Here is a 72,089-nt window from a genome sequence, read left to right as displayed (position 1 = left end):
AAGCCTAACGTAAGGCCAACTCCAGCAGCCCAGTCCAACTCGCTTCAGCCCTTCTCCTCTCCCAGCCAGTGCCTACGTGGCGCCTCCCCATTGGCTGGGAATGAATCAAAACCCTCATCTGCCACCAGCCACATTCAGCCCATGTTTTGTGGGTATTGGGCCTTGCAAAATTGCTATTTTGAGCTTTAAAGCTCATCTTTTTTTGGTATTTTTGAAAAAGAGCATATTGATCATACTCCAAAATAACTAGGTTAATATTTATAATAAGATTTGATTTTTCAAAATCATATTTTATTATTAATATTTCAGATTTATTTTGTAAACTCCAAATTGTTGTTTAATTTCTTTTTAGTCATTTTCTCCCTCTATAAATAGGGACTCTCATTTCACATTTTCTATGTAAGTTTTCCCAAGAAGCATGCGAGTGAGGACAAAGCACACTGGAAAGACTTGTTTTGGTTTATAGGGCTAGTCGTCATTCCACAAAGTAACCATAGTGACGTGGGACGTTACAACATACATTTGATTAGTGGTGAAAAATGCAAATTTGTTGATTTTAATAGTCAAAATAAATTAAGTTTTAATTAATATTTTCATTGAATTAATATAATTAAATTTATAAATGAAAATATTTAATTTTAATTTTGTTTCTTTATTTTGTAGGATTTAATTAGTATTTTTGACACTTGGAAACAAAGAAAAAAGAAATAAATAAAATTGAAAAAGAAAAGGAAATGTGGAATGTTTGAAGTAAAGAAGCCCACAATTAGGCCCAAATGCCCCAGGCCCGCCTGGTATCCTCTCACCCCAGTGTGCCACGTGGCGCTCCCCTGAAGCGCCAACTGCTGCGTCCCAACCAGCAGCTGCCTTGACCCGTGAAGACCCAGCCTGGTACTCCCCTCAGCTTCCTCCAACGACCCAAACGTAGCTTCTCCCAGCAGGCCCATCTGGCGACCCAAGGCCCAACTCACCTCCTTCAGCATCCAGCAGCCTCACTATAACAAGCCCAGTAGCCCAGCAACTCCCAGCCTCACTCCAGCGCCCAGACCACGCACGCCCTTGCCTCCTCCAGCTCATTTCCCTTCAGCTAGCTCCTCCAAGCCCAACGTAAGGCCAACGCCAGCAGCCCAGTCCAACTCGCCTCAGCCCTTCTCCTCTCCTAGCCAGTGCCTACGGGGCGCCTCCCCATTGGCTGGGAATGGGTCAAAACCCTCATCTGCCACCAGCCACATTCAGCCCATGTTTTGTGGGTATTGGGCCTTGCAAAATTGCTATTTTGAGCTTTAAAGCTCATCTTTCTTTGGTATTTTTGAAAAAGAGTATATTGACCATACACCAAAATAACTAGGTTAATATTTATAATAAGATTTGATTTTTCAAAATCATATTTTATTATTAATATTTCAGATTTATTTTGTAAACCCCAAATTGTTGTTTAATTTCTTTTTAGTCATTTTCTCCCTTTATAAATAGGGACTATCATTTCACATTTTCTATGTAATTTTTAGGTAGCAAAACTCTACCAAATTTTAGTCTCATTTCTCATATTTTCTCTCTAGAATTTCATGAGAATGTCTAGCATAATAGGCTAACCTTCTTAGGAAGGTTAGGATGATCCTATATGCACTATGACTTTGTTTGGTATTTTTGATTCACCATGTGCTTAAAGTTTATAGATTTGAGTGATTTATTTTCTTTCATCTCTATTCCTTCATCCTTTTATCTATATTTATGTTTACTAATAGTATATAGATTTTGTCAAGCACTTTCTATGTATTATCAAATTAGTGCAAATAATATAGATAATATCTTTATCATTTTCTCCATCTCATTCATATATATTTACTTTTGCTAAAATTTATATAGAATTAGTCATGCTCTTTCTATGTATTTTATAAATAGTAAAAATAATATTTGTGTTAAGTTTTATGTCAAATCTTTTATTGCATTATTGCCAATGGTATAATGTCATTTTTAGATTTCTCATAAGATATATCTCATCTTTCCATGGTAAAGAATAGTAATCACTTGAATACATTTTTGTGAAACATATTTGTGCTTCAATGTTAAATCTTCCAAATGAATAGTTAGGATGTGTGAACTACCCATATGTGTAATTTTTATGAATCAAAGATCCAAATAAATAAGTATGCATATTGGTAACTTTTGACCCTTCCTACTTGTTACCTATTGTTACATCACACTTTAGTTTATCTTTATTTCTAATCTTTAAATCTCAAAAACAACAAAAATATCACTTGTTCTATTTTCCTTATATTATTTATCTCTAAACTTTATTTATTGATTAACTTTATTTCTTTGTCTCCTTGTGGAATCGACAGCCCAATCTATACTACAACTACCTCTAAGTGGAAGTCACGTTTGGGTGTTAAACAATATTTTAAAGTGTTAAGTCCTTCCAAATCCACCTACAATATTAGCAATATTATGTAAAGATATTAACTAGACAATAAACAAAAATTAAATTCTAAATTCATATCTCATTAAACTAATAAACTAAGAAAATACAAACTTTGAAAATAAAAAATATGTCAAAATAACAAATTTAACATATACATTTCTACAATAAGATTTTAATTTGCACAATATACAATTTAAAATATTTTTAAAATTAAAATAATAAATTATAACCCTAATTTTCGGCCAAAATTAAAAAATATATATAAATGGTTTAAATAACTCTAAATTAATCTACAATATTTTAGTTATCACTACTACCATTACCCAATATATTTAACTTTATAATATACAAAAAAATAACACAAATTAAATATAACAAAAATTAATTTTCGGCCAAATAATTAAAAAAATTCAAACCTTACTCAAGTAGCTCCAAATCAATGTCGCAATCTCCTTTAGTCTTCTATGAAGATCACCCACTCTATTTTCAACATAAAACATCCATAAAAGAACACACATTTCTCAAATTTTAAAAAACTAGAAATTAGGGCAAAATACTTCAAACTACTTACCAATACCAAGCACCCAAAATTTCTCTTGATGTTAGATGAAAACGGTGATGAAAAATAGCTAAAAATCTTCAATTACCACCCAAAAAAATGGAGAAATTGTGGCTGGTTAGGTGCTGGCCGAATGGGGAAGAGGAAGAGAGAATAAAGGGAAAAGAGGGAAAAAAAAGAAGAAAAGAAAGCGAGGGAAAGAAAAGGGGGTCATAATGTTTTTGATGGGTCTTTCTCAGCGAGCTCGTGGGGACTGCTGAGATCGAGTACGATAGGCCCAATTTCTGAGCCAAAAATAAATTTTTTTCATATATAAAAAAAATTATACCTATCACGACGGATATACACGGGCTCGCCGAGATTGGTATGATGGTTTATTCCAATTTTTTTTGTAGTGTATATATCTATATATTTTTAAGTATATTTTTATCTTTTCATAAATATCACTTTCAAAGTTATTTTAAAATATATATTAACATACACCATTTATTAAGTATATGTAACAATCATATATTTTCTCTCTCTCTCTCTCTCTCTCTCTCTTTTTTTTACTTTCTTAGAATTTTGTTAAACCGCATAACTACATTTTGCTATCAATAATTATATACTATATGAAGGAAAAAAAAAAGGAATTTACTCATTTGTTACCATATGTTTTGCAAAGTATCATTTTGATACCCTCTGTTTTCAATAATGCTCTTATGGTACTTTGTATTTTAAAATTATACATATTTGATACCCTATACTGAGATTTAATAGATAAAATTTTGTCAATATGATCAAACTGTCATCAGTTATATATCATTAAGTAATTAAATTTAAATTTGGAACTTACATAATCGACAGCAGTTTGATTAAATTGGTAAAATTTAATTATTTAAATTTGAGTTTAGGGTACCAAATATGTACGATTTTAAAATACAGGGTACCATATGAGCATTATTGAAAACAAAGGGTACCAAAATAATACTTTGCAAAAACACAGGGTACCAAATGGTTACCTACCCAAAAAAAAAAGTTATAAGATACACAATTTGAATAGAGAAACCGAATTACAAGTAATACCAAATTGTAATAAAATAATTATTTAATATATAAAACAAGCAAAAAGTAATATTTGTATCGAGTATTGGGTAATTCTCAAGGGGATTATCAATGTACCTATGATGTTTTTTGTTCGTGGATAGTTGTTTTATATATTTATTGAAAAAAATTCGATGGTTACTATCTATGGATGAGTATTTACAATTATGATGATGTGGCAACATAGTGACTTAGTATAGCAAGTCACCAACATGTAAATATTTTTTTTATACATTAATTAATTTCAAATTTAGTTTCTTTTGTCATAATTAATATTGTTTCCAACCAATGACAGACACTAGTTATATTTAGAAATTAACATGTATTTGAAAAATAAAAAGTTTACAATATGATATTTTCATAATAAACACACATTTTTCATCAGGTAACAATTCCAAAAATTTGAAAAAATTAAAATTTATTTTTAGAAATATTAATTAACAACTATAAATATAGATTATTAATTTTAATATTAAAGTAACCATTCATGAGTAGTAACCATTAAGAGTGCACTCATATATATATATAATTTTATATATTGTAGTTATAGCAGGCATCCATTAAATTTCATAAAATTCTAAATAATTTATGTTGCTAAAAATAGAGTTCAAAATATATATATATATATTTATACATACAACAAAATATTTGAATTCTACTATAAATTATTCAAAAATAAATAGAATAATTACTATAATTATAAAGTACATAATGATATATATATATATATGGAAGACTTCTCAATGGTTACTACCCATAAATGAGTACTAACAATTATGATAATGTGGCAACATAATGACTTGGTATAGTAAGTCACCAACAGGTAAATATTTTTTTAACATTAATTTCGAATTTAGTTATTATTATTTTTTTGCCATAATTAATGTTGTTTCCAACCAATGAGAGACACTAACTATATTTTAGAAATTGACATGCATTTGAAAAATGAAAAGTTTACAATATTATATTTTTATAATAAATACATGTTTTTCATCAGTTAATCCTTCTAAAAATTTGAAAAAATCAAATTTTATATTTAGAAATATTAATTAACAACTATAAATATGGAACATTGATTTTAATCCAATGGTTAATACTAAAGTAACCATCCATGGGTAGTAACTATTAAAAGTGCATCCATATATATATATATAAAATTAAATTATAATTATCTAAGTAATAAAAAGAGATGCCAGTAATAATCATTATTAGGAAATCACTAAAGAATTACCTTATACTATAGCCTGTAAAATATATAGCTAACCACACACTTTTTTTTTTTTAATTCCAACTAAAAAAGTAATTCAACAAATAAACTTATTGGGTTTCTCAGGTGGAGACGGTAAAAACGTCTGCACCGGTGGAGACCTTTTTTTTGCACCATTTGATCAAATGAAGGGCTGTGATCTTTCCAAATATTTTGTCTATTTCTCTCAGAACTATTCTCTCTCTCTCTTTCCCTCACAAGTCCGAACCCATTCACACATTCAGAACTATTCTCTCTCTCTCTCTCTCTCTCTCTCTCTCTCTCTCTCTTTCGAACCAGAGTTCTCTGTTTCTTCTCTTTCCTCCATCTCAATTTCTCTTCTCTACTAGGCTTCTCTCCATCAGCCATCTCAGTGTCTTTTCTCTACCAGGCGTCTCTCCATCGTCGTCTCTCTCCATCTTCGTCTCTCTCTTCGTCTCTAGTTGTTCCGAAGCTCTCATCGACACATGGGTAAGTTAAAATATGTTATCATTTTCTTGCCTTTAATTTATCTTTCACCAGTCTCTGAACCTGCCATATGTTGAATATATATGGGTATTAATGAGAAAGATAAGATCATGTATATACAAAGTTTAGAGCTGCACTTGGAGCACTTTAGAGGTGTGCTATTCGTCTGGGATTAAAATACATGCATATACAAACCATATGATGATGATATATATAGATATATATATATATATATCTTTTGTACATAAATAAACTCATGCCCCTTTCATGATTAAAAAAATGACTAGGACAGTTTCTTCTTTCCAAAATGGTGTGAGTTGGCTTACGCTAGCTATATATAACTTCACTAATTCATGGCCTAGATCAATAAGCATGTCATCTGTCATAGGAGTTATATTTTAGATCATTATTATCATCACCAATATTATCTTAACCACTCTTCTTTCCCCACCTGATTATGATGTATATAGTTAGCTCTCTTTGAAATGCAGGGGCTAAATTTTTGGTGAGTTTTTTCTTTTCAGTGTTTCTCGTCGTCGCCGCTGCCCCTTTGAAGAATGATGCAGCTCATACTCTCATAACGTAACCCATATTCTTCTTCTTATTCTTCTTCTCATCCTCAGTTTGTTTCTCTGTACTCTGCAATTTGTATTATTTTTCATTGATTCTCTCCAAGCTTTGATATCTTCTTACCCACCTTTAGAATTTTTAGACAGTTATTTCGTTAGACTTTTTATTTTGTCAAAAATTTTGTCACAGATACTTAAGGTGGGTTATGAAGATTTTGGCTTAAATTATTGTTAGCTCTCTTTGCGATAATTATTGTCAAAAACTTGTTGCGATAATTTTGCTATGCAAGTGCACACAGTCGCAAACTCGTAATAAAATGGTAAAACCAAGTATCGTCCTCAAGGACTGAGTTATTAATTACCAGTCAATTAATTTCTTGTTCTATTTGATGAATTAAAATTCTTGATTTTTGTAAAATACAGCAAAAGAACCAATAAAGTGCAGAAATAATAATCGACAATTAAATAGAATAATAACTAATAGTAAGACTTTTAATTTAATCACTGAGAAACAATTAGGATATTCAATCTCATCAACTATCCTTCCTATTATTCCCTAATGCAAAGTATGAATTCTTCTTATTTTTTACCTAATTCAATTAACAAGTTGAAACAGCAGCCTATAATCATACTATGAATTATAAACTCAACCTAGGTGAAAATTTCCTATATTTCTATGGTAAATTGAACCACAAAGGTAGCATTAAATTCCACAACTTAATAACAGTTACACAATTAATTCAGATACTTTCGTTCTAAATTAGAATTATGTCCAATATAAACCAAGCATAATTAAATCTCACTTCTCAGATTTTGACTTAAAAACATATGAATGTGACTAAAGATGGCCAATCAATAATCACTCTACAAGAACAGATTATATGGAATTGAAGAAGATTGAAGAAGAGGAAATTAAAATTGCATTAGGCCATAACAGAAATTCAAGAGATTCAATTGAACATCCTTATTAACAAATATATTAGTGTCATACTCAACTGGGGCAGGTGGTGTTGGTGGTGGTTGAGTGCGTGATGAGGATGCTTTCTTGGAGGAGGTGCCTCTAAGGGGATTTCGCTTAGGACCCATAATATCTTTCAAAAAGAACCAACTAAACCCCCAAATATGCTCTCAAGAACTTGAGTATAATTTCCTTTTTGGTGTCACTCCCCCCCAAACTTACTAATTACCACAATCAACAACCCCAAACACTAATTCCCACAATCAATAGCCTCAAACAGTAATTCCCACAATCAATAGTTGGCGAAACCCTTAATCTTCTCACAAGAACAACAAAGAACAATCCACAACACCACAATGCAATCTAATCTCCAATCAAAAGCATTAGACTAGAGAAGATACACTTACTTGAATGGCACAAAAATCCTTCTTGTGGTCTCCTTGACTGATGGAAGTCTCAAAAAAATTAGAGAGAAAAAGATGATTGGAGTGTGATGTATATTGTGAGAGTGAATGAATGAGACAATGGCTGATTTAGGGCTTTTTATCCCAATTTTCGGACTAGGGCCACGGCATTACCTTGACTATGCCGTGGCCCGCATAGAATCGCCAGGATGTAATGTCGCGGCTCTCTCATCCATATGCCGCGGCCCGCCTCAATATTCTGGGAAAACTTGGGTTTAATGTCGCGGCCCTCCTCATCTATGCCGCCAAATTAGTGAGCCTCTGGAACCCCCAATGCCGCGGCATCATAAGGCTATGCCGCGGCCCTTAAGGAATTTTTATTTTTTTGATTATTTTAAAGTTTTTTTTTTCATTTTTCACGTTTTTCACGATTCTAAAAGTCCAAAAATAAACCAAATATCCATTGTTTACAAATACAAAAGTAAAATAAATAACAAGTAAAAATATAGGGTGCCTCCTACAAGCGCTGTCGTTAACGTCATTTAGCCGGACGCTGAACCCCTCTTCAGAGAGGCTTCAGAAGAAGGATAGACTTCGCTTGATCAAAACTACCACCCAAGTAGGGCTTCAATCTCTGACCATTGACTTTAAAGGAATCACCTGAATTGCCCCGAACTTCTACAGAACCATAAGGAAAAACTTGAACTACAGTGAATGGCCCTGACCATCTTGACTTCAGTTTGCCAGGAAACAGCCGCAGTCTTGAATTGAAAAGAAGTACCTGCTGCCCTGGTTGGAACTCTTTTCTGATTAAGTTCTTGTCATGCCAAGCCTTTGTTCATTCTTTATAAATCTTGGCATTCTCATAAGCCTCATTTCTGAACTCGTCAAGTTCATTCAGTTGCAACAGTCTTCTTTCACTAGCGGCACTCCAATCATAATTTAACTTTTTCATAGCCCAAAATGCCCTATGCTCCAATTCGACTGGTAGATGACACGCTTTACCAAACACCAACCTATAAGGAGACATGCCTATTGGTGTTTTGAATGCAGTTCTGTATGCCCAAATCGCATCATCTAACTTTTTCGACCAATTTTTCCTCGAACTGTCAACGGTCTTCTCAAGGATGCTCTTGATTTCTCTGTTCGAAACTTCAGCTTGCCCATTTGATTGAGGATGATAAGGCAAAGCTTTTCGGTGATAAACTCCATAACGAGCCAGCAGTGCATCCAATTGCTTATTCACAAAGTGTTTCCCTTCATCGCTAATCAGAGCTCGGGGAGTGCCAAATCTAGTAAAAATATGTTCATGCAGAAAATTAAGCACAGTTTTACCATCATTGGCTCTAGTTGCTGCAGCCTCCACCCATTTGGATACATAATCCACTGCCAATAGAATGTATTCATTGTTGTAAGATGGTGGAAAAGGCCCCATGAAATCGATGCCCCATACGTCAAACAGTTCCACCTCAAGAATCCCTTGTAGAGGCATTTCGTTTCTCCTCGAGATATTGCCAGTTCTCTGACATCTATCACAAGCCTTGACAAACTCATTGGCATCCTTGAATAATGAAGGCCAATAGAAACCGCTTTGTAATACCTTAGCCGCCGTTCTTGATGCTCCAAAATGCCCTCCGTATTGTTGAGTATGACAGTGATTAAGAATGGACTGCATCTCTTCTTCAGGAACGCACCTTCTGATAATCTGATCAACACAGTGCCTATAGAGAATAGGTTCCTCCCAATAGTAGTGTTGCACCTCATAAAAGAATTTCTTTAATTGCTGCTTTGACATTTCAGAAGGCACAATTTTTGCAACCAAAAAGTTCACTATGTCTGCAAACCACGGGACAGCTAAAGTCTCACTTACCCCAAACAACTGCTCATCAGGAAAATGATCATTGATTTGCACTGCTTTCTTATTTTCAGTCTCCTCCACCTCAAGTCTAGAGAGATGATCAGCTACCACATTCTCGCTGCCCTTCTTGTCACGAATCTCCATGTCAAATTCTTGAAGCAACAGAATCCATCTAATCAGGCGGGGCTTGGCATCTTTCTTTGACATCAAGTATTTAATGGCAGAGTGATCAGTGTAGACAATCACCTTGTTACCAATCAAATATGGTCTGAATTTATCGCAAGCAAACACAATAGCTAGCAACTCTTTTTCTGTAGTGGCATAATTCAGCTTAGCATCATTTAGAGTCCGACTAGCATAGTAAATAGACCTGAATACCTTGTCAATCCGCTGTCCCAGAACTGCCCCCACTGCGTAATCACTGGCATCACACATCAACTCAAAAGGCAATTCCCATCTCGGAGCTATCACAATTGGAGCAGAAATAAGCTTTTCTTTCAAGAAATTGAACGCCCTCAAACATTCGTCATTAAAATCAAAGACAACTCCATTCATAAGCAGATTCGAGAGAGGCTTAGACACCTTTGAGAAATCTTTGATGAATCTTCGATAGAACCTAGCGTGACCAAGAAAACTTCTAACTCCTTTGACTGAAACTGGTGGAGGCAGCCTTTCAATGGTAGAAATTTTCGCTCTATCTACCTCAATTCCCTCACTTGAAATTTTATGGCCAAGAACAATCCCCTCTTTCACCATAAAATGGCATTTCTCCCAATTCAACACCAGATTAGCCATCTCACAACGACGCAACACGTTCTTCAAATTACCCAAACAGAGGTCGAATGATGAGCCAAAAACAGAGAAATCATCCATGAAAATCTCAATACACCTGTCTACCATGTCTGAAAATATGGCCATCATGCACCTTTGAAATGTTGCAGGGGCATTGCACAGTCCAAATGGCATTCTCCTGAAAGCAAATGTGCCATAAGGACATGTAAAGGTTGTTTTCTCTTGATCCTCTGGTGCAATAGCGATCTGATGATACCCAGAATACCCATCCAAGAAACAGTAGTAGATGTGGCCTGCCAATCTGTCAAGCATCTGATCAAGGAAAGGCAAAGGGAAATGATCCTTCCTTGTTGCCTTATTGAGCTTGCGGTAGTCTATACAAATCCGCCACCCCGTTACAGTTCTTGTTGGAATGAGTGCATTGTTCTCATTTTTCACTACAGTCATTCCACCCTTCTTAGGTACCACTTGCATGGGGCTCACCCATGCACTATCAGAAATTGGGTAGATCACCCCAACATCCAACCATTTAAGAATTTGCTCAAGTACTACATCCTTCATGGCTGGATTGAGTCTTCTCTGGGCCTCTATGGATGGCTTGCTATTCTCCTCCAATAAGATTTTATGCATCACTGTCGCTGGGCTTATTCCTCTAATATCTGCCAAGGTCCACCCAATGGCCAATTTATGCTCCCTTAGAACCCTCAACAGTTTCTCCAATTCTACCTTTGACAGGTCAGCTGACACAATGACCGGTAAAGTTTTATTCTCTCCCAAATAAGCATATTGCAAGTGATCTGGGAGGACCTTTAATTCCAACGGTGGTGGCTGCTGAATGGAGGTTAGCGGTTTATCAATCGCATCCGCTAATTCTTGAAACTTCTTCCAATATGGTTGGAAGGAGTTTATCCAGTTTACACATTCTCTGATCTCAGCATCATCTTCATCATCGCCCTCATCACCCAATAATACTGCCTCTAAGGCATCACTGCTCATCCTTCTCTTGGAGATTGCCTTTTCTATCACATCCACACTAAAGCAACTGTCACTAGCCACCGGATACTTCATAGACTTGAAGACATTAAAGACCACCTCATCTCCTTGAACTCTAAGCTTAAGCTCTCCTTTTAGAACATCAATAAGAGCTTGGCCTGTGGCTAGAAATGGCCTCCCAAGAATAATGGGGACATCTGTGTCCTCCTCCATGTCCAGAACAATAAAGTCAGCGGGAAATATGAACTTATCCACCTTCACAAGAACATCCTCAATAATACCTCGTGGATGTGTTAACGATCGATCTGCGAGCTGTAAAGTGACAGTTGTTGGTTTTGCCTCCCCCAAACCAAGTCTTTTAAACACAGATAAGGGCATCAGATTGATACTTGCCCCCAGATCACATAAGGCGTGCTTGCATTCAAACTTGCCAATGGTGCAAGGTATGGTGAAACTCCCCGGATCTCTCAGCTTTTGGGGTAACTTCCTTTGTAAAATAGTGTTGCACTCTTCAGTGAGTGCTACAGTCTCATAGTCCTCCATTCTCCTTTTCTTTGACAGAATCTCCTTCATGAACTTAACATAACTGGGCATCTGCTCCAAGGCCTCCGCAAAAGGAATGTTTATGTGCAGCTTTTTAAACACCTCAAGAAACTTAGAAAACTGTTTATCAAGGGTAGTCTTTCTAAGCCTCTGAGGGTATGGAACTCTAACTGGCTGCTCAATGACCACTGGGGGACTCTGTTCTGACTTCTGATGGTCTTCAGTAACCCTTTCTGAATCAGACTGTGCACCCATCTCTTTTTTCTGAACTACTGCCTGTGGAGGTCTAAGCTGCTCTGTTTGCTTCCCACTCCTCAGAGTAATTGCCTGAACTTGCTCCTTGGGGTTGACTTCAGTATTACTAGGCAAGTTTCCCTAGGGTCTGTTATTGAGCATATTGACCAACTGCCCAACCTGTGTCTCAAGGTTTCGAATGGAGGATCTGGTCTCAGTCATAAATTGAGTCTGTGTATTAGTAAGAGTCAACAGGGCAGCTTGCAGTTCATTAGGTCTCTCAGGTTGAGGCATTGATTGTTGAGGCCTAGGCTTCAATGATGACGAAGCTTGATTCATAGGTGGCTGAGGCATGTTATTCTGAAATTGGCCCTGAAACTGAGATTGTTGGCCTTGATTATTCTTCCACGAAAAATTGGGATGATTTCGCCACCCAGGATTGTAGTTGTTGGAGAATGGGTTATTGAGTGGCCTCTGAAAATTTCCCACCGCCTGAACTTGAGCATGATCCATTGGGGTGTTATTCATACAGATAGGGCACTGATCGACAGAATGAGCACCACCACACATTTCACACCTCACTACCATCTGAACCGCATTAGCAGACATACTACTCTGTTGCAACTGCTTGGTCAAAGAGGCTACTTGCGCTGTTAAGGCAGTGATTGCATCTAGCTCATGCACCCCAGCCACCTTTCTGACTCCTGATGATCTTTCCTCAGACCACTGATGGTTGTTTGTAGCCATGTCCTCCAGCAGCTCATAAGCACCAGCTGCGCTCTTGCTCATAAAAGTGCCACCTGCTGCAGCATCTATAATAGTTCTGGTTGTTGGACATAAACCATTGTAGAAATTCTGTACTAGCATCCACTGTTCAATGCCATGATGAGGACATCTTCTCAAGAGTTCCTTAAACCGTTCCCAAGCTTCATACAGTGACTCTCCGTCATTCTGGCAAAATTTATTTATCTCTCCCCGCAATTTAGCAGCTTTGGATGGAGGGAAGAATTTGGACAAAAATTTCTGAGCTAGATCTTGCCAAGTGACAATGGAGTTTGGCTGCAGAGAGTTCAGCCAAATTTTAGCTCTGTCCCTTAGAGAAAATGGGAAGAGCCTAAGCTTGATTGCGTCATCACTCACCCCATTATATTTGAAGGTTCCACACAACTCCAGAAAGTTGGACAAATGGGTGTGAGGATCTTCAGAGGGCAACCCATTGAATTGCACAGAGGACTGCACCATTTGTAAAATAGCAGGCTTGATTTCGAAGTTGTTGGCCTCTACAGCTGGTGGGCGTATACTATTTTGTACTCCCGTCAGAGTGGGTAGCACATAATCTCTCAGGCTCCTCTCAGCGTTGGTCTGAGCCTGAACCCCTTGTACAACTCCTGGATTTAGACCATTCCTGCCATCCCCATCATTTTGTGCCATCTTCACATAATTCTGGGTCTCTCTCTTATTCTTTCTGATTTGATTGCAGGACTTTTCAATCTCGGGATTCAAAGGAACAAGTGTGGCTTTTCCTTTTCTGCCACGCATATACCAAAATTCACCTGAGATAGACAAATTAAGCAACTAAACAGATTAGAAACGAGAGAAATTAAAATCAAATTAGAATAAAAATTAATTAGACTGATATTGATAATTTTCAATCCCCGGCAACGGCGCCAAAAACTTATTGCGATAATTTTGCTATGCAAGTGCACACAGTCGCAAACTCGTAATAAAATGGTAAAACCAAGTATCGTCCTCAAGGACTGAGTTATCAATTACCAGTCAATTAATTTCTTGTTCTATTTGATGAATTAAAATTCTTGATTTTTGTAAAATACAGCAAAAGAACCAATAAAGTGCAGAAATAATAATCGACAATTAAATAGAATAAGAACTAATAGTAAGACTTTTAATTTAATCACTGAGAAACAATTAGGATATTCAATCTCATCAACTATCCTTCCTATTATCCCCTAATGCAAAGTATGAATTCTTCTTATTTTTTACCTAATTCAATTAACAAGTTGAAACAGCAGCCTATAATCATACTATGAATTATAAACTCAACCTAGGTGACAATTTCCTATATTTCTATGGTAAATTGAACCACAAAGGTAGCATTAAATTCCACAACTTAATAACAGTTACACAATTAATTCAGATACTTTCGTTCTAAATTAGAATTATGTCCAATATAACCCAAGCATAATTAAATCTCACTTCTCAGATTTTGACTTAAAAACATATGAATGTGACTAAAGATGGCCAATCAATAATCACTCTACAAGAACAGATTATATGGAATTGAAGAAGATTGAAGAAGAGGAAATTAAAATTGCATTAGGTCATAACAGAAATTCAAGAGATTCAATTGAACATCCTAAACAGAAAATTAGTTCATAGTCATAGTGCTAATCACAACAGAAATTAAAGATAACATCAGGAAGAAAAACATGTAAAAATACTCTAAGCTTGAGCCTTCAAAACCAGAACTCCTCCCTTCGTCCGTACGTCCCTATTTCTCTCCTTTTCGCAATCTTAAAACCTAAGATTTCAAAAATTAAAGAAGCGGGCCGCGACTCTACATGCACTATGCCGCGACCTGTATAAAAATTTCTGGGCAGGAGGTCCTTTTCATGCCGCGGCTCTCTGAAGCCATGCCGCGGCCCGCATCGACGAATTCTGGGCAGTGTACCCATCTATGCCGCGGCTCTATCTAGCCATGCCGCGGCCCGAAGACTTCCTGAAAAACAATGCTTCTGTTTCCCACCTAGTCGCGGCTCCCTTTTGCTCATGCCGTGGCTCTTAAGGGAAATCTCATTTTTTCAAGTTTCCATCCCAAAATTTCACCAACACTTCCAAATTGTGTTGAGAACCATTCTTGATCAAAATATGATGGAAAACTCGGTTATTTCTTCACTTTCTTTGGCATTTTCTTCCACATACTCAATTCTTCCTGATATTCACAAAAACAACCAAACAAAGCATAAACCCGCGCTAAAACAAGGAAAAACAAAATAAAAGACTACTAAAAACATCACCAAAACATAATAAAAACTAGACTCAACAGATACTTAAGGTGGGTTATGAAGATTTTGGCTTAAATTATTGTTAGCTCTCTTTGTAATGCATAGACTATCTTTGCCTGTTTATGGATTGAACCCATGACTAATTCATTGATTCTCTCCAAGCTTTGAAATCGTCTTACTGATTAGAGAAATTATTGTTAACTCTCTTTGTAATGTAGGGACTAAATATATACTTAATTGAACAACAAATAAAGATAAAATCTAGTGAAGAAATTCATAGTTTCCACCTATTATACGAATGTAAATTAACCATATATGTGTTTGGCAGTGGGACGTTAGGTTGTGGTTGATTTCAGACGGGGTTTCAAAGCAAGGTTACTGGTGGTTTCTTATTTGTGGATTTAGGGGTTGCGAAGTTGGAGAGTGAAGTTTCTCTGTCGAAGCACCGAAGCAGGTTCGACTCTTTTATTTTGGGGTAATTTTTGTGTGGTCCGTAGTGATGTTAGATTTGTAGCAGGTTTGTAAAATTAAGGCCAAGAATAATAGTTGATTTACAACTTAACTTAGCCATGACCTACTGTGTTTAGTGATTTTAGTTTGGCATTCTGTTTGCTTGTTATGTTTCAATGGGAGGGGTTTGCAGGAAAAAAATGCTAAATTAAAGAAGAATGATGTTTATGAAGTAGTCTGTGAAAACTTATTTGAAATCTATTCCCATGAATTGAAAAAGGTTGTGGTGGTTATAGCTATGTATATTATTTTTATATATAAAACTAGGGACAACATATTCCAATACTACTGGGTTATGATATGTCACTAAACTTTAACAATAGACTGCAATTTGTTTTGATTGGGAATGAAAGTCGTTTAACATTAGTGTTTTTACTGTTGTTAATATATTACCCAATTTTGGGGGGTTTCTCCAATATGTTAGGCGAAGCTGATATTTTGGTGAAGCAATTATTATTTTAATGTGACATCATTAATGATCTGTAAATGTCGATAACCAATTTAAATTATTATATAATAATTATAATTATGGAAAGAAATTCTTTGTTATTGTAGGCAACTATGGATAGGGAAAAGTTAGGGGACATCTTGTTGGCATTGAATTCACATGAGAGTGAAGTGAAGGAATTGAAGCAGGAAATTGCATCTCTTAGACATGGTGTTTCCCAGCTTCGTTTGTCTGAGGTTAGAGAAGGAGAAGAGGGCAATTCTTTTGAAGTTTTTTTGGAGAAGGCATCTTTGCTAATGAGTGAATGTAACATTGAGAGTGAGAAATCGAGTAAATTGGATGGTGCAAATGTAGATATGGTGGAGGTGGGTCGTTTGGAAGATAAATTTAGTGTAGGAACACCATCGATGAATTTGGGAAAGGTTGAGTTATCTAAATCAAAAACATTACAAGTGGAATTGGAGTTGCGAAAACTTGATCCCGTTGATGGGGGGGTTAAAAATGTTCAACTTGAGTCGGAGGAGGTTTGTTTAGTTGATTTAAATGAGATAAGCAAAGTTGATAAGTTGCCTAGTGTGCTTGGTTGCGATGAGTTGGGTGTAGAAATTGGAGAGGGGCCTTCCAATATTGGTACTTTTACTCTAGAAATGAATGATTTAGAGGTTGATGGTGTTGATGGTAATAGTTTGAATGATAAGATTTTATTTGATCCTGAAGTGGGTAGGGAGAAGAGTGGTGTATCTAATCATAGTGAGAAAGTGTTGTTGACTAATATTCGGTCTAGTTGTGTAGAAGGGAATGATTTATCTATGCAACTGGAAAAATTTACAGATATTGTTAGTGAGAGCAAACATTGTGATAGGATTTCATTGTCGACGACTGAAGAAAAAATAAAATGGCACTTTGAGGATGAAAGGAAATTGGTTTTGAAATTTGGAGGTAGTGGTTTTGATTTTGATATGTATGACATTGAAGATAGCGAAGTTGATAAAATTGTTGGGAAGGTATTGTTGATTATATTTTTTTGATTTTGGTGTACTAAATCCAATACAAATACATGTAGTTGGAATGATCTTAGAACTTACTTAACTTGTGGTAATTGAATTTAGTATACTTTGAATCGTTGTTGCATTAGTGGAGACCTCTTAAGCCGAACAAAGTGGTCAAATTTGGAGTTGTTGAACGATTCTGAGGAAAAGTTGTTGAACTATGTGATGGACTCGAAATTACCTCTGGAGTAAGATTTTGAATGCTTTGTATTTAAATATTTGGCCATGTTACATTTAAACAGATGATATAATTATTTGAACTAATTTTTTCATTTACAAGGGAGATAGTTTTCTTGGGAAACAAAGTAGTTGGGCGGAGGTCTGATTTTTTGAGTTTGGGAGATAAACAACTATGCAGCGCAAGAGTGAGGATGTTAAATAAATTTTTAATTTTGAGGTTGGTCAATGAAGACTTATACTCACATTAACTAATATGTGACAAGTTTTTTAATGTTGAAGGTTCTCAACTGTATGATTGATATTTTATCAGCGGTTGAAGTGGAAAAGAATGGGAAAAAGATGAGATTCTGGTGGATCCCGACAGCTTTATCAGTTTGTATTAGTTAAAAGAATTTTGTTGTTCTTTTTGTATGCCATGTTGATGACAATATTGTTTGGTTTTTTTAATTTTCTTTTTGTAGCGGCCATACAGTTTATGTTATAGTACTATAAGTAATAAAAATACATGGTTTGAATGGTGTGGAGAGGTTGATCAGTTGGAAAAGGTTAAATTGATTACTTTTATGAATATAATTTATGGTTTCGTATTTTATTGTTATGAGATTTTAGTAATTCTTATTGATGGCTATCTGACAGGTTTACGTGCCTTTGCTTGCTAAAAGACATTGGTTTCTAGTCGTAATCAATATGTTTGAGAAGAAAGTTCATGTGTTTGATAACTTCAGCATTCCTTCGTATTTATTATGTGGTGGCATAATTATGTCGATGGTTTGTATATATTGTGTAGTTTTTTTATTCACAGTATAATTTTATTTTTTACAAATGTTTCAAAATTTATGAACTATCATTTTTTTACACATTTTGAATATTTTTTGTCTCTTTTGTTAACAGCTATGCTCCATGGACAATGCATTCAGTGAACAATTCAAAGAAGTTTGCGGATCCGATTTTTCTTTTACACAATTTAGTATAAGTGAACCTATTTCCCATCGATACAAATGCGTTGATTATGATTGCAATGTGTATGTCACAAGGATGCTTCTACAAGAATATGTGAAGGGAGTGTTAGGTGATGAAGCAGATGATGTGGTTGATGACTATGTTCCTGGAGTACCTATTCGAATAGGACCATTATATGTTAGTGTATCTGAATGTTTAAAAAAAATTGTGTGAAAATATACCTTTACTAATAATTAATGTTTCAATTGTATTAGGTACCGCGAGAGTTTGATTGGAAGGTTATAGGGGCAATTATATTTAAATCAAAACTAATTGTAATTATTTTCAAGTATGGACTTGTAATTATTCAAGGCAGTCGTTGTTCTAATCATTTGCTGCATTAACTCTCTTCGAACCGCATCTATTTTTCGTAGAAGTGCTTTTGGTGTTGACTGTGTTACCTAATATTGAATTTGAAAAAAATATATAAGATTGCGATAAGTATTCAGAAAAAGTTTATGGAATGCTGGAATGAAGGATGCAGCTGAGACATAGATGTGTCTTTTTGTACTATAATTAAAATAAATAATGTTTGGAGTTCGTGGCATAGCGAGATAAAGTGAGATTAAATTTTTTTAATACAAAAATACACAGTACACATACCAAGTGAGTTATAATATTGAATTTAACTTTCATCATCAAATTGAATAACATACCTTGTGGTGTGTTATTTTACACAAAACTTATCTTTTGTACTTTTCACAGTTCTCCTTTATTTGTTCTTCCCAGAATTCTGATGCCGATTTACCAGACAAACACCACGGCTTTGTAATTATGACCAGTTTTTCTCGAACAAGCATTGACTTGGGTGGCAGTTGTGGTATTCGGTTGGGAACAATTCCACAACTTTGCATTGAAACTCGCTCCCCCAAATACCACTCTGCTCCGTTCGGGCCAACCAGTAAGATTCGACTGGAGTTGGCTACCTGACTTAGGGCAACATAGTAAGGTTTAATTTCTTCATCTCCCCATGGACAGAGCTCAACTTGGTTAAATTAGAAATTTAGTGAAATTGGTTTCATAATTACAGTCTATACGCTAGCATAGCATACATTTGATTTTACCTCGTCCAATGTTAGATTTGTTAGTTTTTCCCTATAGTACTTCAACAGGACCACAATCCCCATTGTTGGTGGAGGGCAATTACTCCACAGAAGGCTTCATGGAAAGAATTTTGATGATATCGATTGTGGTGTAACACGTACACATGGTAGGTATTCCCTTGCCCAAGCTTGTTATAAGAAGAAAATTGTTTGTTAAGTTTCAATAATATATTAAAAATTAATGTTTTATACAACATTCTATGATGAATAGAAAAATGGCAACACAAACATGCCTCATACAGAGAGTTTTTGTATTACCTCCCATGCTTTCCAAAGGCCTCCCATGTAGTGTGTGTTGTGTCTACATAAGTCATCCATTTGCTGGTACATAAAAGCCAATGCAGCTCCCCCCCCCCCCCCCCCCCAATTGAAAGATCATATATCTCCTATACTAGCCAAACACGGTAAGTAGTACAAGTGCACCATCTTATTAGAACGTGCAAACAAAGTGCACCCAAGTAGTGCGAGTATGAAGACCCTAGTTAAAATATCATGGTCTTCAATATTTCTTAGTTGCATATTGCGATAAGCTGTGTATAGCAAACTCAATTTCACCCTTCTTCTGCCAATGGTTGCTAATGGTTGTCCTACTAACTTTGTTAGTTGTTCTATTTTTTTGTGGATGCGTCTATCCATTTTCAATGGGTTACCATGCATTGGTATTCCAGAAATTGAACTAAAATCCTTGGGGGTCAATGTCATCTCTCCTAATTCCTCGAATATGAACGTATGTGTTGTATCCCACCACTTCTCGGCAAGTACTTGTAATAGTGCAACATCCATTTCTGATTGGTTTATGCTGTCCACTAAAGGTTGTAATCCTGTCACTCTAACTCTATCTTTTACTGAATTTGGGAGCTTAGCATACCATTCGATGATTAGTTCACAATCTCCTGCCCCGTCAATATCAATCTCTTTCTCCTGACATGGTATATTAATTAATTTTGTCCTCATAATAATACAAATTTTCAATTTTAAGATAATTTAAATTAACCACACCGACCTTCCCAATACAAATGGACAAATTTTATGTTGTATGCATAAAAATAGAGACAAGTAAAACCAAACGAGAGGTGTAAGGACGATGAATGACTTTTAATAATACGTTGGAACAAGTGTTTGTACAGCTAACATGCCTTTATGAAATTGGAGCTATATATACTTAAATTGAGTACCTCAAATGAAAGGTGGTCCATTGAATTAAATCTGATAGTGTCCACTGAATTCCTTCTCCTTAATTTTTTTGGTCTACGAATGCCATGCTGTCCTTGGTGTACAATGATGTCTGAGTTGTGGTCGGACTTCCCCACCATGAAATCCTTGGTGCCAGAGCTGTAGGAGGAGGAGATGGGGGTCTACGACTTACATACACGCTTGGAGGCCAGTTTCATCTTCACCTCATCGGACATGGTCATTCCTCTTTTCATGTTCCGTGTTTTGATAAATTTGATTACCAAATTTAAGCTAGATTGAAGTGACAATTAAAATTTTAATCCAAAACGCGATGAGACAAATTAAGCTAATGGTACAACAAACAGTGCAAATAAATTTGTGATTCGTACATGGCCAAATATGTATTCCCCAATCTAAGACGAATTAAACATATTTTCTAACCCCCACCTCAGGAGTGCAGTAAAGTTGTCATTTGTGACATATGGCTTTTACTTGAGGATGCCATCCTTGTGTCCCTCCCTCTATTTTCCTAAACTTTGTTGCATTAGTTTGGAGAAGATATATGCTTTATATATATATATCACACAGTGGATGGTTTTGGTCGGTTTCTCATGTCCCTAATTTTCCTCCAGCTACATTTGTAAACATAATTTTTCGTCCCTAAGTTGAATGGATATTAAGTAAATAATAAATGGATGGAGTTAAAATGGAAAGTGATTTATTTAAAGAACATACACCTTTTAACGGATCTGCAATTTCTGCTTGCTGACGATTGGATTCGAAGCTGGTCGGCGCCTGCGCTTTTGTATTCGACGACCACCGCTGTCCACGGAATATTTTTGTACCCACCCACCACCGCTGTCGAATCTCTTCGTGAAGGTTGGGAATGGAGTTTTGAGACCAGATTCACAATAGTTGAGTACAATGTCAAAAAATGTTAACATCCACCATGAATGAAGACAAGTCTGTATATTTTATCCCACAAATTAATTGACAACCTACCCAACCCTAACAGGTACAATTGGCCTTTGTTAAAATTGGTGTAACGGTCCAAAATAGGCCTAAACCATTCAATTATAACTCTGGTTTTTAACTGACCATTTACACTGATAACCATGTGTAAATTGACAAAATCAACGTGTAAGCGGTTAATTAATGGTTATATGCAAAAATATAAACTGTAAAAAATATATATAAAGGGGCGAAATCAATATTTTTTGTGAAAATAGTACATTATATATATTTCGTGTTTTATTGATTTTTAATGCAATAAGTGACACTCCGTTTGAAAAATACCATATTCCTATAAGTCTCTCGTTTTGGTCCTACTAATGTTGTTACTACCCAAAATACCCCTTGCATAATTTTTTCAAACTCTCCGTATTCTCTCCCAAAATACCGGAACCAAGCAAACTTTGAAATCGATAGGCCTCGATTGAATCCGTAGAACCCAACTTCATTGTCTTCCACGAGCACGAACAAGGGCTCCGAAAGGTCGGACTTGAAGATCGGAGAAGGGGAAGGAGAAAACGTCGAGCAAGGCAACCAAATTTTTAGGAAACAACCTCAAAGAAAGCGAAGGTGAGGGATTTCGTTTTTAATCTACAATATGTGTATATGCATGGTTTTTTTTGTTGATTTTTGTTCATACGATAGATCGAGGGCTGGCAATGAAGAAATTTGGGTTTTTTTCGATATTTTCATGAAATTCGATAGAAATCGATAGGACTCGATAGTATAGGATGAGGAATGGATTAGAATGTGCCTCGATAGGAATCGATAGGGACTCGATGATACAAGGCTTTGGGAGTTTTTAGAGCATACCTCGATAGGACTCGATGGGGACTCGATGACACAAGGCTTTGGGAATTTTAGAACATACCTCGATAGGACTCGATGATACAAGGCTTTGGGAATTTTAGAACATACCTCGATATGAATCGATAGGACTCGATGATACAAGACCTTTTGAATTTTAGAACATACCTCGATATGACTCGATAGGACTCGATGATACAAGGCTTTGGGAATTTTAGAACATACCTCGATATGAATCGATAGGACTCGATAATTGTCGATGATACACGGCTTTGGGATTTTTAGGACCCACATCGATAGGAACCGATAGGCCTCGATATGAGTAGACTTTGGTTTTTTGCCTTGCCTCGATAAGACTCGATAGAAATCGATTGTTTCTGCCTCGATAGTAACTGCCTTACCAGATTGTTTTACATTTTGAATTTTTAACATTTTTAACATTGTTTTTTTTTTTTTCCCGATGCCTCAACTTATTGTGTCGTTGGAGAAACACTTTCCTGGCCGTGTCACTTATAGGGGTAGTGCCTACTTGGATACCCTTATAGAGCAGTTTAAGAGGCATGGTCTTATTGACTATGTTTTAGGGTAACCTTCTCCTTTCATAAAAAATAATAAATTTTTTTTTTAACTTCTACTTGAAAAACTCTTCTAATACCAAGTTTTTACCCAACCATAAACCATAAACCGTAATGAAATAATGGAAACCGTAATGAACAACCAAATATGAATTGAGGAGAAGCAAAATCAATTAAATAATTACATAACACAATATTTTAAATCCCTAAGACAGAATGTAGTTGTTCATCATTAAGAAATCCATAAACAAAAAATTAATCATAAAGTAAACATAATCCCACTCCAAAATATGTTGATCCCAATTCTTCTTCAAAATATGATCCCACTCCTCTTCTGTCAGTCCAGGTCTGCAAAAGTGCCTCCTTTTCTCTCAATCTAGGCCGCAAAATCCTTTTACAGCAGGCGCAGAAAGTAGCCTGAAACACCGTTTTCCCCCAACTTTTGTTCTTTTGTCGTTATTTCCATCATGCTTCCACACCTAAGTCACATAATCCCTTGGACACCTGAAACACATAAAAACAAGCGTAAAATAGAACAAAACAAAACTAAACCCCTAACACTTAACCTAAAAACACATAGATAAATGAGTGTAAAACTCACTTAACATTTGCTCACCCTCATGCAGAGAAGACAAGACTGAAGACAAACTTAACAAATAAATACATACACCAAACAAATGAATCAAGATAACCACAATTTTTAAACCTAAAAAAACTAATGAATGAGATGCATATAAAATCGTTGCAAAATAACTGACAATTAATCCAGATTTTCAATTCAACCACTTCTTCAATTTACCCTAACTCATTGGTAATTTCTGTCTACTCAATCATGAACAGTAATTAACACACATTTAAAATAATTTACACATGTTGAATTCTCACCATGAATCTATCAAATCTCATATTTCCATATGATTGCTAACTTATTATTCTCCACTAATATAAATCAATGCATGTTCAAGAATCAAAAGGTCTTGTAAAGCTTGTATTGAAAGGCTTGTGTAACGGTGGATAAGATGGTCATTTAGGCTCATTTATACGGCAAGCATACAATCCCAACCAAACCACCCTTGATATTCACATGATAGTCGAATGCAACCGAAAATTTCTCTTCATTTTCCAATATTGAGGAAAACTGACACTCCATAATTTCTTTTTTTATTTGTTAACTACACTTCCCCAAACTTATGTTTTTCAATGCGAGCAAACATAAGAAGTGTAGTTTACTTTTTATTTTATTTTTATTTTTCTCTCAATCTTTTTCTTTTATTTTTCTATGGTCACAACCAAATCACAAAATAACATCCATTACAAAATAATATATGCTTACTGTAACACCCCAAACTCCAGGGACTGTTACGGTGTGCCTTGTAAACAGTGTTAAACTCGCTAATCGAGTCATTTGGCCAAAATCGTGATCTAGGTATGATTAGCGGTTTAGGGTTTAAAAACTTTGATTAAGATGTAACGTTTCACTAGAACGTTTATTATATACATTGGGATCCCGAATATATATTTTCAGAGTTTATTACAGAAAATATTTACAACAGGCCGTTCTAAGCGGCAAAACAGGGTTCAACCCTAGTTCCACTTTAAACCTCGGCCGTGGCGGACGAGCAGCTGCATATGTACACGTCATCACCCAAGCTCTCCAACTCAAGGATGGTCTAGCTTCCTCTTGCCTTTACCTGCACCACGTAGCACCCGTGAGCCGAAGCCCAGCAAGAAAACACAGTATAACATGATATAGTATCAACAATAACCACAGTTGCCATTCGGAACCAACGGTCCATACAGATAGGTGACAATAGCCAAAAGTCACAATATTGAGCATCGCTCCCTCTAGCCATGTGACGATAGGGTCACCAAGGCTTAACCGATAAGTGATTCTTTCTTAAGTTTGATTAGGACAGGTGCAAGGTGATTAGTCACCAACATAACCTTCCTCACGACTCTAGAGTCGAAACTATGGACAACGTCCCTTAGCCATGTGACAAACAGTCACCGGGGTCATATACCTTGGCTAAAGTCATCTGGTCGTAGATCAGGCAAGCGCTTATAAGTTCTTCGACCCTAGGGTCGGTCTAGCATTAATGCCATAGAGCCATTCAATGCGTAATTCTAGACTTTAGAGCCGGTCCCTGACTAGTCAGTGCCATACACAAGCAAGTCATGCCACCAATCGTATACCATATGTTCAATATCCATAAACAAGGTATTTAGCATGCTTACTAAACAGATACCAGTACAACTAGGACCATACACAACTACAGAGGCTCAAGCTCTGAACAATGTCATACCCAGTATACAAAGCATGTCCTAATCACATGTTTCTCATGCATCATATGCAATATATCCGGCAATCCAACATGCTCCAATAACAGCCATGCATGTAACGTTTAATAATCAACTAACATGCGTCAAGAATAGCCATGCATGTCATACTTAATAATCAACTGGCATGCATCAATAATCACCATGCATGTCATACTCAATAATTAACCAACATGCTTCGATAATAACCATGCATGTCTCATATACACAGGGTGCAGTTTTCTTACCTCAAAGTCGAGCTAGAACGATTAAAAGAACGACCCTTGAGAACGATCAACTTTTAGTCCTTTAGCGGTCACCTAGTCATAACCAAATATAAGGTATCATCAATAAAAATGATCAACATAAGTTCCCAAATCAATATCTAGCCTCCGGAACATCAATCCCCACTTAACCTGGTACTAGGTACAACCCCGAGGCCTATGGCTTGAATCCCCAATCTTAAAAACATGTTTTTGGTCAAAATGGCCTTAAGGGCCACGGCCCTCCCCTGCTGCGCCGCGGCGCGCCCTCAAACAGAGAGGGCTCCCCCCTGCCAGACGCCAAGGGCCGCAGCGCTCCCCTGCTGCGCCGCGGCGCCCAGCCCAAACCAGCCAAGTCGGCCACACGCACCAGAATTTTCCCCTGTGCGATATCTTCTCAAACCAGTCCTTCAAACCTTCATAAAACCTCTTCCTAACATACAATTAAACCCCTAGAAAACACCCATAACCTCCCCTCATCAAAACCCAATCCTATAATCCATCAAAACCCCTTTGAATCCAAACTTCTAACAAGAATCAAAAGCTGAAAACCAAAGCTTGAAAATAGAGCACCACCTGAAGTAAGTGACTAGAACTCACCTTGGAACCTGTTTTGAGTCCCCTTTAATGGTTGTAATAAGTCCCCTAGCTGCCACCTTTGATTTCCTAGCTCAAAACCCCAAGATGGCCTCAAGAACACCAAAGAGAATATGGTGAGGGATGGTGTACGGGTTGAAGAGGAGGAGAACTCTGTTTTGCCCTGTTCTTTCTACAGCCCTCCTAAGTCATATATATCCTTAGGGTCAAAAGACCATAATGCCCCTAAGCCAAATAAACCCCTTTAAAGGCTTCCAAGGGTAAAATTGTCATTTCCCGCCTATCTCGTTAATTATAATTAACGCTCTCCAATTCCCACTAATATCAACATTCCCAAATACCAATAAATCATATCCCATTACCCTTTAATTCCCAGTAATGCTCTAATTATTAAATTCACCCCGAGACTCACCCCGAGCCCCGAGCTTAAACCCGTTATGACTAAACCGAACACTTACATCCCATGATCGTCTCATGTCGATAGCTCGGACCAATCCACCTTATAGTGTGGCTATATTAATTAATCACAATCATGCACCCAAAATATACAATTACGCCCACAATGGCCAAATTACCAAAATACCCTCACAATAATAAATTATCCCATATGCATGCATTCACCATCATATAATAATATAATTCACGTAAACATGCATATAATCATTAAATACTATAATAAATCAATTATGGCCCTCCCGACCTCCTAATCAAGGTCCTAAACCTTATTAGGAAATTTGGGGCATTACACTTACGGTATAAATCATGGGAATGGAAAATAATAAAGTGTTCATTTAGGCTCAAAATAAGTGTTTAACCATAAAAAGATATTCTTTTAGGCTCGAAAAGGGTAACTAGGGATAAATTAATGAAGGTTGGCTTGAAAGGTTCAAACGTTCTGAAGAAAAAAAATGCCTAAATCATTTTCCTAAACATGCATTGTCTATGATTTCGCCTCAAATAACAAGCAAGCAAGTTTTAGAATTTTTCATACATTCTTTCCACATTCAAAATTCAGCAAGTGTACATACATTTAAATGCAATAATTTACCAATCATGATCAAATATTCAGTTTTACCAGTTTCATAAAGCAATCAGAAGAAGTGGTCAAACCAAGCACACATATTTTTTTATATATAAAATCAAATATATTTTGCTCGATTTATATTACAAGTCATTCACTTATTCTCATGGAGTAAATCATTGTTATCTTGATTCGACAGACTCTGTATATACTTTAACACACAATATAATTAACAAACAAAACCAAATACTTTATAAGAAAATAACAAACTAAACTGAAACTTGACTCAACTAACCTGACACAAATAACTATACTAAATCTCTCTTCCCCAAACTTACAAAAGACATTGTCCCCACTGTTTTAAAAAAAGCTAAGGAAACGAGACTTACCTGACTCGACTCACGATGAAGGACCTGCCTCGTCATCCCCCTCAGGTGGAGGATACCCAAAGTTGGGTTGTTGTGGAAATGGTGGGAATCCACTAGTGTCAATCCCAAAATGAGCAGCAAGGGCTTGGTTGTAAGCATATTGGTTATGCGCCACATTGACGCTCCATAAGTGGTGCTGCTGGAACTGAGACACCAAAGTGTCCATCCTTTCGCTTATGCTCTGAGTTCTTTGCGGTGGACGAGCGGACTGTCTGGAGGTACCTGCGCTAGACACAGCTGAAAAAAATTTCACATTGTTAATCTTCACCAAATCATAAACTAGAGGGGGAAATTTCTCCTCTAGTTCATTAATTGGGACCCCTGCTTTCAGACATAAACTGGTGACAAGGCTGGGAAAATACAGCCCCACATATCCAGTGACACAACACTCATTCAAATTAGAAGCAATAATACTGCCTACATCTATGGATTTCCCTTGTAAGACAGCATAGAGCATTACCGCCTTACTAGGGGTGACAATGGTAAAAGCTTCAGTGGGTGTCAAATTTGAACAAATAAAATACAGCCACACTCTTTTCTCCCTCGTCAAAAAATTGAAGGGAAACCCAACTCTATGTGTGCCATTAAGGGTCCATTCAGTTCCAGGCGGGGTTAACACTTGCAGGATAGTGTCCCAAGTGCTCTCCTCACTTAGTTGGTCCTGTAATTCCCTATACTCATCAGTTTCTAGGGTAGGCAATTTGAAAAAATTGTTGAGATCACTTTTGTGAAATTTGACAGTTTTTCCACTAACAGTGGTTTCCCATGTATAGTCATGGTGAAAAGCATTGGCATAAAATTCTCAAACTACGGGGATGATGGCAGCAATTGGAGGAGCACAAAAAGACTCCCACTTATGGGATCTAATCACAGACTTATACTCTTCAGGCACAATAAACTCATCTTTCCAATTGGTGGCAAAACCTCTCTCCCTAATAAGGCTACGCTCCTTATCTTGAATGTACCTAGAATTGGCTATTGGGTTGGAAAACCTAGGCACATCCTCAAAATTTAAGTCTTCTTCATTCTGAGTGGGTGGGGTTGGTGGTTGTTGTTTATTCGTTTTTCCTGTTTTAGTTCTTTTTCTACTAGTAGACATTATTACACACCAACCAAAGCTACACAAAATAATGCACACACTGTCACCTTTGCTCAAAAGAGCACCAATTTCAACAATTATAATGAAGGTTCAATTTATAATTTTGCACAATCAAAAGAAGCACAATAACAATGATGAATACCTTAAAATTTAAAAATCCCCAAATTTATGGCTTAGAATTGGAAAATCACAAAATTCTCCAAATAAAGTGATCACCCAATGAAATTGGACATACAAATAAGCATGAAGACTTCCCAATTTCAGCAATGTCACTTCAATTTCACCAAATAATGAAACAAAAATATTATCCAAAACTAGGTCACAATTTCCGAAATTCAAAATCAAAAAAACTGAACACAAATGCAAATCCACATAATTCTTCAATACAATTAGTTCAATGATAGCATAAAACTCCAGAAACTAAACAGATATCTATGAAACACCACACATAAATTTCTGATTCACTAGCTTAAGGTGAAAAATTTATGAAGCAAACAATGTAGAACTTAAGAAAAAAATGAGAGAGGAGACTTACAATGGTGGATGATGATGGACAGAAAGTAGGCAAAGATTAAAAGAGAAATATACTTACAAAACCTTGGAGTGATAGGGCCTCTTGAAAAAATTGATTTTGAAGAGAGAAGGAGAATGAGAGAATATAGGAAATTAGGTGAAGAAGAGGAGATGTAGGTGAGAAAATAAGGGAGATACGAAAAGAGAGTTTGATGATATGAAGTTTTTATTTAATTCAATATATGCATTTTGTAATATAAAATTTGGCCATCCTGCGGTCGCATAAAACCAATCCTGCGACCGCATAAACATCTCTAGTTGTTGTAGCCCACTGGTTCTGCGACCGCAGGAATTGGTACCTGCGGTCGCAGGAATCTCAAGTAAATGCCCATGTATTCTGGTGCTGCGATCGCATAAAACCAGTCCTGCAACCGCATAAACATCCCCAGTTATTGTAGACCACTGGTTCTGCGATCGCAGGAATTGGTACCTGCGGTCGCAGGTATCTCCACGAAATGCTCATGTATTCTGTTGCTGCGGTCGCATAAAACCAGTCCTGCAACCGCATAAACATCACCCGTTGTTGTAGACCACTGGTTCTGCGACCGCAGGAATTGGTACCTGCGGTCGCAGGTATCTCTACAAAATGCTCATGTATTCTGGTGCTGCGGTCGCATAAAACCATTCCTGCGACCGCATTAACATCACCAGTTGTTGTAGCCCACTGGTCCTGCGACCGCATAAATTGGTTCCTACGGTCGCAGCAAGCTCCTCGATTGCCCAAATGCTTCTGCTTCTTCCCACTGATTAATTGAAACAAAATAAAAGGAAATTTTTATTAAATTAATAATTATTTTATTTAGTGTTCGATATTTTAGGAAAGTTATTATTAATACTGAGTGATTTAGGATATATAATTAGTTATGTGAGATATTTACTTTAAGGCCCCCAATTCCAAACCGCACATATTGTTAGCAGAATGACTTCCGCTCTTTCAATCTATTATATCCTAATTGTTTTATTAAAAAAGTGTTGGGTCAAGTACACTTATGTGTACTATTCTGATAGCAACTTACTAGGGTGAAGACCTACTTTTTATTTTAATATAAAATTTTTACTCATGACAACCGGTTTTGGTTACCGGTTGGATTTTTTTATAATAAAAAAGTTAGTTAAATAGGGATATAAATGTCTTTCTATACCATGTATATCTTTCCATATAAAAATAGCTATCTGCACATTATTTACAAATGTTAGCACATGGATTAAATAAAAGGTACACAACTTTTACTGTAGGATGCACATTTATATTTTAATATTTTTTTGTTGATAGAACTCATGGCCTTCAACATTTTTATTAATTTTTTTGACTTGAAAGATGATTATCTACTATTTATTTATCTTTTTTAATTTTTGGAAATACATGGTTAAATTATTTTCTTAATAATGAGATTTTGATTGTAAAGTTGTTATTTTAAGTTTTAAAATTCTAGATATTTAAAATTCAATGTTCCAAATATTTAAATTGTTGCATAAGTTGCCTGTGTATTGCGAAAGTACCACCGATCATAGGTCTGCCTTTCATGACGGTTGGTATTTGGATCTAGACCACCTCGAAGGGAGAAGTCTTCATTATAACCTAAAAGTTTGTATTGTATTGTTACATGCTCTTGAAGACGTGATCTGATTGGGAACATGTGTTCCATAATCAACTGAAAATAAGATAATTATTATTCATGCAATGATACTGTTAAATAATAATAAATATATTTATTTTTATTGATTTTAACATATAAATAAAACATATATAGATCAATATGTCAGTCGGTTTGTTTATGAAAATATGATCAATACATAAGCGTAGTAATAACAATTACAAAATGATTCCATGATTTAACTATTAAGAGATAGTGATCTCATAAATAATATCCAGTACACAATAACATTGCATCCAATAGGTTGCGCATTACATATGATCATCATAATCATTCCCAAAAGACTCCTGCATTGAATAAGGCATTCACTTTCACCTCCCGCGTGTTCATTCCCCGATTCTGTGTACCGATCGATACTAACACTGCTTGTGTTTGCCCCTCTTCCTCTTCCAGTTGTGCGGCCACTAGATCCCTTAGTGCTTGAGTAAGGGGGAAATAATATCTCTCAGATATTGGAAAAGCTTTATGGGATTATCAAGCCTCAAGGTGTTTCTAGCCAAGTGCTCTAGTGGATAGAAAAGTTGTGTCTTTCAAGTGAGCTATAGGCTCCTATTTATAGAGTTTAGAGACACCCTTTCAATTTCAAATTCCACCAACCCCCGTGGGTGCATCAGTGTGACTAACACAGTCTCTGTGCTCTTTCTGATGCACCTACTGTCACGCAGATCATTACGGGTGACCGAGGGACTAGTCAGGGTGATTACCCAAGATCTTGAATCGTTTCGATTCACCGAGACAGGGGTTCGGGTTAGGAGTGCCGAGCTGGTTTGGTTGGTCCTTGTTTAAATTTCAGTTTGTTATATTTCAAATCAACATAATAATGTTGAAATAATAAATAAATAAACAAATAAAAAGATAAGACCATGATAGCTTGGAATGATATAGTATATATATGTGGTCTACCATAATGTTTATTTATGATATTGATACTTATGGATGATAAGAGACATTGACTGATTGAGAAAGTCAAGTACAAACCTATACATATATAGAGAGAAAGTGTAGCTATATTATATATAACGATATTTATTGATTGTAGTTGTTGAAGTTGACAAATGTATATAGATATTGCTCATATGGAGCTGTTAAAAAGTCTGACAGTATATATATATATATATATCAAAGCCGTTCAATTCATCTAATGGTGAAAATAAAATGTCTCCACAGGTGCATTTTAATAGCTCCACATGAGCACAGTATATACCTTCTCTGTCACTTACTTTTGTCAAAATCTCCTTTTTCACTCCACCTGCCCCTATTCTACTTTACTCGACTTTACTCTCCCATACTACACTTAATAAATCCAAAAAATCCAAGTGTTATTTATTTTATATATATTTCCCTAAAATTAATTATAAGGTGATCTGTCCAAGGCTGTCTTTAGCTACAAATTCATGATGGTATGTACAGGAGGTTACTGTTTATCCACACTTTTTTGGCACAGACAATAATTCGAGAGTGAAGAAATAAAAAACCAGTTTGACTTTCTACAGGGTATCTACAGATTACTCAATATATAAGCGTGTGTCAGTCGGCTAAAAGTCACAGTAACTATAAAAAAATAATGCCAATAAAGAACTCCATCCGTTCCTCCTCAGACACACTCTAGTTTGAGTTCACCATCTTTGAATTTTTATCTCATCATCTTATTTCCAAGTAATGGGTCGAAAAAAAATTTATGTCGTATTTGTGGGCAAATCAACTGGTATTTTTGAGTCATGGGCTGATTGCAGCAAAGAGGTGCTTGGATTTAGTGGCAGCTGTTTTAGAGGATACAACACCATAGAAGAAGCTATAGAAGAATATGAGTCATATTTTGGTCGTATCACAGTCACACCTCACAAGGTAAACCCTGATGATGAAGAAAACAAGAATAAAATTCAGTATCAAACAAATGGACCAAACGCAACTGCCGAAGAAACCTCAACTTCAGTTGATGAGAACGAAAAAACCTCAGCAAATGAAGTAAGTTCAGCTTTTGCTGTGGGTTTCCTTCTCGGTTCTATGTCCAACCTTCGCATCGGACATGCGTAGTCGATGAACAGGGTCTCCACAAATCCACTTATCTTTAAAGAGTTATTTCTTCCATCACTTTTATTTTACTTTTCAGTAAGCTTGTACACCTCCTTAACTATGTTTGTATTTTAGTTTTTTACCTTCTCTTTTCTGTCATCTACATTCTCAAAAATGGGGTTCTCTGTTCCGGTAGTCAAAAAAACACTAAACTCATATACTGGACTTCATTAAGTGGGCTTTATTCTACTAACACACCCTGCTTTATTGTTGAACCTGTAAGGGCAATAGTTAAAGGTGAAGATAACCTTTATTATCCTTTATAATATATAAAGCTAAAATATGGTCACCTTGCAGTAATAGTTACATATTTTAATAAAAGTCTTAATCTCATAGGTACTTCACGCATCAACTGATTTACTAGTGGACTAGGTGTATATATTGTCACTATTAATCAAATTTTTTTCATCATATTTTCTTATTCTTTTTAATAATCAAAACCCCAACCTTTTTTTCTTGGTTATGGAAAATCTCCATAAAATATATCACAAATATGTAATTATATATAAATTAAATGAATCATAAAAAAATAAACAAAATAAATATTATGCTCTTATAATAATATCCCTTAATTGATGCACTAGTTATGACTTATTTTTTTATTTATATGAGATTAATAATTTCATAGTTTTTTTAATATATATAAAAAAATATCAGGTATCATGTAATTTTACTTATTATTTTTTTAATGTTTTTTTAAAGCTATATAAATTTTGTTATTAAGTTGAACAAAAAACGATGTTTAGGTTTTGATTTTAAATTAAAAAAATGAGTTTAATTAAGATTTTTATTCTAAATGAATTAGTATTAATGATATTTTTTTTAAAATATACTTTTATTTCGGTTTTTAATTTGACTTTTTTTTTATGTTTTTTTAGGGATATAAAGTATCTTTCAAATTTTGTAAAAAAAAATTATTTTTTGAATTTAAAAATACATATATGTATAAATAGAGGTGAGATTTGAGAGAAAGAAAACGTACCAGCACAAAAGATAAAAAATTAAAATGTCTGACACCAAAAAAGAAAGATATATGCCCAGCATAAAAGAGTTGGTCATCACTAAAAACCACCAATGACCTTCTTAAAAAAAGTCTGCACGGTTGGAGTAGTTAAGGTCCCCACAAGAGATTTTTCCCATAACAAAAATGATATCTCTTCTATTTAATATTACACATATGCCCAGCATAAAAGAGTTCTCAAAATTTTCTGTTTTTTTGTAACTTTATTTTTAAAAATTATTTTCTAAAAACAATGCCACACACCCCCACTTATTTTCAAAAAACTATTTTTAGCTTTTTTTTTTTTAAAAAAAAATAGTTTTTTAGTTAAGGTGCCAAATGTGGCGTGCTGCCCCTTTGGCACACCCACATGGGGCCATTTTGTAACGAGCATGCCTTGGTGCTTGATCATTAGTCAAGTCTTGCACCAAGTAACCTCATGGGATAGGGTAGTGGCAGTTTTGTAATATTACATATGTCTCCCAGACAAAAATCATATATGTTCCTGGGAAGACTTTATTTCCCTAGAAGGCTCCTTAGGGGGAGGTGACCTGGTGACTTAGGGAAGCACCATGGCCATCAGCAGATAGGGGCCAAAAATGTGTTCTCCCTTGCCCTATCAAGGCTATATATTAATGAAATAACATTTATCCATACTTGTCCATGTGTGCTTCCTTGTTACTTATGTGTTGCTTGTTTGTTAGCTTCGTTGGGCCACTGCGTGCCATTTGCCTTGTTGTGTACTTTGTGTTGTGTGGACGTTCCTAGGAATGACTTGCTTTGTGCTTGCTCATACTTTGTTATTGCCTGTTGCATGTCCGATATGTGTATGTGGCTAACCGCTGAGTTTGTTTGCCTGTAGGTGTGTGTTGTAGGCTGACTTGCTAGCTTGAAGAGTCTGCAAGTGCCGCACATTCTGTCTAGTTGGAGCACCCAAATAGCCGGCCCATGACACCAAACACCCTCTATATTTCCTTATTTGATATATTTTGTAAAAAGTTGGCAAAGATAATTAGCCAACTATGTTGATTTATTTTGAGAATTTAATAGTCCTAATTTAGTGTTGTATTCTTTTCATTCTAAGGAATAATAAAAAATGTAACCATTTATTTGCAACAAATTTATGATATTTTAAAATACTAATGTAATATTTTAAATTTATGCTTTACAAACTAGTTTTTCTTTTCAAAATGTTCCCACATAAACATAAAAGGTTGAGTATTAATATCAAGAATGTATTTTCGAAATATAAATATTTTTATTAATTATTCTCTATTATAGAAATAAAAAAAAAGGTATTTGAATAACAAAATAATATTAATCTTGATTAATAAAAAAAATGCAATATTGTCACAATCCCACTGAAAAACCCAACAAATAGCATTTTATAGAGATAAAATATGACAATGGCCAATAGCCCTGTAGTTGATGTCAACCACAGTCAAAATGGATTGTGGGCCACGCATAAACCCAATGAGATTAGGGTTTGGTCATCTTTCTATTGTTATATTAATAGAACATAACATCAAGTGAGAAGACATAAGACATCAGATGCATTTCACTTTATTTTGCCAACAGAGAAAAATAGAGAACTTTGTTAGCTCTGAATTGTGAGAAGAAGACTCTCTCATGTGTTGAGATTTAAAAGTGTGTTCTTCAGTATCCTACCAAATAGCATAGACATCTACTTGTCTCCTTCTATTTGTGTGAGCCACAGTATGAAAGATGGTGGGTTAGGAGGCCAAGACGCATTGAAACTTCACAAGCGATTTTAGGACTGTTCCAGCCATATTTTGAAAATTCTTTGAGAAATGGAAGCTGTAGATATTTTTCTAAGCTTTCCAAAACGTGTTGAATCATCCAAATAAGAGTTAAATCGAGTGAGATATAGCCTTTTCTTTGTAATTCTCATAAGAGACCATTCATGTTGTATGACCTAAATTAGTTGACATTCAGGCTATGTTTGGTTGGAAGAATGGAAATTTAGACTATAGGGAGTTAATGGATTCAAAATTTAATTTCAAAATTATTATAAAATATTTATGTAATTTTTTTAATATTTCTTTTTTAGAATTGTGAGAAAAACCTTATCCTTTCATCTGTTTTCTCCCACCATACATTCTTTGATTTGTTAGATATTCATACAATAACTTATTAATAATTTTGCATACAATTTAGAACACTATAAAAATGTAAAGAATACAAAAACTATACCTGATTCACCTATAGAGAAAACGTGAATTGTTAGTGCAATACTAACCAATTAAGCATTCCTCCCTAGGATCAGATTATCAGACTACAGAATAGCGATGAGACTATTTATATATATAGAGTTAGGGATGAGACTTAGCTTATATTAACCTAGTTGGATTGGACCTCCTCATCAAATACTTCAGTTAACTAAAAAGTCCACACTCATGCGGTTTGAGGTCAATGCGGTGCGGGTTGCGGTTTGGAAAATTATTCAAACTGCATATGCGATGCGGTCCAAAAAATTAGAAAAAAACCGCACCAACCACACCACTAGTTACAATATACAGTTAAAGATAATCACAATATTATTATTCTTTATAAAAATATTATTTTTTTTTTTTAAATCATAGCTAGTCAAATCTCAACACTCAATGTTAAACCAAAACCATATTCTAGTTCAAGTTTCAAGTTTTGTTACAAAAATATATTTTAAAGTTAAAAAATTAGCTTTGTAAATCTTTGTAATAATCATGTTAAATAAATTTATAAATAGTTATGTAAATGTGAGTTACAAAAATAATTTTCTTTGTTGTGAAATTAGTTTTGTAAATTGTTGTTACAAAAATATAAATTTTGTTTAAAAAAATATTATATTTCATCCATCTGTAACCGCATTTTTCATATAAATATACATACTCAATAAAGTATTTTATAAATAATAAATATCTTAAATTTATATTCTTAAGTTGTATCGCATAAATTTGATGGTTCCTGTAATTTTTTAGTACAATATTGTAACTATATGGAAAAGTATAATAGTATTATATATATTTTGTTTATGATTTTTTAAATATAAAATATTTTCGTAAATGTTAATTACAAAAATATATTTCTTAGTTCTAAAACTATATTGTTAAATTGTTATTACAAAAATAAATAATTTAGTTACGAATTTGTTTGGAAGTTTTATCTTAAAAAATAAATCTACAATTATATAACGAATTTTTGTAAATATTATTTACAAATATGTAACAGATATTTATAATTTTGTAATAGATATTTACAAGTTTGTAAACGTTGATCACAAAAATTTATATTTTACTGTTTTTATTTGTGATTTTATTACTCCGTATTTACACTTTTGCCACTCTTTATTTTTATTGAAAAATTATGTATTTTTGTAATGCAATTTTCTTTTCAAATTTTTTTTAAACTTTTAGTTAGTTGTAGATTTCCAAATTGTAATTAGAAATAAAAAAAAAAAAATTATTCAAAAGAAAAACGTTGTTACTGACAGTTACATAATTTTAAAATATATATGTATAATATTAAATGAAAAAGCTGCCAATTTGAAATATTTTTAAAAAAAATAATTGACAAAAAGTTACTGAAAACCCTAATATATCTATAGTCTTAAATGAAAAAACTATTTGAAGGATTTAAAAATTTTAAAATTTATAAAATATAATTAATTTTAAATACATATTTTATTAAATATTTAGAATATTTTAATAAAATAAACTGTTAAAATAAAATATTTTTGTTATCTACGTAACTTTTAGAAAAAATATATGTAAGAGAATAATAGAATTATATAAATAATAATAATAATAATAATAAAGAATATGAAGAAGATAGAGAAAACGATTATTAAAAACACAATATAGCAATAAAGTACTAATTTGTAGTGTACTGTGAAATTAATTTCCATGCAAATAATAAAGTAATTAGGGCCAAAAATTAACTTGAATTGATCTCCATGTGAAGAAGGCCTTAAATTTACATATAATTCCAAAAGGGATAAGAGTGGCACTGTTCTCTAACAGTGAATGAAATGAAAGCTGGTCCAGATCAAATTTGAAGGCCAACTCTACAGTCCATATATGTATATATATAAATCTGACAAAAAAAACTAAGTAATATATATATAGGAAATTTATTTGGTAAGACCTTAAAAAAAAAGTCCTTTTAAAAAAATCTGTGAAGTGACGTTGATTTAAAAAAAAAAAAACCATATATGTGCGGGCATTCCGTACGACCGCACATAAGAAATGCCCTTTAGCTTTATATTAAAAAAGCTTTATATTAAAAGTGTGTGTATGTGTTAAAGTTAATAAAGCTAGCTAGCAATTTTTAGTTTACGTAAATTCTTTTAAGGTGTAACATAATGTTTAATAATACATAAGTGTATATCCATATCCTTCTTTTTTAACATTTTTTATTGAAATTAAAAAAATGACCACAAACACAAAAACAACTTAATGTTATAGAATATAGAAGCGTGACAAAAATTATAACAATATTGATGGCCTTATATTATCTTATTATATTATAAGGTCAAGTAATCTATACCAGATCCATACATATGTACTTAATTATATATTTACACACACACAATCAATTTTGTCGAAGAGCACTCTCATCCGGTGCTCTACTCCATCCTTTAAAATACATCATTAAAACACACATTTTTCTATTTTACCTCTAAGTTTTACATTTTACCATACATCAGATTTTCTATTTTTTTTCTCTATATCATTTAAATATTATATTTTCACACATTTTTTATTCATTTCAAATATATTTTTTAATTATCAATAATATCCTTATATATTATAATGTTATAAAAATTAATAAAATATTCTTTTGCTACATGAATAGTTCTCCCTAAATATGGCTTAACACTGTAGATTTATGTAAAATATTTGTAAAGTACAGTAGCTATTCAGCATCCAATGGATGTTGTTTTAAGGATTTTTATCTATATTTTATAGATATTAGCTATTTTGACTCTTCCAATGTGAGTGCTCTAATGATGATTGGCATATCGTCTAACAATAATCACAAATCTACTAGCTCATTTAACAACAACAAATGAGGAATATAATTATGCAGTAGATTTGGTGAACATTGCCTTCACTTTAATTTACTAATAGATATAAAAATTGTTAATTCTATTTTTCGCATATTTTCATAAAAAAAAATTGAAAACGCCCTAAAAATATATATTGGAATCACTTACTAAGATATATAATAAAAATAGGTGGACAAGATAAATAAAAAAATATGTGTACAATAATTTTAATTTATTCAAAATTGTAAAACCTACTGACTATATGAGGGAAAAAAAATCACTACACAATAAAATATAGCCATTAAATATACCATCACAAATTTTACCACAAATAATATAAAAAAATATTATTTTATCCTTTCAGGTTATAATCACAAATTGTGGCCTCGTTAGCTAATGACACAATTCTTTAAGTATATAATGAAAAATGAATTAACTAATTTAATAGAGATATATTTAAGTATCATTACTAACAAGATAAATTTTTTATAAAAAAATATTATAATTAAAATGAAATGTGCATGCATAAATAAATTGGTTTATACTTTTTTGGACCCTGTGTTTTATCTCATTACCTGTTTGGACCCTGTGTTTTGACAAATTACTTTTTGGACCCTATGTTTTGTAAAATGGTTAAAATAGAACCCTAAATATAACAACACTGTTTTTAAGCAGAATGAATTTATTTTTATTCTGAATTGTTAGTTTAGTAAATTATTTGTGATTTTAGTTGAGAAAACATTGACCAAAACCGGGTTTAGGGTTCTATTTTAATCATTTTACAAAACATAGGGTCCAAAAAGTAATTTTTCAAAACACAGGATCCAAACAGGTAATGGAAAAAAACACAGGGTCCAAACAGGTATAAACCCTAAATAAATATATATTTAAATGATTCAAGATATGTTGTGTAGGTTATGTTTACCTTTCAATTGGGTTGGGATGAATACAGTGGCCATATTTTTATATAATGAATAATTTATCAAAATTACTCTTTATTTTAATTTATTATTATTTCTTCAATTTGGGTATAAGAAATGTTACACCTACAATATCGACACATTTTTGGGAATGGATTAATTGAATAAGAACATCATGTTTATCCCTATAATATGTATCAACTAATAATAAAGGGCATGGAGCAGAGGTCACTTCGTTGAATTTAATAGTAGGACATTGATATTGGTATAGTTTGGCCAAGTGGTATCTTATTTCCATAGTATACATTCACATAGAACACATAATTTTGTTTTTGTAAGAAAGGGACATTTAAAACCGGATTATTGATGCTTGGGATTGACAAAGTATTAAAATAATATATAAATTCATTTCATCAGGGGCATTTGACAACCAAGTGATGGGACAATAAGGTCAACACTTGTTGTAGGAGTTAGATAACATTTTAAAAAATGCTATTAATCCCGATTGAAAAAAGTGGCTATTATTTTCGGTGGGTTCTACTAATTTATAACAATAAAAAATACTAGTTTATTTTAAAATAAAAATCTACTATTATGTGGGCCCATGTGAAATTTTTTGCATCTTATTTCTTTCTTTGTGAAAATTAATAGAAAAAACTGTTATGATGAAACAACCCATCCATCTCAAGATGAATAAACGTGGGTCAATAAACTGCACTGAAACCAATGTTGTTTTGTCATATCTTTAAAAAAATCATCTATATCTCTAGCAAATTTGTGGAAAGGTGAGACGGGATTGCCTGCGTTTGTCATTGTGTCAGGAAGCCAACATTACAAAGCATGATAATTAATTGCTGGTAATTAATTGCTGGAGAGGAAGATTGATGAAATATTTTGATGGACTCAATGGGATAATTATATTTAAAGTAGAATCTAAATATTATTAAAAATGGTCCATTGATTCTTAACCTTTGAATAACATAACAAAACGTCATTGGTTAAAACTGGATTGGAGGAGGCGGAGTGAGAGTTTTCTTTGTTGCTCATTCGGCGACTGTTTTGTATGCACTGCAAGATCGCCTACAGGAGGAGTTTATTTTAATTATAGGTCACAGTTGAGGATGCACAATGGAGTACCGGTAAATGAAAAATACTATATGTTATGTTGTTATACATGAATTAGTTGTTAAAGTTAGTTAGGGTTTGATGAGTAATGTCAAATACGTGATGGCTTTATATTTAGGGTGGGTTGGACAGTAACTAATTTTATATCTGGTGAAATGTTGAGTGGGTGTAAAAATGCATCAGACTCATAGGAATTGTAAAGTTTTGGATTGGCCCTGTCTGAAAGCCTCATGGAGGCCTTAAGTTTGTCACGGATCAAGACTCACCCTGTCCTCAAGCTTATTAGAAGAAAAACGATACTGAATGTAATATTGGGCCGAGTAGCATTAAGTGTCAGTCCATTATTTGGCCCAGTACGACGATAGGCCTATACAAATGAAGTAGCACATAAGGTGTATAACGTGTTTCTATTTTATTTTATGGCAGACCTTACACTTCTATAGTAGTATAGTAATAGGGTCACTTGATTGAAACACTGTTACTGAAACAATATTATAACCGAATCTAAAGACCACATATTATATATTAAATATTTTTAGCTCAATTAATATGTGAGTTATTTTATGAATTCATTTTCAACTTTTCGAGTCAAAATGAGACTGAAATTATGATTATGGGGAATAGAAAATATCATAGGAATTAACAGTTAATGAAGAGAAATGTGAAGACTGGGATAGTTTGATTTTAATGTAGATTTGCATATGAATATTTGGCTAAAAAATACAATTTAATTTCTAACTGTTGGAGAATTTTATGTTTCACAAGTCTGAAACAGACATTATCGAAGAGAATGATTTGGATTGGTTTGGCTTACGCTTTTGTGAAGAATATGAGGAAGAAGAAGGTGGGGGAGATGACATGGGGAATACAGTTGATGAAGGTGGTGGAGATACCATGGAGATTACAGTTGATGAAGGTGGGACATCAAGTTTGGAAAAGGCGGAAATGGCAACTGACGAAATGAAGGATACCAACCAATTTTCTAAGTATGATTTAAACGAAAACCCATTGTTGTTGAGTAGAGATGGCATGGTTGGCCATGTTTTTCAATCACTGGACATGGCTGAAGAATTCATTCATGAATATGCAAGATTCATTGGGTTCAGCCTACGTAAAAGTATCATGCGAAAAAATACTACAGGTGATGTATGTCAACGTCAGTGGGTATGCTCCCGCGAGGGCTGGCGATCTGAAATGCATGTGGGAAGGCTTGATAGAACTAGGGAGCCTAAGCCAATTAGTCAAGTGGGATGCAAGGTTTGCTTTCGAGTGAACTTGGTGAAGGGTAGTAGGCATTGGATATGCAAAGAATTCATCCCAATTCATTCTCACAACATTGTAGCAGACAACCATAAACAATTCCTTCGGTCCAATCGGGTAATCACAGAAGGAACCTTGACGACTGCACAAATAATGAAGGAGTCAAGCATAAGAACTTGCCACATCATGTCATACATGGCAAAGCAAATGGGTGGTTATGAGAAGATTACATTCACATCAAAAGATCTTTACAATCGAATATCCCATGCTTCAAAAGTTGAGTTTATCGGTTCCAATGCAGGGCGGGCAATCGGATATTTAGAGCATAAAGCTGATGATGACCCTGGTTTTTTTGGATAGTTTTCGTACAATGAGGACAATCGTCTTCTTAATTTATTTTGGGCAGATGGGAGATGTAGATCAGACTATGAAACATATGGCCATGCAGTAGCTTTTGATTCGACGTACAAGACTAATAGTTATGGGAAGCCGCTGCTGATATGGATAGGAATTAATAACCACTATAGCACATGCATTTTGGGCTTTGCCATTCTTGACAATGAGTCTGGCAGCAGCTACAAGAGGGCGACAAGGGCTTTCCTGGAATGCATGGGAGGTGTTCTATCGAAAACAATAGTGACAGATGGAGACGAAGCTATTGCTAACACGCTAGAGGAGTTGATGGCTGATGTACCCCACCAATTGTGTTATTGGCATTTACACAACAAAGTTGTTTTAAAAGTGAAAGATCCATCTTTTGCGAGTAGGTTTACCAAATTGGTATTCCGGTACTACACAAAGGACGAGTTTGAAGATAAATGGCGCGACTTAGTGAAAGATTTTGGGATACAAGGCACTGAATATGCTGCAAAACTTTATGCAGACAAGGAGAAGTGGGCTGAAACATTTCTGAGAGGGAATTTCTTCACTACTCAACGAAGTGAAGGTATTAATGCGGTGTTGAAGAAAATAGTGAATCAAAAGTTGAAGTTGTACGAGTTCGTGAGGGCGGTCAACATGGCCTTATCTTTAATTAGACAACGTGAAGCAAAGGATGAGTACATTACACTTCACACTACTCCCCAGCTCGGGAAGACAAATTTGCCACAGATAGAGGATGAATTAGCAAATCTTTACACACGAAACATGTTTTACAAGGTACGACACCAGATGTTGAAAGAAGGTAGGTACATGGTGAAAACCCTATTGGAGGAAGAGGATGCAATAATTTTGAAGCTTCACAAGTATGTTGCTGAACAAGTGAAGAGGCATGTATATGTAACACCGGAGCGTGATCTCTTTGTTTGTGAATGCCAATATTTTTTGTCATATGGGATACCATGCCGGCATATATTTTCTTCAATGAAACGCCTACACATTACTTCAATGCCTCGAGCACTAATACTATCTCGGTGGATGGTTGAGACTAAACAGACTCACAATTTTCCAGTTGGCAATATGGATGCTACCTTAGACAAACGAGAGGTGGAGAGGGCAAGATTTGGTGCAATTAGTAGCCAGTTGGGTGAACTTGCATTTCTTGGATCGAGGAATCAGTCGACATACCATATTGCAAAAAGTGAGATTGGCAGATTATGCGATAAGTTTAAAGCAGTTGTGAACATGGGAGACAAGGAGATTAGCCATAACCTGCCTCTACACAGGGAGTTTCAATTCCCAGTGTTGGATCCATACTTCACAAAAAGTAAGGGTACAGCAAAGGTACCTGGCTCGAAAAAAGGTACTCGCCGCAAGTGTAGTATCTGCCAGAAAAGTGGACATAACAAGTTGACTTGCCCGATAAAATGGAAGAAGGATCACCGGATTGGAGAGTCAGATGAATATGAAGATGCAGAAGAAGATGACCAATGCTATGGAATGGGCTGGGCAAAACTCAATGGACTACACACAACATGAGAATGAGACAGAAAATGATGTTGTTGACGATTTAGGCAATGAACTACAGAATGATAAAGCGAATAAAGTGGGAACACAAGTTCAGGAGGGAAACAATTGGTGGCAAAGTCCTTTCTGATTTCGTTATGATATTTTGTCTTGAGCTTTATTAAGTACTCTTCTATCTCATTTGGTTGCCAATTAAGTTATGAAAAAATGGCAAAGTTTAATGACCCGACTAGTTCATTTTTCGAATCTTGTCTTGGATTGTTATCATGTGCGAGGGAATGCTTGTAATTGCACTTACTGAATCGGGAGTAATGCCATTAATTTATAAATTTAAATTTACGCAAAAATGGTCATTAGTGTATAAAAGCTTTGCTCGAATATCATTGCATCAAATTCATTAATTGGGCGTGCCTCTGGCTTGTGGAGTGGCATGACTCTTAGTTTGTGGTCATTGTTAATGGGTTCCATCCATACTTGTTATATATACATGGTTGTTTGAATGTTCTATATGATGTAAGATACAAGTTTCAGATGAATAAATCGTTATGGTACTTTCTGCATTGGTTTGTCAGGTCACAACACATGTTATATCAGAAAATGAGTTATATATATCTTGTACAATGAAAACAATATTCTCTGTTAGTTATGGGAAGACTCAATAATTATAATTTTCATATGCTATGTCTCAGCACAATCTATAAAATTTCTTTGCTCCTATTTGGTACCTTTAATGGTGTGTAGAACAAGTATAGTTTCCACCAACATAATAAAAAACATACATTATTTTGAAGACGTTACCTTCATATAGTTGCAGGTGTTATAAGGCAACTCCAACTAGTAATTAAATTGGGACATCATATACCAAAATTTTCATAACAACTAACAACCACCACTGCTATACAACCAGCCACTGCTATGCTATACCATGATTCTTGTCTTCAGTATAAAAACTTGAAATAAGCAGGGTGGTGTTTATAAATGTTTATTCTTAATTAAAGTGGGACAAATATATGAAGCTCTATAATAGAAAATGCTTAATATGCCATGGTATTTTTTATAATATATTTTATTTGTCTTCAATATATGCAAGTAGGGGATGATTCATCATTGTTCATTTTAATAATACATCACACCTATATACAAATAATTCATCACCCCCACACAATAAACACCCTGTCATTCACATATAGAAAGGGGCAACAAGATCAAATTAAGAGTATATGACAATACATAAATTAGCTCAAAAGGATATGCGAAGCACCCATGACAATAGACCCACACCCCATTAAACATATTTTTCATGAAACACCTCACTCACAATTACTAATCATCAAACCTATTTCCCTACACATCGAGTGGAATTCGTCTTTGTCCTCGCTGAAGCCATTATTTGATCCCTAACTTTGTTGTGTACAGATGTCACTGAACCAACAGCGACACGAGCCCTCTCATCATCCGAGTTATACTTTAACAAAAATTGTGAATTGTGAAAGAAATAAAAAAACAAATTTCCATTACATAATATAAACATTATTCAACTACTAAGAAACTCAATAGTTTTAAAAATTAATACAGTACAACATAAAAACTTACACCCTTCGGTTTGAAGTCAGAAGGGTTCCGTTGTGCCATCCAATTTATCACATGAATACCACAGTCATATCCATTTGATTGTTGGACAACTTCATTATTAGTGAAAGCCTTGAAACATGTGAATGACTTCACAGGTCCCTTCCACCGTGATAACTCATCTCGGAGAACTAAATCAAGCTGTTGCAACTACAGTGTGGACAAAACAAGATAACATCAACTGTAATGATAGTCAAATACTACACCTTTAGTTTAGAAATAGAAAACCTTCTCTAGTTAATTAACAACCCACCTGAGTTTTACTCCCAACAATGAAAAAGGTTAAAACATCCCCAAAAAATTTAAAAACTCACCACCACTGGAACAAGAGATTGTGATAATGATTCTTTGCACCCTAGCAGCAACGAATCACATATTTCGACAACCCCATTACCTACATGAACTATAAAGAGAACCCAGTATTGCATCTCCTCGTTGTGAACTGGAATCTTAATCTGCAAAATAATAAAATATTCAACTAATAAAAAAAACCCAAAAATACAAAAAAAAAATACCACACATAAATATACCTTCCCACATAAATTCAAATCTCCAATAAATAGTTTACGAGCTGAATCAGATCGACCACTTTAAGGAAACAAGTTCTGAATACTAATTCCAGTACACTGTCACTCAAAAATATTCACAATTAATTCGATATCTCTTATATTGAGTTGAATTTTGCTACAAGAACAATACTCACCGTCATTCTAGTATTCAAATACCATGACGAACGACTCTCTGTTGAAACTTGCTGCTCCCTACGTGTGTTCATCTCACATACTACATTCAACACCTGCGGTCAAAACAAGAAAAAAAACATTGGAAACCTACCCTTACCGTCCATGAATATTAGTTTAGATGGGGAAATATATATAAAGTGAATACTTCTAACTAAACAGTCCAACATTATCAATCCATACCTCTCCATTAATAAAAACACCAGGACACAATGTTCGAACCAAACCACGCGTGAGATGATTAAACCCCGTGTCTACCAGTGTCTCACTATGCCACAATTATCAAACAAATTTATAATAATATTGGGTATCGGATAGAAAATTTTTATTGTTAACTAATGGAAAAAATATACTTACTCATGATTCAAACTATCATCAAATATGTATTCTATTAATTTTCCTATATCATCGTCCATTATGGGCGTGAGAATTTTAAAGGGCCCTATGCTTTGGCTCTGCCCAATTGTAACATTAGAAACATAAACTCCACATGGAGTTGTCTGTGATTTAGTCTTCACCTGATTAAATAAACTAGTAAATTATAAAACAAGGTACAATAACAAATAAATATAAAACGTACTCAATTACACATTTACCATTTTTTTCCTCCGATCAACAGGTCCACCAATGCTACTAGACACTGACTGGCATCCTACTTTTACATTCGACAACTTTGAACATTTTTGGTTAATCGTACAAACTCTAGGCTTCTACAATCTCAAAATTAACAACCAATTAGGTTCAACAAGTAAATTAAAAAAAACCAAAAATACCAACAAAAAAAATAATCAACTTTTAACCTACCAAAAGATACCATTACTTACTTTCATCGACATTTCACGCTGCAATAATGTTTCTCCAAATTGGGATGAAATCCTGAAAGCAGTATCATCAAAGTTCTCGAAGTTTCCACCCAAACATTTATCCTCTCCATTACCAACACATGTCTTCCTTTTGCATTCTATATTAGTTGAGCTATCATCTAACCCCTGAATATCTCCTACACACTTATTCAACTCACCGTTACTTAAATCTTCCACTTTGCTTTCAACCCCACTACATTTAACGACACCATCTTTGTGTCTATCAAAATCATTTGCTTTGTCTTTACCTAAAGGATTTACAAAAGCAACATCTTCCTTCCTCCCAATTAATTTTTCAACCATTTTACGCTCAAAAAATTTCGCCTCACTATCAAGAAGCAAATGGACAAAGGAAGTAAAATGTCACGCTTTCAATTGGAATTAGGAGCAGCTGGAAAATTTGACTGATTCTTTCGGCAGCTTCCTTCTTAGGAATCTCTTTCCTTTTCTCTGCATGAGAAAGAGTAATCATGACAACTCGACACTGGAAGCTTTGATGAGACTCTTTTTGCCAGCACACGACCCTAAGCTGTCTTTGCTTATTTCCTTGCTTAGCTACCCTCGAATGGCTTGGTACGCGCTTGCCGACCCCTCACCCCTATTAGGTTGCTTGGATGCCGATCAGTGGCCTATTTACCGAATCATGATTCTTTTGAGTCCTTGTTGTGTTGCATTTCTTTTTTCTATCCATAGGTCGGCTTTGTGCAGATAGATGTTTGCCGGGGGAGATTTTACATAAATTGCAATTGCATATAGGGCAGTTCTAGTCAAAGGGCGGGGTAAGCTTGACCGGCTCAGTAATTGGTGTCTATGTTTCCCATGTTCAGTTATTGCACGTAATTCATCTTTAATTACTCTCAAATCATCTTTCAACCCAGCATAATCATTACGCAGCCTCTGTATTGATTCTATTATAGAATTCAGCAATAAAACTTCCATCCTAAATCACCAAATCAACAGTAACATAAAATGGAGAAATATATTAACAACCATACAATAACCATTTTAATACAAATTCCATTCCTTCTAGAGAAAAGAAACATGTCATAAACACAAATATTTTTCCTCTAGCTAATAGTACAGAATAAATCATACTTCTGCAACATTAACAAAAAATATTAACCAAATTGAGAAGTTTTATATATATATATGTATGTATATGGTTGTCACTTGTTTTTTTAGCTAGTAAGACATTAAAAGAATCATGTGATATTTTATTAATTTGTAGAGAAACAAAGGATGACATAAAACGTATCAAAGTGGATCATTGCAGAAAATCAATTTGGATTAGTAAGGAAAATTAATGAAGTGGAAACTATAAATATTAAATAAAGAAAAATATATTGTTCTGATTTAAAATCCAAGTGCAGCTCTAAAGTTTTATATACATGATCTTATCTTTCTCATTAATACCCAAATACAGAGATGGAGAAAGAGGCTTAATAGTTATTTCTGGAAGTCTCTCCAAACTTTTTACCTAATGTGGTCTTACAACATATATACAAACTGAGGAATTATGTCAAACAGTTTATGGGCACACGAGTTATGTCCACCTTCCAAACTATATAAGCACACAGGGTTAAACTATATACCCAAATCAATAGGTTAATATAATAAGAGTTCATCATTTTCACCAGTGTGTTACAACTCACATACAATGCAATTTCTATAATACTTTATACACACACATGGTGTAAATTAATCTTATCTTTCTCATTAATACTCATATATTAATACCCATATATATTCAACATCTAATAGCATATTCAACATATGGCAGGTTCAGAGACTGGTGAAAGATAAATTAAAGGCAAGAAAATGATAACAGATTTTAACTTACTCATGTGTCGATGAGAGCTTCGGAACAACTAGAGACGAAGAGAGAGACGATGATGGACAGACGCCTGGTAGAGAAGAGACACCGAGATGGCTGATGGAGAGAGACGAAGATGGAGAGAAGTCTGGTAGAGAAGAGAAACCGAGATGGAGGAAAGAGAAGAAACAGAGAACTCTGGTTCGGAAGAGAGAGAATAGTTCTGAATGTGTGAATGGGTTCGGACTTGTGAGGGAAAGAGAGAGAGAATAGTTCTGAGAGAAATAGATAAAATATTTGGAAAGATCACAGCCCTTCATTTGATCAAATGGTGCAAAAAAAAAGTCTCCACTGGTACAGACGTTTTTACCGTCTCCACCTGAGAAATACCTTAAACTTATTATCCCAAAAAAAAAATCTATAAATTTGAGATGAGGCAACATGTGTCATTGATCTTTTTCTTACCCTTTGAATGTCCCAATGGGCATCATTGGAACATGTGTAAGATTTAAGGATATAGGAAGAAGAAGAGGAAGAACCTCTCGATCATAATGCTGAAGTTGTGGCTGTTGCCCGAGGAGGTAGTTGCTTATTGTTCGGTGGGATGACTTGATGTCGACAGGTGCTGGTCCAAAAATAAAATAGTATGAATGAGAAAAATAAATTAATATATAAAAATTATTTTGGTTCAGAAAACTATGTAGGATGTAACTTTATTCTTTTTTTTTAATCTTTAATTATAACATAATTTTTTCCTAAAAAAATATAACATATTTTCTTATATTAAAATTAATACTTTATACAGATCTCACATCATTTAAGGATGAAATTAGTAAATAATTATAATTATTTGAACTCTCTCCTTCCATAAATTAATAATTTATTAGAATACTAGGTAACAATTTTAATGCACCTATTCTTAGTTTTATTTTAAAAAAATATATTTATTATTATTTATAATTGACATATAAATTTTAAATAAATAATAAATATCATGCATTATAAAAGAATGACAAATATATATAATATAAAAAATTAAATTAAAATATTGTCTATAATTTAAAAAAATTAAAATAAGATAATTTTTATTTTATTATAAAAATAAAAAAATTGTTAAAACAATGATTCGTTATATACATATTTTTTATTTATTAAGATATAGTGCATTCTAATTTTAAAATTGAATAATTTTTTTTAATTTTTCGTTTAGAAAAATATAACTATGAATTTCAATATAATAAAATATTACAAAAAGGGTTTATACTTTTTTGGACTCTGTGTTTTGTCTCATTACCTGTTTGGACCCTGTGTTTTGAAAAATTACTTTTTGGACCCTATATTTTGTAAAATAGTTAAAATAGAACCCTAAACTCAATTTTGATAAAGAAAAAATTGAATATAACAACACAGTTTTTAAGCAGAATGATTTTATTTTTGTTCTAAATTGTTAGTTTGGTAAATTATTTGTAATTTTAGTTGAGAAAACATTGACCAAAATTGGATTTAGGGTTCTATTTTAACAATTTTACAAAACATAGGGTCCAAAAAGTAATTTTTCAAAACACAGGGTCCAAAAAAAGTATAAACCCTTAAAAAAATTATAAATTTAAAAAGTTTATCTGATCAAATTTTATTTATTTAATTTAAAAAGTTTAAACTCAACAAAAAGATATATATAAATATATATTATTTAATTCATGACTAGAGGAATTAAAATAAGTAAAAAAAAAATTAACATTACAATAAGAAAATATGTATATTTATGTCTTATTTCACTATTACATATATATATGTTTGGATAAACAAAATACGTTGACAAAATAAATAATTAATAAAATATTTATGTGCTTAAAGAAAATATTTAAGCACATAAATATTTTTCGGTTATAGTTTAGAAAACATAATTGATTGATCAATTTAAATACTTTAATATGAAATTTTAAAATATGTGATGAGAAATTATTATATCTGATTTTTTTTTTAATTTATTAACTTTATTTAGATGACCTTATTACTTTTTATTCTTAAATTTATTTACTTTATTTATATAACTTTAAAACTAATGGAAAACAACAACTTTTGGTAAATTAACATTTATATATATAAATATTTTGATAATGAGTTCTACCCACGTATTTATATAAAGATTTTAGTTTCTAATATATCTCGCAATGTCTTTTGGTGAATTTAATGAAGAAAAAGAGCTCAAATCACTTGATAAAAAATAAACTATCACACAAATTTATAAGATAAAAAAATGATATGTATGTCTTTATTATTTTTAAATAAATATGATTTAATTATTTGAATTATCATAAAATATATTTAAAATATGCTATTTTAATTAATTAATATTTTTTTTAGTTTATGTTTGTTCTAGTTTTTGAATTGGGCGGTGACAATAAAATATTATATTTTATATGTTTAATATAATATTAAGTTTAATTAAATTGTATTTAAGTTATAAAATCTATGGTTTTATTATTTTTGAAATAATTATCATTGTAAAATATCTTTAAAATATCATATTTTAATTTTTTAATTATTTATTTATTTAATTTTATTTAAGTTTAAGTTATGTTTACAATCTACTGTTAAATATAACAATATTCTGTTAAATATAAGAATATTTCATTAAACTTAATGAAAAAAAATAAAAAAACATTAAAACCACGAATTTCCGTTACCTACACATTTTTTATATAGAAGAGATATATTTATTTAATTTTATTTAAGTTTAAGTCATGTTTACAATCTACTGTTAAATATAATAATATTCTGTTGAATATAAGAATATTCAATTAAACTTAATGAAAAATAAATAAAAAAAAACGTTAAAACAAAAAATTTATGTTATCTATATATAAAAAGTGCATAGATAACAGAAATTCTTGATTTTAATTGTTTGTTTCGTTAATTTTAACATGATATTCTAAATATTTAACGACAGATACTTTTAAAACTAACTAAAAATAGATATTTATTAATTATATTAATATAAATTCAAATATTATAAAATATCATTATTATAATAATATTTAATATAAGACTACATATTTAATATTTATATGAATATAAATTCAAATTCAAATGTTATAAAATATCATTATTATAATAATATAAAATACAAAACTAAATATTTAATAATTATATTAATATAAATTCAAATATTATAAAATTTTGTTATTGTAATAATATTTAATATAAGAATATATATTTAATACTTATATTGATATAAATTTAAATATTATAAAATATCATTATAACAATAGTATATAATATATAATCTTAATTTTTGTTAAATAAATTATCATTTATATTTAAAAAGGTTATCATATTATATATTTTAAAAAATCATAAACAATGTTAATTATATATATATATTTTAAAAACTCATAAATAATATTTTGATTTAATTTTTCTTTTAATATATTTATGTCATTCTTTTATATATAAATATTTTTTATTTATTTGAAATTTATATGACAATCATAAAAATTTAATAAAAATAATTAATAAATTATATAAATAAAACTAAGCAAATGTTGTTGACACCGTTTTTCGTCAACTTAGAAATAAAGAGCAATTAAACAAAATACCAGAAGAGACAAATAATAAAATACACGATTTTTACGTGGTTCAGCAGTTAAAATATGCCTATTCCACAAGACGATATTATTCAACTATGAATTCTCTCAAAGCTCTTGGAAGCAATTTAACAGAGTATTCCCCAATGCCAATTCATCTGTCCCCTACAAATGAATAACACCAGTCTATTTATAGACTAGCTTACAAAATATCTCCCCTCACATTTCGGGGGAGTTATTATTCAAATTGCAAATTAAATATAATTAAATGCATATAATTATACAATACGCGCATAAATCCCATGATATTCAGGATTTATTAACAGATTACAACCAATCACATATATATAGGGATCTCCAAATAGTAATTATGTTCACATTTGTCTGTTTACCCCGAACAATAGAATGCCTCCAACATCGGCCAATCACCACAGGCTCACCAACTTGGTTTACCTCAGTCTTAACAAAAGACTATTGAGATCATCCCTTCCCGAGCTCATAATTCATGAGCTCGAGTTGTCTTGTCTGATGGCAAAAATTGAACCAGGAGATTTATACAAGTAATCCCCTTTCATTGTAGCATCGAGCTCAACCTGTAACCTCGGAACCCCTTTGAGACCATGTAGCTCCAAGCTCACCAATTCTGACGTCGTCATTTTATACTCAGCGAGACTGTTATTGACTTTCTGATTAATGTTGATTATATGATGAATATGCTTGTTTCGAGCTGAAACTTTACAAGCCTAACTTTCGAGATTAAAATCTCCATTCTCAAAATTTGGGTGTAACATTCTGCCCCCTCAAAAGTATCAGTTTGCATCCTATGAGAAGGAAACTTTTGAACTGCTACCTCCGAAAACTGAGCCACCCACCACACTCGAGCGTGGACACGCGTCAGCCATGGATTACGCAGTCAGAGTACTCGAGTGCTCTTTTCATCTGCCCACGTCTTTTCATATCCCCTTTTTGCCGCCAACGCCATGCTCATTCCCCATCCATTGGATCAGACCCCAAATCAAACCAACAATTCAAATTAGTCCGACCCTTGACATCCCCTGGGGTCTATAAATATGCCAACTTCGTCTTCTTCATTACATTTTCACTCTAATTACAGAAACATCTCGCACCAGAGAAATAAAACGAGATACCAGAGATCTCTTTGTATGTTTTCCAAACCACGGAAACAAGATGCCTTAAACACACTCGACACTGTGAAGTCCTTCCTTCTACCAACGTTCCAGCCGACAATCTCCTCATTCCCACGAACTACATTGTGTAAGTTCACACTCTTCTCCCGTGCTTTTGATTTTCATATGTTGTTTACGTATTTCTTCTGCACTGTGAACATACTTACTGGCTTTTAACTACTGCTATAAGGATACTTGATCGATATTAGGCAAAATTTTCGATTCAAAATATTATTGTTGTAGTTGTAGTCACTGTTTTAGACCCAAAATCTATGGTGTAAATGTGTAAAAATGGGGTTATTTTGATTACGAATAACGTTTCATGTAAGCCAAGAAATAGGGGTTTTGATTTAGGGTTTTAACTGCACAAATCCCAAAAATATCACATTTTTGGTTAACTATTAACTTTATCCTTGGAAATCCGGGATCCTTAAAACTGATATCCACTACTTCACTCTCTTGTGCGAGTACACGCTCAAAGCCTAAACTTTTTAATGGTTCGGGGCTCACCTTCTAACTCATCCTACCCTTTCGAGACTCCAATCTCAATTGAGGTATATTTGTGGTCTCGGACTTTCGAGCACAAATCATCAAAACTATCTTTTCTATTTTTTTTCTTCATGCCTGGCCCTCACCCTTTTCTTTCTTGCTAGATGTTGCATAATTCTAATAATCAGTGGGGGTCAGAGCTCGCAATCCCCTATTCTCCGTCAATTCCTAGCTCGCAATCCCCTATTCACTCGGAACCAGCGCTTGATACGCGAGCACCGGGAGAGGTGTGAACAAGAAGACATCTGAGATCGCTTCCGACGCCAGATTGACGAGGTCGAGGAAAATACTCCGGGCCACAGTCTACCCAGATCCGGATCCCGAGATCAGACCCATCCCTCTCAATCCAAAACTCAAAGTCACCGTCACTTTCGTGCCTGGTGTTCTTTCATTCTCACTAATGGGAGATTTTTCGAGCCGCCCTTCTACCTCACAAGTTGCTTCAATTCCGACCTCAAGGGAGGAATTCTTCGAGGCCAAACATTATTGGAGCTCAGTCACAACCACGAGCCAAATATCTGATCTGCTAGCCTATCATGGCTTGAAGCTCTCGGGCACTCTAATGTGTCGGCCTACAACCTCGAGCGAGTGGAGCTGCTTTGCCCCGGGAGATGGCAATCCCAACAACAAAATCAAGCTCGTCGCATGGAGTCGCAAGCACATGAGGACAGTGGCCCTACTCTCCTTGAAATCCCACTTCAACGATTTTCTGGGTCCTCCTATAGGGAGCACCAGACCAACTCCTATAGGGTCCTCTCGGCCCTTAAATCATTATATCACGAGCTGAAGTAGGAATGACCCTCACCTCGAGAGATTTTATATCTCTTTTGCCTCAAGGGAAACCCCTCTGGAGCTTGGGGAGGAGATGGATTCTACTACCTCTCGAACTATCCGAAGGAGAAGAAGCTTTTCAGGGATATGCCAAACCATCCTCCGAACTTCAAACTCGCGTTCTTCTGGATGGATGACCTCGCTCCTTCGAAGTTTTACTCCTTCCAACGCATTCGTAAGTATTCTCAAGCCTAACATTCTTTCTTTTTCACCAAATCATAAAGCTTAGAATTCTAACATTAAACGGTTTCTACAGCCAACTACCACCGTCCCACCCCTCCGACTCAATGGTGGGGCATAAGGTAGCCCTGTTCCAACTGCCTTATAGATGGCGATCATTGTCGTATCTTCTCCACGAAGAGCGACTTCGAGCCTGCGACCTCTTAGAGAAAGGCCAGTCGACCGATGACTCTGCCTACCACGAATACTTCCAGTGGAATCACGTGCCACTCCCTACCAACAAGCTTCCTCCCAGGAGGAGGTCTTTGAGCTTGCGGGCTCACCCCCTGCAGCTCGCCATCATGACCGACCTACTTCGGGAAAAGAAGCTCAAGACGAAGCTTCACCGAGCTCGGGTAGCGGAGGTAAAGTAATGCTTTGCTCCAAAATGTGGTCACATTCCTTACTTAAGCACAAACCCAACACCTTAATCCTCTTCCCAGACCCTAGGGATAACTTTTATGTTTGGTCTTGGGTAGATCATAGGGTGCATAAGTTCGATAGTTGGCTAGGCCCATTTCAAACCATGTATAGTCTAAATGAGGTTTGAGACAGGGTCGTCGTTCAATATGGGACCAATATATATAGGGACCTCTTGAGGTTAACCCCTACTTATAGAGAAGGGACTCCCCCAGCATCCTCTGAAGATAGAGGAATTACTTGGTCGCCGAGCTCAAGCTCGATAGAGAGTACCAGTTAGGTTTCTTTTCTCCTTATTTTTTCTTCTTTTAATGGCTTAGGCTCGAATACTAAACTGTAATTTGTATGTTTTGCAGACAACATGGACTCCGACCTGGAAAATGTGCTCAACCTCCCCGCGGGAGCCAAGGGAAGTAAGCACCCAAGGGCGTCTCAAAGAGGAGGGCGCCCCTCCAAAGCCCTGAAGAAAACTGAGGTGACTCCTCCAGCCTCGGCTATTCAAAATCCAAGCCAAGTTGCAGACTCTACACCCAAGGTCAGGGTCACTACTGAAGTGGACTTGGTGGCACCTGCGGACCCCTGCCTCTGGTCTCATCCTCCTAGCAACCTGCTCCGGCCCCTAGGAAACCAGTTCCTACTCAGGAACATCTCCCGTCAATCTTGATCCACGTTCCTAAGTATGCGCTCGATCAAGCCGTAGGATCGCAGGGAGTCAGCTTGGGCTCGGACGTCTTATCCCGAGTCGGCCAAAGCCTTAGCAACCTCGAAGCTCCCCAATGGCAGTTCCTTACCTCCTGCCATGACACAAACACCATATTTGACAAGGGCACCGAGCTCTTAACCTCAGTAAGTTACTTTGCTCCGTAATGTTGATTATACAGACTTATTCTGTACGTTTAATAACTCATTGTTGTTTTTGCGCACAGGAATTTACTTCATTTGTTCAACATAGCTTTAATTTGAACAATGAGGTTTTTGCGAGCCAAGCTGTAATGCCCCAAATTTCCTAATAAGGTTTAGGACCTTGATTAGGAGGCCGGGTGTAATGCCCCGGATTCCCTAATGTGGTTTAACGGCTGGATTAGTAGGCCGGGAGGGCCATAATTTTTTAATTATGTTGTTAAACGTGTTTATGTACGTTTATGAGAATTATATTATAATATAATGTTAATTGTATGCATGTCGGTGATATATGTTGAGACCACATTATGATGTGGGTTTGCTCGAGTTATTTGACATGAGACGATCGTAGATTATTGATTAGCGGTTTAGTCACAACAGGTTTAAGTGTCGGGACTTGGGTTGAGTCTCGGGGTGATTTTGATGATTAGAGCGTTACCGGGAGATAAAGGGTAACGGGATGTGAATTATTGGTGTTTATGATTTTCGAGAATAACGGGAATTGGAGAGCGTTAATTATGATTAACGAGTTTGGAGGAAAGTACCAAAAATGCCCTTAGGAGTCTTTAGAAACCATTAATTGACCTAGGGGTAAAATGGACATTTCACCCCTAGGATAGATATAACACTCTTGGCTGAAGAAAATAATGAAAACAGAGTATGCAAAAAGGAGTTCTCCCGTACCTTCTTTTCTTCATTTTTCTTTGTGGTTTTTGAGCCAACTTTGAGGATTCTAGCTTGGGAAGCAAGCCTTGGAAGTTTGGGAGTGTGTTCCACTATAGAAGAGCTTCATAAGCCAAGCTTTGGGTAAGTTTCTAACCATAGTTTCTCTGGTTTGCTCTGTTTTGGTTTTGTTTTGCAGCTGAAATGTTTAGGGTGAATTCATGGGTTTTGTTGGGAGTTTTGGCTAGGGTTCCCATGCTTGTGATGTTTGGGGTGTGTTGGGATGGTTTTTGGGTTCATTTGGCATCAAGAATAGGCTTTGGAAGCTTGGAGATCGAGTTAGAAACGAAGGAGATGAAGAAGGTCGGTTCAGGGATGTTTTGGGCTGGAGGTAGCGCTACAGCGCCCACCCTAGGGCTCTATAGCGCTCCTCGGGAGGGTTTTTGGCCTTTGGGAGGTTCTGAGTAGAGCGCTATGGCGCTAGGGGTTGAGCGCTGTAGCGCTACCCTGTTCCTTCCAAACCCCGTTTTGAGTGTTTTTAAGGGTTTTTGACTTGGGGTTTCAATCCTTAAGGCCCGGGATCGATTCTACTCACCGTGTGGGCATGTTTCGAGGTCCCGAGGATGGTGCTTAGGTTAAGACCCTATTATTGTGGATTCTCATTAATGGAGGTTATAATTGGTTGTGATTAGGTAACCGCTAAGGAACTAAAAGGTCGATTGTTCTCAGGAGTCGTCTCTATCATACTTCTCGCTCGAACTTGAGGTAAGAAAACAGTGTATGGATACAGTTGCACCCTGTACAGGTATATGACATGCATGGTCTGATATTGAAGCATGTTGGTTGATATATGTGAACGTGGATTGCATACTAAATGCTAATGAATGCTAATTACCTGTTTAAGACACTGACTAGTCAGGGAACGACTCTAAAGTTAATGATCACGCATTGAATGGCTCTATGGCATTAATGCAGGACCGACCCTAAGGTCGAAGAACTTATAAGCGCTTGCCTGGTCTACAACCAGATGTCTATAGCCAAGGTATACGACCCCGGTGACCGTTTGTCACGTGGCTAAGGGACGTTGTCCATAGTTTCGACTCTAGAGTCGTGAGGAAGGTTATGTTGGTGACCAATTACCATGCACCTGTCCTGAACAAACTTATGAACGAAACACTTATCGATTAGGCCCTGGTGACCCTATCGTCACATGGCTAGAGGGAGCGATGCTCATTACTGTGACTTTTGGCTATTGTCACCTATTCGTTGGACTGATAGTCCCGAACGGTTATTATGATCGTTGTTGATATTATATCATGTTTTATTATGTTTTCTTGCTGGGCCTTGGCTCATGGGTGCTATGTGGTGCAGGTAAAGGAAAGGAAAAGCTTGGCCAGCCTTGAGTGGAGAGCTTGGGCCGATGTGATGTACATACAGGGCCGCTTGACCGCCACGGTCAAGGAGTTCTCAGAGGGACTAGGGGTTTACCTTATTTTTGTCGCTTAGGCCGGCGGAGTTTGTAAATATTGGAACTGTAGTGACTCTTTTGTATTATGAACTACTTGTAAATATTTTGAAAGGCTCATGAGCAGTTTATTTACTTAACGAAAAGTACCCTTTCCTTTTTGCTGGTTTTTCACCTTAACCTGATATTAACACTTAGATCACGTTTTTAACCAAAGGACTCGGGTAGCGGGTCAAATTTCCGGTTCACCGTTCACTGTAACTGCTCTGGGGTAACCAGGGCGTTACACCGGGAGGGCCATAATTGATTTATTATAGTATTTAATGATTATATGCATGTTTACGTGAATTATATTATTATATGATGGTGGATGCATGCATATGGGAGCATTTATTATTATGAGGGTATTTTGGTAATTTGGCCATTGTGGGCGTAATTGTATATTTTGGGTGCATGGTTGTGATTAATTAATATAGCCACATTATAAGGTGGATTGGTTCGAGCTAATCGACATGATACGATCATGAGATGTAAGTGTTCGATCTAGTCATAACGGGTTTAAGTTCGGGGCTTGGGGAGAATCTCGGGGTGAATTTAATGATTAGAGAATTGCCGGGAATTAAAGGGTAATGGGGTATGATTTATTGACATTTGGTAATTTTGAGATTAGCGGGAATTGGAAAGCATTAATTATGATTAATGGGATAAGTGAAAAGTTCCAATTCTACCCTTGAAAATGGTTTTAGAGGCTTTAAGTGACTTAAGGGTAATTTGGTCATTTGGAGTTTGGATATATATGACTTAGGAGGGCTGTAGAAAGAACAGAGCCAAAACAGGGGTTTTCATCTTTAACCCGTACACCATCCCTCACCATCTCTTCTTTGGTGTTCTTGAGGCCATCTTGAAGTTTTGAGCTAGGAAATCAAAGGTGGCAGCTAGGGAACTTGTTTCAGCCATTAAAGGGGATTCAAAACTGTGTTTGAGGTGAGTTCTAGTTATGAATTTAATGGTGTGCTCTGTTTTTAAGCTTTGGTTTTCAGCTTGTGAATCTCTTGTAGAAAGCTTGGATTAATAGAAGTTTGGGTGATGTTTTCTTTGGGTTTTGATGAGGGAGAGTGGTAGAGGATGTTTGGTGGTTGAATTGGGTGTTAGACTGTGATTTGAGACAGGTTTGAGGGACTGGTTTGAGAGGAAAAACACAGGGGAAGAACTGAGGTCGCGTGCTGGTTTTTGCCTGGTCTGGGCTGAGCGCCGCGACGCAGCTGTGGTGCACCGCGGCCCTTGGCATCTGGCAGGGGGGAACCCTTTCTGTTTGAGGGCGTGCCGCGGCGCAGCAGGGGAGGGCCGCGGCCCTTAAGGCCATTTTGACCAAAAACATGTTTTTAGCTTGGAGATTCAAGCCATAGGCCTCGGGGTTGAACCTAGTACCCGGTTAAGTGGGGATTGATGTTCCGGAGGCTAGATATTGATTTGGGAACTTGTGTTGATCATTTTTATTGATGATACCTTATATTTGGTTATGACTAGGTGACCATTAAAGGACTAAAAGTTGATCGTTCTCAAGGGTCGTTCTAGCTCGACTTTGAGGTAAGAAAACTGCACCATGTGTATACGTGACATGCACGGCTATTATTGATGCATGTTGGTTGATTACTGAGTATGACATGCATGGCTATTATGATGCATGTTGGTTGATTATTGAGTATGACATGCATGGCTATTCTTGATGTGCATGGCTGGTATTGATGCATGTTGATTGCAGGATATATTGCATATGATGCATGAGAAACATGTGATTAGGACATGCTTTGTATACTGGGTATGATATTGTTCAGAGCTTGAGCCTCTGTGGTTTTACATGGTCCTAATTGTACTGGTATTTGTTTAGTAAGCATGCTAAATACCTTGTTTATGAATATTGAACATGTGGTATATGATTGGTGGCATGACTTGCTTGTGTATGGCACTGACTAGTCAGGGACCGACTCTAGAGTCGAGAATCATGCATTGAATGGCTCTATGGCATTAATGCTAGACCGACCCTAGGGTCGAAGAACTTATAAGCGCTTGCCTGGTCTAAGACCAGATGATTTCAGCCAAGGTATATGACCCCAGTGACAGTTTGTCACATGGCTGGGGGACGCTGTCCTTAGTTACGACTCTAGAGTCGAGAGGATGGTTATGTTGGTGTTTAATCACCATGCACCTATCCTAATCAAGCTTATGAAGGAACCACCTATCAGTGAAGCCCTGGTGACCCTATCGTCACATGGCTAGAGGAAGCTGTACCCACTTCTGTGACTTTTGGCTATTGTCACCTACCTGTTACGGACCGTTGGTCCTGAATGGCTGTTATTATTACTGTTGATATTATATCATGTTATTTGTTGACATTATATCATGTTATCTGTTGATGTTATATCATGTTATCTGTTGATATTATATCATGTTACCTAATGATATTACGTCATGTTATTTGTTGATATTATATCATGCTAGATTGTGTTTTCTTGCTGGGCTTTGGCTCACGGGTGCTACGTGCTGCAGGTAAAGGCAAGAGGAAGTTGGACCATCCTTGAGTTGGAGAGCTTAGGTGATGACGTGTACATATGCAGCTGCTCGTCCGCCGCGGCCGAGGTTTAAAGTGGAACTAGGGTTGAACCCTGTTTTGCCGCTTAGAACGGCCTGTTGTAAATATTTTTCTGTAATAGACTCTGAAACTTTATTTTCGGGATCCCAATGTATATATTAAATGTTCTAGTGAAACGTAACCTCCTAACCAAAGTTTTTAATCCCTAAATCGCTAATCATACCTAGCTCAAGATTTTGGCCAAATGACTCGATTAGCGAGTTTAACATTGTTTACAAGGCACACCGTAATGGTCCCTGGAGTTTGGAGCGTTACACAAGCCCTCCCTCAAGAGGCCAAAAACCTCCAGTTTAAGTTGACAGACGAGGCCAAGGTCACGGCGTTGAAGGTGTCCGAACTCGAAATGAAGCTGGAAGCGGCCTGGGAAACTGTCCAAAAGGTGTCCGATCTCGAATCTACAATGGTCATGATTTTGAAAGAAGTCGAGGCCAAGAACTTCGAGATCAAGGAGAAGGACTCCAAAATCAGAGAACTCCAAGTGCTCAACGTCAAACTGGAGGAGGATAAGAAGGCAACCTTCGAGATAATCGAAGGTGAAAAGGCCCATCTCCTCGAGGAGTTCAAGAAGAAAAAGGATCATGTCATCGACATGGCGATGTACCACATCTAGGTCAACAATCCTGATCTTGACACCAGCTTCTTGGAATACCTCGAGGTCGAGTTCATTGAGAGGTGGCAGACTCGCCTCGACGAAGAAGATGCCAGGGCTGAGGTCGAGGAGACGACTGGAGCATCTGGAGCCGCTAAAGGGGAGGTGCTTGCTCCGTGAGGGCGAGGTCATGGAATACGTCCCATTATTATCTTTTGTAATAATTAATTTACTTTATACGTCCCCTTAGGTCGAAGACAATTCACAGCTCGATTAAGAGCTATTTTTTATATAGCAACGTCAATCTTTGATGTATACAATCTTCTGACTCGAAAATCTTTTATGCATTTGATTTTACTTTCAACTGTTTGTTTCAATATTATGCTTTACATTTCTAAGTCGAAATATTTTGCGCATGTTATATTAAAAACTTGCTTTTATATTTGTTTATCCGTACAATTAAATATATTGGATTTATGCTTGAATTCCAATGCATTCATGTTTAGTTTGTTTGAAATATCCATGTTCGACTTCGTTAATGTCAAGGTCGAACCTTACTTACCCCACGTACTCGAAAGTACTTAATTGGAATGTAAGTTTAGTAGTTTAGTTATATCTTGCTTTTCTAGTCACTTTTTCTCATCCTCGAGTAGCCCTTGAGGTCGTGAGGTTGAAACTAATTTTTCCAAAATTTTCCCGCCTCGAGATCGACTTAATTTGTAGTTGGTTTATTTTTTATTCCAACTTTCTTGCTTGTCGATTAGTTTTATCTGGTTTGTTCCAAACTAATTTGGCTAGTGTTTGGTTTGTAATCCATCCACTTATAAATTTTTACAATCTGGTTAGGTCCAGATAGCTTTAGCTTGCGTGTTTGGTTATTACTCCATACACTTTTAATTTTAATGCCAAGCTAAGTCCAGGAAATTTTAGTTCGCGTATACACTTATAACTTTTATGTCGAGTTAGGTCCAGACATTTATATTAGTTTGCGTGTATACTTAAAACTTCCATGTCAGGTTAACGATCCAGACATTTTTATTCTATGTTATTTACTTTTTCAAAATTATTGTATAATTGTATACCTCTGATTCCTACTTAATATCCTATGAGTGTGACCATAGGTTATTGAATTAAGAGAGTTTGCAAAAAATACAACATTTAATAAAGATGTCAACTTTTGAACAAAACTTAACATTTTATTAACAAAAGTCAGAAAAATAAACAAGCTTGGTTACAATGAAAACATCATTCCTACATTATTGATAATAAGGTCATAGATGTTCGCCATTCCAAGCTCGCGGAACCAACTCTCCATTTAATCTTGCCAATTTATGCACCCCAGGTCGAATGACAGATTCGATCTGGTAAGGTCCTTCCCAGTTAGGTCCGAGTACCCCAGTAGACGGGTCTCGTGTAGCCAGAAATACACGTCTTAGTACCAGATCTCACAATCCAAATTTTTTATCTCAAACCCTCTTATTGAAATACCTAGTAGCTCGTTGTTGGTATGCAGCATTTTTCAACTGAGCTTCATCTCCTCTTTCTTCAATGAGGTCTAGACTTTCTTTGAGCTGGGTATGGTTTGAGGCCTGGTTATACGCATGGCTCCGTATTGTGGGGATTTCGACTTCAATAGGTAACATGGCCTCGCACCCATAGGCTAAGGAGAAGGGAGTATGCCCCGTTGAAGTCCGAGTTGTGGTTCGATAAGCCCACAAAACTTGAGGTAACTCCTCGGGCCACCTTCCTTTTGCCTCTTCCAACCTTTTCTTTATGGAGCTCTTTAGGGTCTTGTTGACTGCTTCGACCTGGCCATTTGATTGGGGATGGGCGACGGAGGAGAAGTTTTTACTATCTCATTTTTTCCGTAGAAATGGGTAAACAGATCACTGTCGAACTGGGTTCCATTGTCCGACACTATCTTTCTGGGCATCCCATATCGGCAGATGATATTTTTTACAACAAAGTCTATGACTTTTTTCGAGGTAATAGTGGCCAGGGGTTCAGCTTCGGTCCATTTCGTGAAATAATCAATCGCGACCACAGCGTACCTTACTCCACCTTTGCCAGTTGATAACGAGCCTATAAGGTCGATTCCCCATACTGCAAATGGCCATGGGGAGGTCAACATGGTAAGCTCAGTATGTGGAGCTCGTGGAATTGAGGAAAATCGCTGGCATTTATCACATCATTTGACATACTCGAACGCGTCTGCCTTGACTGTGGGCCAGAAATACCCCTATCTTATCACCTTTTTGGATAAACTATGCCCCCCAGTATGATCTCCACAAAATCCTTCATGAATTTCTTCCAAAATTTTCTTTGCCTCAGGTGGAGTTACACATCGGAGTAATGGCATAGAATACCCTCTTCGATACAACCTTCCTTCCACAATAGTGTACCTCGGGATCGAATACATCAGCTTCCGAGCCTCGTTCCTTTCTGCTGGGAGACTTCCGGTTTCGAGGTAGTCAATTATTGGGGTCATCCAGGTAGGTTGTGAGTCGACCATGCATATGTCCTCCTCGTCAGGCTCGCTGATACACAGGGACGATAGAAACTCTACCGGAACCACGTTCAGTGTATTGACCTCGCTGGTTGTAGCGAGTCTGGCCAACGCGTCTGCATTTGAATTTTCTTCTCGGGGGACTTGCTCTATAGCATAGAATTTGAACTGTCTGAGCACAGCTTTTTCTTTCTCTAGGTATGCGGCCATTTTTATGCCACAAGCCTGATATTCACCTAAAACTTAGTTGACCACCAACTGTGAGTCGTTATAGCAGTGTATAGCCTTTTCTTTGAGTTCTTTAGCTATTTGAAGTCCTGCTAGTAACGCTTTGTATTTAGCGTCGTTATTTGACGCTTCGAAGTTGAACCTTAAAGCTGAGTGGAATGATTTCCTGCTAGGGTAATTAGTATATTGCCTGCCCCCGATCCGTTTTCATTGAAGGATCAGTCGACATAAAGTTTCCACAGCTCATGGGCTGGGGTTACAACTTCATCATTTGAAATTCCAGTTCAACAATGAAATCCACCAGGGCTTGTCCCTTGATGGTCATCCTTGGGTGGTATGTGATCTTGAATTGTCCAAGTTCGACGACCCATTTTAACAATCTTTCGAATGCTTCTGGTTTGGACAAAACTTGTCGTGGTGGCTGGTCAGTTAGCACATGAATGGGGTGTGCTTGGAAATAAGGTCGGAACTTTCGAGATGAATGTACCAGGCTGAGAGCCAATTTTTCCATCAACGGGTATCTTGATTCTTCCCCCAATAACCTTCTGCTGACATAGTACACAAGCTTTTGTAATTTTTTCTCTTCTTGTATGAGCACCACACTAATGGTGTGTTCAGTTGTCCTGAGGTCTAGATACAAAACCTCTCCCGTGATAGGTTTCGACAAGATTGGTGGTTTGGTGAGGTGCTTCTTAAGGTTATGAAATGCGAGCTTGCACTCTTCTGACCACTCAAATTTTTGCCCCTCTCAAAAGATTGAAAAAAAAGAAGACAACGATCTGTAGAATTCGATATAAACCTACTCAATGCCGCTATCCGTCCAGTTAAGCTCTAGACATCCTTGTGCTTCCGAGGTGAGGGAATTTCTATCAATGCCTTAATTTTGTCCAGATTAACCTCTATCCCTCATGCATTTATTATAAATCCAAGGAACTTTGCCGAGGATACTCCGAACGAGCACTTTTGTGGGTTAAGCTTCATGTTGTACTTTCGAAGTATAGTAAAGCCCTCTGCAAAATCATCGACATGGTTACCATTCTGTTTTGATTTAACTAACATATCGTCAACATAAACTTCCATGTTATTTCCTATCTACTCGGCAAACATCTTGTTCACCAGCCTTTGGTACGTGGCTCCAGCATTTTTTAGCCCGAAAGGCATGACATTGTAACAGTATAACCCTTTGTCAGTCATGAAGCTTGTGTGTTCTTGATATGGTGCATGCATGGTGATTTGGCTATATCCAGAATAAGCGTCCATGAATGACATGATTCCATGACCTGCAATGGCATCTACGAGCTGATCTATCCAAGGTAAGGGGAAACAGTCTTTAGGGCATGCCTACGTAAGATCTGAGTAGTCGATACAGGTTCGTCATATGTCGTTGGGCTTTGGGACTAACACTGGATTGGAAATCCAATCAGGATAACAGGCATTCCGTATGGATCGATTTGCCTTTAACTTGTCGACCTCCTCCTTGAGAGCCTTCTTTCTATCATCATTCAAAAGTCTTCGTTTTTGCTGCTTCGGGGGGAAGCTTTTGTCAATATTGAGCTTATGGCTCATGAAATTTGGACTGATTCCTACCATGTCCGAATGTGACCGTGCGGACACATCCTGGTTTTCTTTCAAGAAGCAAATTAATTGCTATCTTGCCTTTTCAGAAAGGTTCTTACCCACCTTCACCACCTTTGTAACATCTACTGCATCGAGCATAACTTCCTCGAGCTCTTCCAAAGGTTTGAGATCGGCCCTCTCATCTACTCTGGGATCGATCTCCTCATCAATTTCAGAAATGGCTTCACTTATTTCTTGAACGACCACCAGTGCTTGCACACTTGTCTGAATCTTCCCTCTTATGGAAATGTTGTACCACTCCCTTCCTGCGAGTTAGTCCCCCTTCAGCGTCCCGATGCCACTAGAGGTCGGGAACTTGATGGCCAAGTGCCTAATAGATGACACTGCCCCCAGCCCCATCAGGGCGGGTCTCCCGAGCAGTACATTGTAGGCCGATGGGAGGTCCACCACGACAAACTCCATCATCTTGGTTACTAAGACTAGATAGTCTCCCAAGGTTACGGGGAGTTCGATGGATCCTATACAGGCAATCCCTTCTCCTGAAAAATCATACAATGTTGTTACACACGCTTTCAAATCGTGAAGTGCAAGTCCCATCTTTTCTAGAGTGGCTTTGTAAAGGATATTCACCGAGCTCCCGTTATCAATCAGAACTCGGCGTACCCTCTTGTTCGCGAGCTGGAGAGTAATGAACAGGGGGTCGTTATGAGGAAACTGGACATGCGACGCGTCCTCTTTAGTAAATTTTATAGGTTGAGTCTCCACCCTTTTTTGTTTTGGAGCTTGTGGCTCGGGTTCGTAAGGAGAACCGTCTCTGGTCTTGAGCTCATTTACGTATCTTTTCTGGGCATTCCTACCCAAACCTGCGATATGAGGTCCCCCCGAGATGGTTACTACATCCTCTCCATCAATCAAAGGGGGTCTTTCGTCCTCCCGAGCTCGGGAGTTATTGTGTTGGGCAGGCTGCGCAGCTGCTGCCCTCTTACTTGTTGATGCTTGATTGGGATTTCGGTTTTCTGGAGTATTGACCGAAATATCCCCTCGAGATCAAACCTTCGATCTCATCCTTTAATTGCTGACATTCGTCGGTTGTGTGTCCAATGTCTCTATGGAATCTAAAGTATTTATTTGAGTCCTTTTTCGCCTTCTGATTCCTCATGGGGCCAGGTCGTCTGAACGGGACCTGGTTTTCATTAGCCAGGTAAATATTCTCCCGAGTCTCGTTGAGCTTAGTATACACTTTTTATACGGAGAAATATTTATCCCATTTCTTCTTTTTACCCCCATCATCCTCGGGGTTATTCCCATCGTTCTTCTTCCTTTTAGAAGGGTTATCCCCGGAGGGTTTTGAAGTTGATGGGGTGGTTGAGGTCGAGGTAGAGTTCATGTTTGTCGTTGTAGTTATGGGCTGAGAGGTCAGGTTCAGTGCTAACCTCGCCTCTTCTACATTGACAAACCTCTGGGCCCTCCGATTGAACTCGGTTAGTTACCTGATAGGTTTCCTTTGTAAATCTTCCCAAATGGGACTTCCAGGCAAAATACTCACTCTAACGTCCATCAGGTGGCTGCTATTGTCGACATTCCGAGCTCAGGCCACTTCTAGGTTAAACCTCACGAGGTAACTCTTTAGTGACTCATCTTGCCATTGTCGAACATTGGTTAAGGCTGAGGCCTCGGGCCTGATGCCAACCATATCTTTAAATTGCTTCTTAAAGTCTCTAGCTAATTGATCCTAGGATGAGATCGAATGTCTTCTAAACTTATCAAACCAGTTTTTTGCTAGTCATGTAAATGTGGCTAGGAACAGCATACATCTGAGCTCGTAGCCAACATTGTTGGCTTGCATGATGGTGTTAAAAGTACTCAGATGACTATACGGGTCTGAGTTACCATCAAATGGTGGTACATGGGGTTTTCTCAATCCCTGAGGAAACGGAGTGCTAGAAATATGAGGGGCAAAAGGCTCGAGCTCCCCGTCGGACTCTTCAGCCTTGTCCCTGTTACGCTCGTCTTGCAGGAGCCTGAATGCTCTTTCTAACTGATCAGTCCTTTCCTGGACTAAATCCACTGGGGGTCGAGCCTGGACCTGAGGAGGCTAGTTATCGTTAATAAAAACTCCAGCTCCTTGTCTTGGTATAGGTTATATGCTGGCTGTTTACGACCATTTATATGGTTACGCAGATCAGGGTTCGAGGGTTTATCTCGCCCTCGGTTATGTTTTAGATGATCCCACAGATCAGGGTGATTCCTTCGATTCCCTGTATGCCTTGGCTCGGTGTGATAAATGCTTACGAACTGAGTGTAGTCCGAGCTTTCGCTTACGTAACTTGTAACCCTATCTGGATGTGTGGCTCGGTGATTACGAGGTGGGTCCCCTGCTGGTCTCCTTGTTCTAGCAGTTTGTGATTTTGACATTTGGGTTCCCGAAGGCTGAGGAGCTCTGCGATCTCGGGTTGCCTCCCTTTCGTTCCCCTGTCCAGGCCTAGCCTGTCAGTTTCCATCTTGACTGCCGCTGCGAGATGGCCTCCGTGGTACAGGTCATGGGACCTCTCGGACTGGCGAGGGGTGCCTTATTGGTGATGGCGAATGCCTTATGGGTGACAGTGGTTGTCTCCCATTGTCGGGCCTAGATGGCCCAGAGTTTTCCCGGACAGGCTCCGGGTTGTTTCTTGCAGTATCAGGATTCGGGTTCCGAACCCCTGGAGGGGCTCAGTTATTACCCGTTCCCGTTGATAATTCTGCATTTGGGTTGGTAGTGGCCTCAGCCCGTGTACTCCTCTGGGGCCTTGGCTGATTCGACTGCGATGCTCGTTCCGCCCTCCTGGCAGTCGTGCTCCCACAAGGGCGCCCTCTAGGCCTCAGTGGAGGTGCCTGGGCGTCATCAGCCTGTCTGGCTAATTCCTCATTGCGTTTTGTCGCCTCTGCCAACTGTTTGCGCAGTTGGTGATTTTCAAGTTCCACAATAGGAACATATCTTTCAGGGTGTAGTATAAATTGTTAGAGAATATATTTTTTATACTCAATGGAAATATGGAAAAATCAAAATACAACTCTATGCAAAAATACAATAGACAATATAATATTCATTAAATAAATATTACAACTCAATTGCTCAAAATACAAGTAAATAGAAAGATCTAGAAGAATAATATTACAAACTCAAAACAATATTAATACAAGTAAATAAGATCAACAAGATCAAAAGAATGAAAATAAAACCAATAAAAAGAGCAAACTCTCACACAACCAAAGTGTAGAGTAGTGGGGATCACCAACTTGAACAATGTTCAAAACCTTTGTCCAAAAGCTTATTTCCCCCTATTCTCTAAGCACTAAGGGATCTCTCTAGGAAATAACTCTCTGGAATTATCAAGACTCTATGGTGTATTTTCCAGCCAAGTGCTTTGTGGATGTAAAATGGTGTGTCTTACAAGTGAGCATTAGGCTCCTGTTTATAAAGTTTGAGATACCCTTTGAATTTCAAATTCCACCAACCCCCATGGCTATTACCAATGTTTAATTGAATGCTTATGGAATTAAAATGGATATTTGAGAGTTATTTGGGATGTTAGAACCGTTCAATTTGGAAAAAACTGAAAAACCAAGTAGGATGTCAGCCTCACTGGTCGTGGTCAGGATTATCAGTGGTCGCGGCCACTGGCCTCTGCCCCCTAGGCCACGACCAGGGAAAGTTAGTGGCCACGGCCACAGGCCATTTTTAGCACAAAATGTCATTTTTCCAAAAACGTCCCAAATCCTTTCCTACATGATTTTGTAACCTCCAAACACCTATTGGGAGTTAAAAACATGTCCCCAACAGCCATATTTCATAATGGCTTTGTAAAATCCAATTTCAAATGTGTAACATACAATTTACACATTATTGGGTAATATTTGGAAGTTACAAATTTGTGAATGAATTTGTAACACCAAATATGTTACATATTTGGATATTCTCATATATCTAAATATTTTAACTCTCTATTATATGTTATAATATGTGACACTCTTTGTCACATTTATTTAATCTAAAATATTATATTATAAAATAATATAATATTACATTATATTATAAATAATATAACATAAATCCTCATCAGGCCTGGGAGTAGGTGGCCCTCGAGAATTGGATGAATCACTCCTCTCCTCAGGGTCCGGGTCCACCATAGGCTGCTTTCCAGGTCGTCGAGGATATTCCTCGATACGAGGAGTCTGCTCCTCGGGTATTTGGGGCAATGGTCGCCCATCGGTACTGAGGTTGTTTGCAGCGGCCATTGATGATTCAAGAGGTTTTCTGACTAAATAGGCTCACATCTTGTTTAATGGCTCTCAATGAAAGCACCATACTGTTGACACCGTTTTTCGTCAACTTAGAAATAAAGAGCAACTAAACAAAATACCAGAAGAGGCAAACAATAAAAGACACGATTTTTACGTGGTTCAGCAGTTAAAATCTGCCTAGTCCATGAATCGATATTATTCAACTATGGAATTCTCTCAAAGCTCAAAGTAATTTAACAAAGTATTCCCCAATACCAATTTCTCCGTCCCCTACAAATGAATAGCACCAGTCTATTTATAGATTGGCTTACAAAATATCTCCCCTCACATTTCGGGGGAGTTATTATTCAAATCGTAAATTAAATATAATTAAATGCATATAATTATACAATATGCGCATAAATCCCATGATATTATGGATTTATTAACAGATTACAACCAATCCCATATATATAGAGATCTCTAAATAGTAATTATGTTCAGATTTATCTGTTTACCCCGAACAATAGAATGCCTCCAAGATCGGCCAATAACCATGGGCTCCCCAACTTGGTTTACCTCGGTCTTAACAAGAGACTATCGAGATCATCCCTTCCCAAGCTCATAATTCCTGAGCTCGAGTTGTCTTGTCTGATGGTAAAAGTTGAACCAGGAGATTTATACAAGTGTTGAATCCCTTTTCATTGTAGCTTCGAGCTCGACCTGTAACCTCGGAACCCCTTCGAGACCATGTAGCTCTGAGCTCACCAATTCCAGCGTTGTCGTTTTATACTCAGCGAGACTATTATTGACTTTCTGATTAATGCTGATTATATGATGAATATGCTTGTTTCGAGCTAACACTTTACGAACCTAACTTTCGAGATTAAAATTTCCATTCTCGAAATTTGGGTGTAACAAACATACATTGCACGTTGTTTGTATCTGGTATATATATATATATTAGTCAATTGCTATGTACCTAACACACGTAGCCTATTAATTAAATATATATATATATAAAGTAAAAAAGTTGATTAACGTGGATTAAACAACAAATTGTATATATCTATGGTTCCATTAAATAAATTAGGGAAATTAACACATATACGGTAAATTACAA

At 36.0% G+C, this 72,089-nt stretch overlaps 2 protein-coding genes and 1 non-coding gene across 3 annotated transcripts; all 3 read left to right on the top strand.

The window, feature by feature from the left end:
* Positions 1–13,006: 13,006 nt before the first annotated feature.
* On the top strand, positions 13,007–13,113 carry LOC133820120 (small nucleolar RNA R71). The gene has a single exon (XR_009886553.1). It is a non-coding gene; the product is annotated as a small nucleolar RNA R71 (small nucleolar RNA).
* A 19,505-nt stretch (positions 13,114–32,618) lies between these two features.
* Positions 32,619–32,993, top strand: LOC133814156 (uncharacterized). Its single transcript, XM_062247150.1, has one exon. The coding sequence runs from the start codon at positions 32,619–32,621 to the stop codon at positions 32,991–32,993; it is 375 nt and encodes a 124-aa protein (XP_062103134.1).
* An 8,884-nt stretch (positions 32,994–41,877) lies between these two features.
* On the top strand, positions 41,878–44,301 carry LOC133814155 (protein FAR1-RELATED SEQUENCE 5-like). Its single transcript, XM_062247149.1, has 2 exons — positions 41,878–42,730; positions 42,791–44,301. Exons 1-2 carry the CDS (start codon positions 41,878–41,880, stop codon positions 44,299–44,301), a joined length of 2,364 nt encoding a protein of 787 aa, XP_062103133.1.
* Positions 44,302–72,089: the final 27,788 nt, after the last annotated feature.

This window comes from Humulus lupulus, chromosome 2 (assembly GCF_963169125.1).
Source record: "Humulus lupulus chromosome 2, drHumLupu1.1, whole genome shotgun sequence".
NCBI lineage: Eukaryota > Viridiplantae > Streptophyta > Magnoliopsida > Rosales > Cannabaceae > Humulus > Humulus lupulus.
The sequence above is the reverse complement of the archived record's forward strand: the minus strand, read 5'-3'. Positions and strand labels throughout refer to the sequence as shown.

Coding starts and splice junctions, on each gene's coding strand:
- LOC133814156 (XM_062247150.1), top strand. CDS start 32,619: ATGGGTCGAAAAAAAATTTATGTCGTATTTGTGGGCAAATCAACTGGT.
- LOC133814155 (XM_062247149.1), top strand. CDS start 41,878: ATGTTTCACAAGTCTGAAACAGACATTATCGAAGAGAATGATTTGGAT. Junction 42,731..42,790: donor TAAAGCTGATGATGACCCTG/GTTTTTTTGGAT, acceptor TATTTTGGGCAG/ATGGGAGATGTAGATCAGAC.